Consider the following 54,518-nt stretch of genomic DNA (forward strand, 5'->3'; position numbering starts at 1 on the left):
AGACAAGCCAGTGAAGAAGCTATGAGTGAGAGAATGAGTGAGGGTTAGAATGAGGCCAGGAGAAAGGGAAAGAAGGAGGGCCTAGGTTTGCACCTTCAATAGGCACCTCGAGGGTGGAGCTTCCGGACAGCGGATCCTTCGGAAGAGCAGCCGGGGTCTGACCCTTCAGCCTCTTCCCGCCCCGCCCAACAGCGACCCCCCCTAGAGTCCCCTTGCGCCTGCGCGGCATCCCACGTGACGGAGAGGCTCCGCCCCCACCTCCAGCCTCCCGCCTCCCGCCTGCTGCGAGAGCGGCCTCAGCTTGCGGCAGCACCAGGTCAGCTGCGAGGCATGTACCGTGCGGGCCCGGCAGGCCTTCTTCGCCGAGCTTGTGCTGCACGCGGGGATGGGAGAGGGAGCGGGGATGGCGGAGGGCGCGGAGATCTGGGCCAAGTACCGCGGGCGCCTGGGGCGGGCACGGGCGACTGCCTGACGTGGCGGGGGCTTGGCCGGGCGACCCCCGGGCGTCCGGCGCGGGCCTGGCGCTGTGGCGCGGGCCCGCCGAGGCCTGCGCGTGGCTGAAGCGGACCGTGGCCCTCGCAGCCCGGTTGGTCAGGTTCTGTCGCCAGCCGTGGGTCCGAGTGTGGCCTCTGGCCTGTCCCCGTCCCTCGAAGCTATTCGAGCAGGGATTGCAACAGGCAGCGGGCGGGCCTGGCTGCCTCTCCCGGCGTGACCTCAAGCTCATCAGCCGCGGCTGCGGTTGTTGAGAGAAGCCGGAGAGCAAGCGCTGTCAGTGCAAAATCCCCGGATTGTACTAGTTTAGATCCTGTACAGGCCGAACGAACGGACCTGTCCGGGCGCAACGGGGCCACCTTCTGCCCGCGGCTGCTTCCTAGGGTAAGGCCTGATCTCCGAGATGCTCCTCGTCCGTGCTCTGGGAAAGAAGCCATAGAGCACGTCAACACCTCTTGGATGCTCCCTCCCACCCCCGTGGTAATAAGGACCCGCTCCCTCTTCTGCTCTTCCCAAGCTGCTGTTTTTCCTTTTGTTGCACACCTTACGTTGTGGTTCAGATGCGTTGAGGACAGATACGGAATGGGAGCCCCCACAGAAGGTTGAGGATGCCTTTCCAGTAAATGATTCCTTGAAGATTCCTCTAAAATTTGTTTCAGTGCACAGCTGTTTGTAGTAGCAAACAATGGTAGGGAACCTAGTTTATATGTGTGAGAGGGGCATGAAGTTATAAGCAGAAGCTAAAGGAATGTGTAGAGGAATATCTTAGATCTGCAGTCACCGTAGTCTCCTTAATGTTTTGTCGTTTAAAAAAAAAGAGTGAAGCCAGGTGTGGTGGTCCCTGCCTTTAATCCCAGCACTCTGGAGGTAGAGTTCTGTGAGTTTGAGGCCAGGCTGATCACCAAAGAGTTCCGTGACAGCGAAGGCTGTTAGAAACAAGTGGTCTGTATGTGCACCTGGGTGAAGGTGCTCTAGAGACCAGCAGAGGGCGCCTCCACCCGATGTCAGCGCTGGGAGCTCCAGTTCCGGGCAGGAATAGTTTTGCATTAAGTGCACTGAGCACTCTAACCCCACCTCTTCCTTATAGGCAACTTTGTGATCTTTTTGTATCAGCACTCCGGAGTGGTGGAGTTACAGATCTGTTACCATCCTGTCTGGCTATACCAGAGATTCTGGATGTTGTTGCATTCTTGATTGTACTGAATTTCTTTTCTTGAGCTTTTCTTGTGCTCTGCCTGTCCAAAGGAGTAGCCATCTGTTTTACTGTACTTGTTTTTGTGGTGGCCGTTTAGAGAGCAGATGATATCCATCCCCTTCCAAGAGGGCAGACAGGCTGCTCAGCTGACAACTGTGAGGACCACCTCCACATGTGCATGGTGGGGGAGGGTCAGTGTCTGTTAGGACAATTAATCACCCACAGATGGGGAAGCCTTCCAGGACTCTGAGGTTTGGAGATAGCAGCCAGAGTTTGGTTAGCAGATATTGCCATAGAAACTAACCCTGAGTTGCTTGTGAGACAAACTGTCAAGGGTAGAGAAGACAGGTTCACTATCAGAGCATGTTTTTTTGAGATTGTATGAAGGTGCTAGGTAGATGTGATCAACTAGAGTCACGGCCAGAATAGGACTATGAGAAAAGAACACAGTTCTGTTCAGAGGACTTCAGGTGTCCCTATGGGTCTAAGAACTGGCAGTGGGGCAGGCAGGAGAAGGAAGTGAGGTTTTGAGCTAAGTCACAGGGAGCCCCAAGTATGAAGCAGTGAGATAGCACTTGGTAAGTAACTATAGTATGATCACAGGAGTATTTTTGGTCCCCTGTTCAGAGGAAACTGGGGATGTTGATGTTGAAGCAAGACGAGAGTTAGGGAAATCCTTTGGAACAACAGTCCTATGCTGGGACTCCAAACAGTGGCCACTGGAAAAAATAAGGGGATGACTGCAAGATATAGGAGGAGAATCAAGAACAAAGGATCTTATAAAACATAGCCTTAAGAAGAAAAAGAGATCGCTGAGACTAGGAGGTTTCAGGTAGAAATGTAGTGTGTAACTGACACAAACAGACTAGTTAGAAGGGATTCTGGCTGGAGACGCCATTGAGAATACGTGCCCCGGGGACAGGGTGCACTGAAGGAAGGGAAGAAAGAGGTCAGGAGAGGAGCAATTATTCTAAGGTAGAGTTCCAGGCTGGAGGGATCCTAACCCAGAAATAGTTGGCAAGACATAATATAACCATCTCCAGGGCCTTGTGAGAAGGCATCTGGTTCAGGTAGAAGGAAGGTGTGGGTAAGCCAATAGAGGCCCTACATCCAGGAGACAGATGGAAGAGAAGGGAGCACATGTGATGGGAGGCAGGAGAGGCTTGAGAGCACATAGGTCCCGAAGAGGAGATGGGGTTGGGGAGAAATGTGCTCCTTCAGTAATAAGGCCTTTAGGCTAGTTTTCCCTCAACATCTAATTTTCATTTTAAGATATACATATTTGGGGGCTGGTGAGATGGTTCAGTAGTTTAAGAGTGCTTACTGCTCTTGCAGAGGACTTGGGTTTTGTTCCCAGCACCTTGGTTGATGGCTCACAATTGTACTCCAGAGGATCTGACACTCTCTTTTGGCCACTGAGGGCTCCTACATAAGTAAAATTAATCTTTAAACTTTTCTTATTGTTACTTTATGTGTGCATGTGTGTACCACAGGTTATGAGCGGAGGTCAGAAGGCAATTTTGTGGAGTTCAGTCTTTCCTTCCATCTGTGTGGGTTTCAGGCATTGGATTCAGGTTGCTAGACTTATAGGGCAAATGTCTTTACCCACTGAGTCTGTTTTTGTTGTTGTTGTTTTGTTTTGTTTTTTGGCTTTTCGAGACAGGGTTTCTCTGTGTATCCCTGGCTGTCCTGGAACTCACTCTGTAGACCAGGCTGGTCTTGAACTCAGAAATCCACTTGCCTCTGCCTCCCAAGTGCTGGGATTAAAGGCATGAGCCACCACTGCCCGGTGAGTCTGGTTATCATTTTTTACTTTTAAAGAGATGACAGGGAACTCTAAAGTGTAAGTAGAGTAGCATGAAGTAGAGAGGGTCCATGGCCTTCTAAATGGCTGACCTGTGCTAAAAGAGCATATGGTTGGCCACTGGCCACAGGCCTCTAGCAACTGACTATAAACAGTTGTTTATGGTTCATTCATGTGTGTGTTGGCAAAGGAATATTTGTAGTAGGTTTGTTTTCATGGTTGAGTTTTTATGGCTCCTTTTAAAAATCATGGTTTTTTGCAGTTTTTAAGCATAATGGCCAAATTATTAGAAGATAATCTTTAGTTTTTGTTTGTTTGTTCTAGTACATAGGGTCTCATATAGCTCAGACTTGCCTCAAACTTCCACTGTAGATAGGATGGCCTTGAATTTTTAAAATGTGTGTTAGTTGTATGTGTGCATGTTTATATCTCTGTGCATGTTAGTGCATGTATCCAAAGAAACTAGAGACATCAGATCCCTCTAGAGCTGGAATTACAGGCGACTATGAGATTGTCGACATAAGTGATGGGAATTGAACAGAACTCTGGTCCTGTAGAACAGCACATGCTCTTAAACATTGATCCATCACTTTAGCCGCCCATCTCCACCTCCTACACACACACACACACACACACACACACACACACACGCACACACACACACACGCACACACACACACACGCACACACACACACATGCACACGCGCGTGCAGATATACACAGAGGAGGGTGGGGGTTGGGGAGCAGCCCTGGCTTTTCTAGAACTCCCTTTGTAGACCAAGCTGGACTCCCAATTTATAGAGATCCACTTGTGTCTACCTCCTGAGTTCTGGGATTAAAAATGTGCTCTACCATACCCAGCATGCACATATTTTCTTTAATTTTCCTTGTCTTTTTGTCCTGCCTCAAGTCTTCCAAACTCTTTTCTTTGCCCAATGCTAGGGATCAAGTGTTAGACCTCACACTTGCTTGAAAAGTGATTTACTGAAGCACACCCCTATCCTCTTTTTTTTTTTTTTTTTTTTTTTTTTGGTTTTTCAAGACAGTTTCTCTGTACAGTCTTGGCTGTCCTGGAACTCACTCTGTAGACCAGGCTGGCCTCGAACTTAAAATCTGCCTGCCTCTGCCTCCCAAGTGTTGGGATTAAAGGCATGTGCCACCACTGCCCAACTCTACCCTCTTTTTTGATTCTATTTTGAGACAGGGTCTCTTAAGTTTCTGGGCTGCTCCTGAGTTGTGATCTTGCAGTTTCAGCCTTCCAGGTAGTTGAGATAACATTCGTGAGTCATCATGGCAGCCTCAGACACTCTGTCTTACTGTAGTGCTGAAGGTGACACAATAAGATAAAGAGACCAGGTTATAGGACAGAAGGCCAAGCGGGACCAGGGTGGCAGGAAACAGGGTCATAGCGAAGTCACTGCAGCAGGTGCCACAGGTGCAGTACTGTCAGCCTGTGTGTGTGGCACTGTGCCACCTACCTACCTGTTCACTCCTTGCTCCCTCTGTCTTGCAGCTGACTACAGTAGTGAGGGCTGCTGTGGCTGTCAGGATGGCTGAGGAGCAGGACTTTGCCCAGCTGTGCAGGCTGCCCACACAGCCCTCCCACTCCCACTGTGTCAACAATACCTATCGAAGCACACAGCACTCCCAGGCCCTGCTCCGGGGCCTGCTGGCTTTGCGAGACAGTGGGATCCTCTTTGACGTTGTCCTGGTGGTAGAGGGGAAGCACATTGAGGCCCATCGGATTCTGCTAGCTGCATCGTGTGATTATTTCAGGTAAGCTACCTACAAGTTACCTTTTCTTTTTTGTGTTTGTTTTTTCAAGAAAAGATTTTTCTATGTAGCTTTGGCTATCCTGGAACTCACTTTGCAGACCACACTGGCATGGAACAAAGAGTGCCTGCCTCTGTCTCCCAAGTGGTGGGATTAGAGGCAGTCACTACCATGCCCAGCTTATGTTCATGTTTTCAGTGTTTTTATTGGCATATATTAACTATATGTGATAATGGGGTTCATTAGGGCATTCTGATACATGTATATAATGTGTTTTGATCATATTTACCTTAATACTCTTTTTTACACTCCCAAAGACTCCTTTCTTTTTCCCTGCTAACTCTCCTTCTACGTTTTTTTGTTTTTGTTAGGTTTTTTGTTTGTTTGTTTTGTTTTGTTTTTTGGTGATCCACTAAATATATTAGGGTCTTTGATAGGAAAGTTGAATGAGAGATTTATTTAGTAAATCGAGTACCTTTCCAGTGGCTATGTTACTTAGGAAAATGTCTTACCCTCCCTCAGCAACCATTGAGTACTGACTATAAATCCTCAAGGAGGAAGGGTCCTTTTCTGTAACTGTTACTATAGGGCTAATAACAGCTAGTTCGGGCTTTACCATGTTGGGGTACTGGCACTGAAGGTGGCTGGGTCTTCTCTTGCCTAGTCTCTCCCACAGTCTGCTGTAGAGGCTCCATCAACCAGCCTAGCACAGAAGAGGTTTTAAGAATTTATCTTTCAGTTTGTCTCTCTGTTGGCCATGTTGTCATTTTCAAAACTGGATCATGACTGGCTTACTTTACGATGTTGTGTTTTATAAATGAGTATTCAACTGCAAATGCAATATTTGGTGAAATTTTTCTTATTGTGGATTTAAACCCCACGGATGGTCAGAGGATAGTGTGTAATGAATATGGTAATTGCCAACATTTTGCTCCCTTGCTTTCATACACATACCTGCTTTCAAGTGTTATGACACTTTACTCTCACCCAGTTATAAGGCCGTTTAAGAAGTTTGCACAAGCCACATTCACTCCTCTGATACTTCTGAAAGCTAAGGCCCAAAGCTAGAAAATTATGACTGCATAGGGATTATTCACACATCTACATGATCTACACCTTTCCCCTGATTAACTACTATCTGCCTTATAACTCCTGTTGCTAAAAATTCCTTCCAGAAGGAGATGTGAACAATGTCCACCCCTCCTCCTAAGGTCCCAACAACAAATCAGAGCATAATTCCACCAGACTTCACTCTGGGGAACCAGTGAGTTATGCTCTTACCAGCACCTTGGAGGTCTGGGCAGAGAAGTCAACAAGGGAAGTCTGAATAGTAGCAGCCCTGGAAAGTCCAGAGTTCAAGATGCAAAGAGAGATGGGAAAAGGCTGGCTAAATGAGGAGTATTTAGAAATAAATTTAACTCATGCTTAGTATGTAGGACTTTGGGAGCTTGCCAGGCCTCTAAAGAGAACCCCAGCAGAGCTAGACATAAAGAAGGTCGTTGTGTTCCTTGCAAAGAGCTAGTTCTCTCTGTATTAATCTGAATGTTTACTATATTTCCAAGAAGCTTTATTGGAAGATGTGTGGGCAAAAGGGTGTACTGTGGGACACACTGTGACACACCGTAGCATCCATGTGAGATGATTTGACGGTAAATTGCACAAACTGGTTGTAAACTTGAAAATAAAAAAGCAAGCAATGGTAAAGAAATTGTAGACAACAACAGTAATGCAAGTAATAGGCCTGCCCTATATTTGCTCTAATAAGAATGTGCAGGATTTGAAACTTTGTGTTGGTGAAAGAGAAGGAAACATAGAAAAAGCCAGGTTTAGAAACATCATAAGTAAGCCGGGTGTGGCGGCATACACCTTTAATCCCAGCACTCAGGAGGCAGAGGCAGGCGGATTTCTGAGTTCGAGGCCAGCCTGGTCTACAAAGTGAGTTCCAGGACAGCCAGGGCTACACGGAGAAACCCTGTCTCGAAAAACCAAAAAAAAAAAAAAAAAAAAAAAAAAGAAGCATCATAAGTGTACCAGGAACTCTGCATGTGACAAAAATGATATGGTAAATCATATCAAATTTGATATGGGAGGGGCAATAGATATCACCATTGCCACTGGAAGAACAATGTTAGACCCTTGCTCTGTACCTCATACAATCATTAATGCCAAATGATGAACAGTTTTTGTGTTGCAGTGCTAAAAATCAAACCCAGCCGTCTTGACACATGCTAGACAGGTGCTCTGTTAGAGGCTACACCACCAGACTGATATAGTGTGTGTGTGTGTGTGTTAGTGTGTGTTAGTCTACCACCCATGTAGAGAGGCCCATGGTCATTTTTTCATTGCTCTTTATATTATTTCCATTTTTGAAATAGTCTCTTACTGAACCTAAAACTCACTGACAGGTCGAACTACCTGACCAGTAAGTCCCAGGGGTTCTTCTGGCTCTGTTTTGTATTGCTGGGATGACAGGTGTTTTGAAGCCAATGTACTGTAGCAAACTCATTACCCACTACACCATCTCTTTAGCCTTCAAACCTGAGGTTTTTAACATTTAATAACAAACTAGAGGCAAATACAGAGAAGTATTTTCTAATATAAACTTAGAAGGAAAAAGTCATTCTAAGTTTGACACTAAATACTGAGACAAGAATTGAAATTGATAAATTTGATTACATTTAGTTTGACAGCTAGACATGGTACTGCACAACCTGTAGTCCCAGCATTTACCTGGACTATATAGTTCAAGTTGGCATACACAAACAAAACAAAACAAAAAACCCTCGACAAATTTTCACAGCCAAGCATAGTGGTGCATGCCTTTAAACACAGCACTCAGGAGGCAGAGGCAGGCAGATCTCTGTGACTTCAAGGACAGCATGGTCTACAGAGTGGATTCCAGCATTGCCAGAGCTACATAAAGAGATCTTGACTAAAACAAAACAAAGGCCCACCAACAAAACAAAACAAAAATCTGCCAAATTTCTGCATGTTCAGATCTTCATTAAAGGCTGGGAGAAAGTTTAACTGATCTCTGAAAGGACCTGTCTCTTCTCAGGTAAGAATTTATAGTAGAAAAGTAGCATAATTCTAGGTTCAAAATGACTATTGGAATGGCTTTATCAATGTGATAAGATTTTTCTATTCCATTTATAAAAACATTTCTTCTCCTGGTGGTAGAGTTAGAACAAGTATTTCCTAGCTCTTAGTATACTTGTGGATGGTGTTGGGGGCAGGGCTCCTGACTCCAGTGTGAGGGTGACGTAAGAAGAGCAGGTGGATGGGACTATTCAATTGGGATGTATGTTAACTTTTGGGCCTAGCATCCACATTTGTGGAAATTAAACCTGTCAGATACAGTGTAACAGGAATGGAGCCATATCCTTTGTGTGAATTAAACCTAAATGGACTTAAGGACTGTTGGCAGACTTTACGAGAGTGAAGATAACTCAAATGCTGCTGCATCACTGAAAAGCCCACCCTAGCATGGGTGATTGCTCCCAAAGCTGTAGTTCTGGACTCTGAACAACTTTTCCGGCTCCTCCAATAGTCCAGCAGCATCCTCTCAAGGTCAATCTGTCAGAATCTCCTTGGGAAGCCTGTGTTTACTGCTTCTAAAAGCTGGGGGAGGGCAGTGGAGAATCTTGCAAGAGCCTTCCCTCCCTCCTGGAAAGGCTGGGTCTATCCTGCTAGACCATTCTCAACCTGGGGGTCCCAAACCCCTAGGAGTCAAACAACCCTTTTATAGGGGTCAGTCACCTAAGACCACCTGCATATCTGACACTTACATTATGATTGCAAATAGTAGCAAAATTACAGTATAAAGTAGCAATGAAAATAATTTTATGGTTGCGGGTTACCACAACACAGGGAACTGTATTAAAGGGTCACACGTAACATTAGGAAGGAACCACTTTGCTAGACAATGATATGTAAGAATTGATTTCCCAGATGTGAAGTGGAAACTTATGGTTTCTTTGGAAAGTCAGTTCTGTCAGATGGTGTTTTGCTGGCGCAAACATATGAAAGGGTGTTTTCCTGAAGCACACACAGGTGAAAGGATGATTTGCTAAACCAAGCATGTGGAAGGACATGGGAAGAGGGATTCTTCTCTTCCATAACTATACACATGTATTGGTTCATCTTACATTTTGTAGCTGAGCTCCATTTGCAGTGACTTCACAGAGAAAAACACACCAAAAAACTTCTTGTAGTGTTCTGGTGGCTTCCTCAGACTCGGGCCGGTTGGCAGAGAGATGTCAGCTGATGCAGACTCACGTGCTGAGGCAAGACCCAGAAAGACATGTGGTATTTGGAGGGTATATAAATAGGACTCAACAGACGGTGATAGAGGCTGGCTTGCATAGCTGGCTTTGCATCATTTTTGCTAATCTTGCTTCGTTGAGAGAGGCACAGAAGAGAACTTCTGGTGTCCCTGTTGGTCCTGGTTGCTCCTGCTGACTCGTGCCAATTTGGCAGCCTAGCTGTTTCTGCTAGGTCATGCTACTGCTGCTGATTCATGTTTGTTATCCTGACTCTACTGAGCTGGACTGCTGGTATATTCGTGAAGTATTTGTGAGTGGATTGAGCTGCTGCTGCTAACTGTTAACTGAACTGATTTCCTGACAAAGCAGACGGATTTACTCCAAAGAACAATTTCTAAACAGGTCCACTTCCCCCATATCCTAATAATCTTTCTTTTCCACTAGTGTTGAAGTGATGGGGTAGAAGGGAGGTTAAAGCATTTAAGAACCCACATTAAAAGTAGGATTTGAAAAAGCTAAGCTTACACAGATGTGTCTGAATAAAAGCAAAGTAAAATGCAGAGTTTTCCTTCCCCTGAGGTGACCTTGCGGGTTTGGAAGTACAAGCCAGCCTTAGGTTAGAAGACAAGTGCTAGAGAGATTTCAGCACAACTTTTTATAGATTTTAATTAATTAATTAATTAATTAATTAACTAGTTAATTTTGGGGAACTGGGTCTCACTGAGTCATTTGACCAGCCTATAAGTGGAATGTAGACTAGGCTGCCTCCCAAGTACTGGGGTGAAAGGCATGCACTGCCATACTTGGCTCAGATCTTAAAAAAAAACCAAAAAAACAAAAACAAAAAATTCAGACTTTATTGTCACATGATTATAATAACCCAAGGGCCACAAAACAATATTAATATTTCAGACTGCCCACCAGCAGAAGACACTTTTTTTTTTAGTTTTTTTTATACTGTTTCTCCATGTAGCCCTGGCTGTCCTGGAACTCACTCTGTAGATCAGGCTGACCTTGAACTCGGAAATCTGCCTGCCTCTGCCTCCCAAGTGCTGGAATTAAAGGCGCACACCACCACTGCCGGACCTGAAGACACCTTTTTTTGTTTGTTTTTTGTTGCAGTTTTTCCTTAAGAGACAGGGTTTCATTGTCTGGATGTCATTAATCTTGGACCAGGCTGGCTTCAAACTCAGAGATCCTCCTGCCTCTGCCTTCCAAGTGCTGGGACTAAAGGTGTGCCCTGACTCCTCTACCACCACTAGTGTGCAAAAGATACCTTTTAAAAAATATATCATTACCATCTCAACTTCTCAGTTTTGGGTTTTGTTCTGTTTGTTTTTCTAAGACAGAGTTTCTCTTTGTAGCCCTGGCTGAATTGTAGCTCTGAATTGGAGACCAGGCTGCCTCCAATTGAGAGACCCATATGCCTCTTCTGCCAAGTGCTGGGATTAAACGTGTGCACCACCACACCCAGGCAATCTCAAACTTCTGTCTTTGACTGTTTCTAGTTGGAAACACATTGTAGCAGAGTAATATTATCAGGTCTTAAATCTTTAAGTCTGTAGCTTTAAGTCTGTTTGTTACATTGTTAAAATATAGGTGAAAGGTCAAAGTAGTTCTCAAAAATGCTGGTTGAGATATTTAGTCTTCCATTTTAGGGCTGGAGATGTAGCTCAGTAGTAGGAAACTTCTGTCCTACTTTAGCAACACAAAACAATATAATGATGGTGATAGTAATTCTAAGTGTCAAGGCTCTGAATGGAAAAGTATCCTGACAGTCCTGAACCAAGGAATACCACAAAGTCACGCTGTTCAACAAACCTCACACAAGAGATTCATTGGAAAAGACACAAAATGGTGGCTGCCTCTGCTAAGGGGAGAAACAGCAGGGAACTGAGCAAAAGACAGGTTTATATAGCATTTGAGGGATGAGAAGTTTCTAGGGCGAGGACTGGTGTAATTTCAAGCAAAGCCTGGAGATTGGTGGAACATTGTGCTCAGGGATTGGTGGGTTTAGGGGCTCAGGGATGGTGGGGTTTTAGTAGATTTTTAAACCTGTAAGTAGGCTCAGAACTTATAGTGTACAGTAATAAGAACATGTTTGGTCTTAGTCATTTGCCTCTTACCTTGTAATACCTGATCAATGTCTCTACTTGAGTATCTTAATGTGACATGGCAGGACCCTCAACTGTTTTGTTTAAACCAGTTCCTATTGAAGTTCTCTTTATTTGCCTAACTGCTTTGCCCAGAAAAGGGCCTTATGTCCTCCTAGAATCAGTCTGTCAGCAAGCCTTTAGCCGGTAAACTCAAGGTTTCAAATAATCTGGTCTTAAGTGTACATAATTCATTTATTGTTTGTTCTTAATGTATGAGTGCTCTATCTGCATGTACACCTGCATGCCAGAAGAGGGCATTAGATTACACTACAGATGATTGTAGAGAGCCACCGTGCAGTTGTTGGGAATGAACTTTAATTATTGCTGTCTGACTGAGAACAGAACCAGTAGAAGATGCAACATGCAAACTAGGTACTGGCCTGCTCCCAGAAAGTGAGTATAGGGTTCCTGGGACAGTGGAAAGGGAGCCAAGTGATTTCCAGGAGGAATGCCCAGCTTGGTCAGGCTCCTGCCATAGACTCACTCCGCCTTTCAGACTGTTGATTCAGAGCACAGAGCAATCAATGTTCCCACATGCAGCCCCACCACTGACTCTTGGTTCCTTCTGAATGTTTTTTGTGGCTCACATTCAAGTTCTGGACTGAGTAACTCTTAGTGCCTTGTCTCTTTGCCTTACAGAGGAATGTTTGCTGGGGGATTGAAGGAGATGGAGCAGGAAGAGGTCTTGATCCACGGTGTGTCTTACAATGCCATGTGCCAAATCCTGCACTTCATATACACTTCTGAACTAGAGCTCAGCCTGAGCAATGTGCAGGAGACCCTGGTTGCTGCCTGCCAACTTCAGGTGAGAGTTGCCTTGTTGATCAAGAAGGCTGAGACCTATGGGGGGCTTCCCCAGACACCTGTGATGACTGCTGGTATGAGCTAGGTGAAGAGGGCAGGAACGCCAAGTAATGAGGAACATTATGGAGCAGGGGGGGCACCTTGCTGTTGAGCCTTGGGAACTAAAGCAGAGTGACCCCAAATTCCTTGGCTTGCCCCCCTCTTCTGCTCTTGACTCTTTTCTACTTAAAAAAATGATTTATTTATGTGTATAAGTATTTTGCCTGCATGCATGTATGTATGTATGTGTGCCATATCAGAAGAGGACATCGGGCCTAATAGTACTGGAGATAGGGATGGTTGTGAGGCACCATATGGGTGCTGGGGTTTGAACTAGGTCTTCTTCAGGAGTAACATGTACTTTTAACTGTGCAACCGTCTCATCATCCCCACCCCCTGTTTTAAGATTCCTTTATTTTATTTTACTTTACCTGTAGGGGTGTTTTGCCTATATACTGTCCATGTGTCACATGTGTATAGTGCCTGTGGAGGCCAGAAGAAGATGTTGGGTCCCCTGAAACAGGAGTTACAGATGATTATGCTCTGCTGTGTAGTTGTTGGGAACCAAACCCAGAGTCTTCTGTAGCAGCCAGCAGTGTTAACACTGAGCCACCTCTCTAGCCCCATCTTTTCTTTCATTTTGAGATAAGCTCACGATCACCCAGTCTGGCCTAGAGTATATGTAGCTTAGGATGTCTAATCTCATAGCAGTCCTGCCTCAGCCTCCAGAGTGCTGGGATTGTAGGCATAAACAAACATTCCTAGCTTGTCCTTTCCTTCTTTGCTGCTTCCTTCCTCTGGCCTGGTTTTCCTGTATGAAAAAAAAACAAAACAAAACTACAAGCTGTCCAACTGGAGGATCGTGTTTGTGATGGCCTATGTTCTGTGATGTCTAGTGACTTTGAAAATCCCATGTCTTGCAGTACACACAAACTTTTCCTGCCCATCAGCTGTGTTTGTCCACTCTTCTCTCTTATTTTAATTTTATAAACAGTCTTAAAGTATTACACACAGGCTGTACATTTACAATCTGGCCTCAGCCAGCTGAGTACCTGGTACCATACACACGTACCATAGTGCATGGTCCCTTTTCTCTCTTCTTTATTTTTATCTTTTGTATGTTTTATGCTTTGCTTGTATGTGTGTGTGTGAACATGCATGTCTGGTTTATTTTTATCTTTTGTATGTTTTATGCTTTGCTTGTATGTGTGTGTGTGAACATGCATGTCTGGTTTATTTTTATCTTTTGTATGTTTTATGCTTTGCTTGTATGTGTGTGTGTGAACATGCATGTCTGGTTTATTTTTATCTTTTGTATGTTTTATGCTTTGCTTGTATGTGTGTATGTGAACATGCATGTCTGGTTCTGGCAGAGACAAGAAGAATATGATTCTGGCACTGGGGTTGCAAATGTTGTTAGCTTCCATGTGGGTGGTAAAAGCCAAGCCCAAGTCCTTTGTAAGAACAGTAACTAATCTTTTTAAAACCAAATAAAAAAGGTTTTTTAGGTTTATTTTATGTGTATGAGTGTTTTGCCTGTACCACGTGTGTGCCTCGTTCCTAAAGATATCAGGAAAAGGCATCAGATAGATTGCCTAGAGTTGGAGTTAGGGATGGTTGTGAACCCATGTGGGTCCTGGGAACTGAACCTAGGTTCTCTTGCAGGCAGACACTCATACAAATAAAATCTTCAAAAAAATGTTTTTTTAATATATAAAATATATACTTTACTTAGAGGTTTCTTTCATTTTTTTCCCTTAAATAAAAAGTTCAAAACTAAAAACTAACTTTTAGGGAAAGCAGCTGTAAGGAGTAGGAAAGACAAGGAGAAAGAAGAGCCCTGGTGGTTCCCTCCAACTAAAGAGCCAGGAGGTCTATGGGAGCAGCAGGGCAAGGGAGGTGGCCTGGAAGCTGCCTAGTGCAAAGGCTCAGCTACTCTAGAGCTGAAGGGGTAGAGAGAGGCTAATGAAGAAACTCCAATCTCCCCACCTGAATTCAGCAAAGAGGTTAGAGAGAGGGTCCCAACTGCTTCTTCAGGGGGAGGACACAGTATTCAGTCCCACAGAAGGCCTGTGAGTGGGAAGGTGAGTCTGGGTCCCATTGGGAAATAAGCTAATATCAAACCAGCATGGTGAGGGAGGATGGCCCCCTACCATCAATTGCAATGATAGGCCGATCAGGAAGGAGGGGAGGGAAGCGAGGGCATTTCTGCAACAGTCTGAACATGTGCAATATTGCTGTGTATCAAGTTTTAGTTGATAGAACTTGGTGGAATCTGCAATCCAGTTTGACCACTGCAGCTGGTGGTTTGCCCCCTTTGCTACATCCTGCAATAGACCTTCGCAGTGCCCCTAGAGACATGGATCTGAATCCTAGCAGAATCAGCCTTGTCGGCTTGCTCTAGGAAAGTGTGTTCCATTTTGAGTGTGTCTGGTGGGGATCCTATACTAGATGACCCTCAGCTGTGTCTGTCTGGGATTCTTCACTGCAAGGGATCTTGGTGCAAGGGGTGGGTTATTTCTAGGGTGGCACTGCTCATTCCCAGTCAAGGCCATTGACTCTCACATTCTGCCTTGTCTTCAAAGCTCAGGCCCTTTATTTGGAAGTAGTATTTTAGGGAAAATGGAGGGTTAGAAGAGCTGGCTAGGGAATTAAACAATGGCAAATGACTATGTCCAGGCGCCACAGAGAACCTGGAGAATCCAACAATTGGGTATGCATTTCTCTGCTTGTTTGTAGGTATCTATTCAGCCTGTATTATCTGGCAAGTTAGTATGAGTTGTCTTTTTTTTTTAATTCTAAACATATGTTAATAAACTTCAAATAATAGCAGAATTTCTCTGTGTATAGTTGTTAATTTGTTGGTGATACTAGTTGAATCAGATAATTATCTTGTGGTTCCCTTAGAGAACTGGTTCTAGGGCTTACTGTGGATATCAGAGTCCAAAGGTCTATAGGCCTTCGTAAAGTAGAGTATCAGTTGGTGTGTAACTTACCTACATGCTTCTTGTATGCCTTAGATCATCTCAAGATTGCTATAATACCATATCAGTTAAGTGTTACACAAATAGTTATTATACAGTCCTGTATAAATGGATGTGGTAAAGCTGGGTATGGAGGAATACACCTTTAATCTTAGCAATTGGGAGGCAGAGACAGGCGGGATCTATGATCTCAGTCTGCAGAATAAGTTTCAGGACAGACAGGACTACAAAAAATAAAAAACAACAGCAAAAACTGGTGTGGCAATGAATACTTGGAGGCAGGAGAAATCGTCTGCATAATCTGGGGCTAGGTTGATACATACAGTGGGTTTGAGGACAGCTTGAACTCTCCATAGCAAGGCTTTATCTCAAACAAATATATATATATTAAATGTGTAGGCAGTTTTACCCTCCGAAGTAGAACCTGTAAAGAGAGCCACCACCTGTATTTCTATTTTTGGTGAGAATCCAAAATCTTGTTTTCCTAAAAACTATATTAGAAGTAGTGGTATTCGTGTTTAATCTCAGCACTTGGAAGGCTGAGAGAAGCTACTGTGAGTTTGAAGCCAGTCTGAGCTTCTTAGTAAGATCTTATTTAAAACTAAAAGACTAGCAGTACCTAGTTTGCTATGCAGGAAGCTTGCCTTTTGTCTTTGTTTTGTCCTGCTTTGCAAGTCTGAGGTGTCTTTGAAGAGCCTTCAGGGCTCTGTTGCCTGATTCTTAGCTTCCTCCTTCCTCAGTGCCTCTATGGCCTGCCTTCCCTCCTTCCAGTGCTGTGCAGCTAGGGACAGGTAATGCTGCCACCTGGGAATCTTGTACCGACAGGAGTAGAGTGGGTTTCTCAGCTCGGGCTGAAGCCCCAGGATAGTTTCACAGCTTCTCGAGAATTCTGATTGTGGGTCTTGGCATTGGTGCTGGTCCGTCTGGAGATACCTTGCTGACAGTTCTGTGTGTGGTATTAAGTGGCAGTGGTGGGGCCTGCTCTGCAGTTCCAGCTGATGTGCTTGTTCAGAGAATTTTAACAGAAGAAAAGAGCCAGGTATACTATTGGTCACAGGACCTTGGCTCTTCTAGTGTGCCAGGGGCAGGGAGTGGCCACCGGTTCCTTCTAGTCTGTGGCATCTCCTGCTTCCTTTGCACTCAGACTTTTACCTAAAAGTAGGTGATGTATGTCAGACCTCCTGTGTGCCGAGTGGTGTCTGTGCTTGTCGTCAGGCTGTTTGTTACGACTTTACCCTTGTTTGTAAGTGGGGACTGAGGCTCTGAAGGGTAAGGAACATGCCCTGTGTTACCACAGCAGGTTTTAAACTAAGCCTACAGAAAGTTTCAGTTTTCTGTCAGAAGAGGTTGGGGTCGGTTGAGGAAAGATTCCACTTTGCTTCTCCCAGTCCCAGAAGGCCAGCTACAGGGACAGCCAGCTCTGTATGCCTTACTTCTGCTGTCATCCTGTCTTTAATATTCAGATGCAGTCCTCCAGCTAAGACTTGAGTGGGTATCCTTCTTTTTACAGATACCAGAAATTATCCACTTCTGCTGTGATTTCCTCATGTCATGGGTAGATGAGGAGAATATCCTTGATGTCTACCGGCTAGCAGACCTCTTTGACTTGAACCATCTGACCCAACAGCTAGATACCTACATCCTCAAAAACTTTGTGGCCTTCTCCAGAACTGACAAGTACCGCCAGCTTCCCTTGGAGAAGGTCTACTCTCTCCTCAGCAGCAATCGCCTGGAGGTTTCCTGTGAGACTGAAGTGTATGAAGGGGCCCTGCTCTACCATTACTCCCTAGAGCAGGTGCAGGCTGACCAGATCTCACTGAATGAGCCCCCCAAGCTCCTAGAGACTGTGCGCTTTCCCCTGATGGAAGCTGAGGTCCTTCAGCGGCTGCATGACAAGCTTGGTCCTAGCCCACTGAGGGACACAGTGGCCAGTGCCCTTATGTACCACCGGAATGAGATCCTGCAGCCCAGCCTTCAGGGCCCACAGACAGAGCTTCGCTCGGACTTCCAGTGTGTTGTGGGCTTTGGGGGTATTCACTCCACACCGTCTACAATCCTCAGTGACCAGGCCAAGTACCTGAATCCTCTACTGGGAGAGTGGAAACACTTCACTGCCTCTCTGGCGCCCCGAATGTCCAATCAGGGCATTGCAGTGCTCAACAACTTCGTGTACTTAATTGGAGGGGACAATAATGTCCAAGGATTTCGAGCTGAGTCCCGATGCTGGAGGTACGAAAGGGCACTTACCATCATTGCCTTTATTGTTAGACAACTCCATGGTGCAGGAATTGTGGGTTATGTGGGCTGTTCAGGGTACACGTTATCAAGGGCACATCTCTACAGACCTGCATCTGCCTTTTATATGAATGGTACAGCTTTTCTGGGGTATACCTGTGTCATGTAGTGAAGTCCAGATGAATCCAGACAAAGTGGACCACAGTGAAATAAGGAAAAGGGCATCAGAATTGCTTTCTTGCCTTTTGACCCTGCTATCCAGAAACTCAGTCACCCTGAAGCACAGCCTCGTTGTCTGCAGAAGGTTACTCTGGCTGCCAGTACTCAGGGAGCATGCGTTATTACTCAGTAAGGGGCTGGGGCAGCTGCTCCTGCTATCTTCAGTCTACCTCTTCAGTATCTTTTTTCAATTTCCATGCTGGTCTCCTCCGATCTTTCTCTCCAAATTACCAGCCAGGATGTCTTCCAGATGCTGCCTGCTGGAGCCCACATCTGAGTACAGAGGAGTAGGAAGGACCAGTAAGCATCATTGAGCCGTCACTAAATTCCCCCTTGGGCCTGTAGTCAGATGAGTATGTACTCAATAGCTACTCTGTGAGGAGGCAGTTTTTCCTGAGGGGTTTTGTGGATGGCTTTGGTGCAGGTTGCTTCTAACTGTGATCCCAGAGATCCATTTTTTTTGGACAGATCAAGAGACATTAGTTTAAGTCTCCAGCTACCAATGGATTTTAAGGGATATCTTCATCATACTTTGGTGGATGTGGGAACCCCTGCCATCCCTGGTGCCCGCTACAAGCTAAGATGATGTTTTAGAGAGCAGCTCTGGGGTGGGTGCTGATGCAGTTCACTTTGATACACAAGTTCTGATTTTTGGCAATAAGGGTGAGGCTGGATTCTGCTCTGTTCCTGCCACATGAATTGAGCAAGCGCAGTGATACTCACCAAGAAGAAAACAGGCATTTCTTAGTCATTATTATTCCCTGGCCCTAGGAAGCAGTCACCTTTGGTAAACTGATGAGACTTAAACTTACCTATAATGATTAGATGGTTGGAATGGCAGAGTTCAGGAAGAAGGAAATGACTCACTTCCTTTCAAACTGAATACTGGATCCGGTGAGCATGGCTGAATTTGGCTCCCCTCAGGTCAAACCTGCAAGCTTCTTTCTTGCAGGGCTCTGCTTCTAGCTGTGGGATTAAGGCCAGACTGCCCTGCCTTAGCTATTCAGAGCTGCAAAGCAGATCTCTCCAGAGCACTGACAGCTGGGAGCTGAACTTGGATCATGGCAGGTGGGATCAAAGGAACAGGAATTTACAAGTTTGCTGTGGCAAGTAGGGCTGGGTCCTGACTGCCAGCTGACCAGCGTGTCTGTCATCTCCACCGAACGGAAGCTTCATTTACTTCCCAGTCATCTCAAACCTTACAAAGCTGAGGGTGCAGCTCAGCATCAAATGTTTCCCTAGCATGCACAAGGCCCTGGATTCCACCTCCACCCCAGCACTTGTGTGGTTTGTTTTGTTTTTGGTCAAACTTGCACTAGCTGAGTAGTGAGGATGTCCTTAAATCCATGGTCATTCTGCCGGAAAATCACAGTGGCTGAATCCCTGAAATAGATTTTTCTGAGTTTCTTTCTTTCTTCCTATTCATAGTTTAACAGATTGAAATCTATAAGCTCTTAGAATATAAGAAAACAATATTTTACAGTAAATAAAGTTTTGCAATCTGAGGACAGTGTTTAGCAGGTGTGTACTAGAACTCTGATGTTGAAACTGTAAGAAATTGCCTTGTGAAACAAATTAATTTTGTCTTTGTTTCCACTTGTTCTTTTATTTTCTTTCTTTGAATTCATATATACAAGTGTATTGGCTTTGTATCACTACTATAAAATATCTAAAGTAATTAGTTGATAAAGAGAGGATATTTATTTACTGCATACTTTGGGGTATGCCCACTGGTTTGTCCCCTGTGAGAGTAGATGGTAGCGGAGGGAACACTGAACCTGTTGTTACACTGTGCTCCAGGACACAGGAGGGAGGGCAGGGACCCAGAGTTAGATGATGTTGTTTAAAGACAGGATCTTACAAAAGAAAAGAGAGAAAAAAGGAGAAAAAACTGAGTGGTGGTGGTGTGATTGTGGTATACTCCTTTAATTCCAGCATTCAAGAGGCAATGGCAGGTAGATCTCCGAGTTTGAGGCCAGCCTGGTCTGCAGAGTGAGTTCCAGAGCAGCCAAGCTTACACTAAGAAATCCTGTCTCGAGAAATCAAAAGTGAGGGGTGGGTGGTGGGTGATAGGGGGTTGATTGTCTTATTCTATAGTCCTGGCCGACCCAGAACTCTACATGGACCAGGTTGGCTTTGAACTTGGAGTGATGCTCTGCCTCTGCTTCCCTAGTGCTACAATAGGAAGTATGTGCAGTTATAGTAGGTCTCACTATCCTTTGTGTGGATCCCAGTGGTCCTCCCCAGATGGTCACCCTGAGGATCAGGCCTCTCTTAGGGTTACTATTGCTGTGATGAAACACCATATACAAAAGCACATTGTGGAAGACAGGGTTTATTTCATTCATAGTTCCCTATCACTCACAGTTCATCATCAAAAGCAATGAGTGCATGAACCTGGAGGCAGGAAGTGATTTAGCGACTGTGGAGGGGTGCTGCTTACTAGCTTGTCTTCTACAGTTTTCTCAGCCTGATTTACAGAAACCAGGACATCCAGCCCTGGGGCAACCCCATGCATGATGAGCTGGGTCCTCTCACATCAATCACTAATTAGGAAAATGCCCTATGGGCTTGCCTACAGCCTGATCCTATGAAGGCCTTTTTTTTTCAGTTGGGGCTTCTCTGATGACTCACCTTGTGTCACTGACATAAAACTAGGCAGCACAAGGCCTTTATATACAGACCTTTAGAGGACATTCTACCCATGCCATTCTTTGTACTTTTTTCATAGCTGTAGCTGGATAAATTAAAGTAGTATTTTGGGTTTTTCTCCTAAGCATTTCCATGTACCTTTAAAATTCTAATGACTTTAAAACAGTAATAGTTGGGTCTATCATTCCTGCTGTTTAAGAGGCTGAGGCAGGAAGATTCTGCCTGGGTTACTGAATGAATGAGTTAAGGTCCAGCCTGGGCAACTTAGTCAGACACTGTCACAAAATAGTGAGAAGGCGGCCGGAAGCCCAGTGTGGTTCTTACCTTTAATCACAGTCCTGGGAGACAGAGACAGGCAGAGATCTGTGAGTTCCAGACCAGTCAGGGCTATGCAGTGAGACCTTATTTCAAATAAAAGGAGAGTGGTGGGCTGGGGATGATCAAGCTCAATAATAGAACTCTGATAGCATGCACAGAGCTCGAGGTTTAATCCCTAGCTCTTCGGTGTATACCCATCACACCACTAACAGTAATGGAAATACAGAAGAAAAAAACCCAACTTGCTAAATTTGACAAAGACCTAGAACATGCTTGATATTTATAATATCAATTTATAATAGTTTGCAATTCAGGGGCTGGAGAGATGGCTTAGCAGGTAAGAGCACTGACTGCTCTTCCAAAGGTCCTGAGTTCAAATCCCAGCAACCACATGGTGGTTCACAATCATCTGTAATGAGATCTGACGCTCTCTTCTGGAGTGTCTGAAGACAGCTACAGTGTACTTACATATAATAAATAAATAAATCTTAGTTAAAAAATAGTTTGGCAATTCAAATAGGTGAATCAAAATTATTATCTTAGGAAGCTTTGACTGCTATAACAAATACTACAGAGTAGGTGGCTTAACTATCAAACACCTGTTTCTCATAATCTTGGATCTGGAATGTCAGCTGATTGAGTCTGGTAAGGACCCTTTCTTGCTGTGACCTCACATAGTAGACAGACTGTCTCATCTCTTCCTCTCTTCCCTTCTTCCTTTTTTCTAGTACTTTTCAAGACAGGGTTTCTCTGTGAGCCCTTGGCTGTTCTGGAACTCACTCTGTATACCAGGCTGATCTTGAACTCAGAGATCTGCCTACCTCTGCCTCCTAAGTGCTGGGATTAAAGGTGTGTGCCACCACTGTCTGGCTTTTGTCTGTTTTTCTTAATAGACTCTAATTCTATCTTGGGCTTCAACCTCAGGACTTGAGCACTGTCAGGGTGAGTCAGGGGTTTCACAGGGGTGGCTTTTGGAACACAGGCATTCTGTTCATAGCAGTGTTAGATGAATTACACGTAATACTGAATTTTGTGCTTGAGAGATGGCTTAGTCTGAAAAGAGCTTGCTTTCCAGCCATGAGGATCATTCACATCTCTGGTGCCAATATAAAAGCCAGATGAGGTGGTGCTCATCTGTACTCCAGTATGTGGCAGGGGTAGAAACGGGAGGACCCTGAGGGCCCGCTGGCCAGCCAGTGAAGCCAAAACTGAGCTCCAGGTTTGGCGAGAGACTCTATTTCAAAATACAAGGTAGAAGACACTCGGTATTAACCTTTGTCGTCTACAGGCACATACAGGAACGTACAAAACATCATTAAAACATCTATTTAGTGTGAGCATGTGCCATAGCACATGAGATCAGAGAACAACTTGTAAAAAGTTTGTTCTCTACCTTCACCACGGTGGTGCCAGGGATGGAATTCAAGTCATCAGGCTTGGCAGAAAGCACCCTTATTCACTGAACCATTTTATCAGACCTGTGAGGTACACACCTATAATCCCTGTATTTGGAAGGAGGAGGCAGGAGGGTCAAGCTACATAGGGAGTGCAAGGCCAGCCTGGGTTTCATGAGACCCTGTATAAAAACAAAGAAAGCCCCCCAAGAGGCCAGTGTTAAAGCTCAGTAGGTAAAGGCCTCATAATATTGGCAATTTGTAATTGATCCCTGGAACCCATACAAAGGTTTAGAATAGACTTCACAAAGATGACCTCTGACCTTACATGCATGTGGTGGTATCTTGTGTTGTCTCTTTCTCTCCCAGCCCATGAACACACACACACACACACACTCTCTCTCTCTAATACAAACAAAAACAAACTAGAAAATGATTGTAGTAAAGAGGAGCTTGGTTAGCTAAATATGGTCATAGATACCTGTGATTCTAGTGCTTGGAAGATGAAGGCAGGAGGAGGATTGGGAGCTAAAGGCCTGTGGTCTACTTAGTAAGTTTAAGGCCAGCTTTAGTTATGTAGTAAGACCTTGTGAGGGCCGGGGAGGAAGAGGTCAGATACAGATAGATAAGATGGAATAAAATCTATAAACCTATAGTTCTAGGGATTAATTGTGTGTGTTTTCTTAAGCCTGAAGGCACAAGGTCCAAAGAATTTCAGCCTGAGACAGAGCGAATCGGTGGACAGCTCCAGAGGCTGTGCCACTGTGACAGGGAAGGAGTTTCTGGCGTGGCTGAGCTGAGGACTGGGAGGAGGGGATCCCATACTTAAAGAAGGTCAGTGTGCAGGAAAGGCAGAAGGTGTCCCAGCTTAACCGGGTGGCAGGGGTCTCAGTCTGCCAGGGTAATTTCATGAGACCCTGTTTCAAAAGTTTGGAAAGGTAGGACTAGAGAGATGACACAGCTGTTAGGAGAACTTACTGTTCTTCCAAAGGCCTCAGGGTTGGTTTCCAGCACCAATATATATTGGCTCACAACCTTCTCTCATGGGATCTGATGCACTCTTCTGTCTCATGCTTTTCTCTGTCATGCAGACACACAAGCAAATAGAACACTCATATACATAAAATACATAAATATTTTTATAAATGTTAAGGTAAAAGGAAAGGCTGGGGATGTAACTTGTCAGTAGAGCACTTGGCTAGCATCCAGTGGCCATGTCTCAGTCCCTAGAGTGGCAAAGGGAAAAGGAATGAGAATGGTCATAGGTTGTAGAGGTAGTCATATGTGGGCTCAGATGTTTGGGCATCAGAATATAAGTGTGCGTGGGTTTTGTTGGTGGGTTTTGATGGAACAAAAAGACATGGGGAAATTCAGGACTCTATTGAGGATAGTTAAGTGAACACCCACATTGATCTAAAATACCATAGAGGCCAATAGGTGATGGTTGGTATGCTGGGTAGCTGAGAGCGCCTGGGTGAGGATTGTTCAGTGGATAAGAGACATGGGAAAAGAGAGGGAGGGACATCCTAGGCTGAATGAGGTTGGCAGCAGTGACAGGACTGGCTCTATGCAAGGGTAGATGATTCTTGTTACTTGAAATTAGATTTTTTTTAACAGTTGTCAGGGAAACAAAGCTGTGTCTTGGGGAGTGACCTGCTATCAAGAAAGTAAGCTATAGTAACAGTACTTGAAAGTTCCACTCTCAGCAAGGGGTTGCCAAGGTGAATGTTTCTTCTTTCCTGCCTCATACTCTTCTCTTTCCCATATTCCTCTTGCCTGGACTGTTCATCGTCGTGATTACTCCCAGCTTAGCCTCAGCCTAGCAGCCTTCCTGATCCCTCAGAGACCTCTGGTTTCATATAGTCAGCCTCATATTTTCCCTTTAGTGGGTTGCATTTTCTTTAGTGGGGTCCCTGGAATCTCAGGATTCTGATCTCTGGTGACCAGAGTTCAAGGTGAGAGTTGACATGTCCACTTTGGCAAGGATACCCTGAGAGGATGGGGGTAGAGACAACTTCCCCAGCTGGGCAAGTCAGGAAAGCCATCAACTAGGGAACAGTCTAGTTATTTCAGATGTATGAGAGGGCTTAGGGGAACCTATTACTGTCAGTAAGAATAAGGATATGATGGTGCACAGCATGACCTTTGTAGACATCACATGACACAGTGTTAGGGGAGACTGGGATGAGATGCTGCAATTTTGGCTTTCCTATATACAGGTGAGGGGAAAATTGCTCTAGAAACACCTGTGGGCAGCCTGTGGCAGACATTTGGGTAGATCCAAACCCTAGAGAGGCTGTACCTGGAAGGGAGATTCCTTACTTCATTTCCAGGCCACCTTGTGAGTATACTGTGTTCCATGAGTCTGCAGTCACGGCTCTGAGTCAACAAGTTTTAACAACTAGGCTAGAGGATGTTCAGACCAGGCTGCAGCAAAGAAATGGGGAAGTCACTTTCCAAGTGAGTTACTTACTGTCCTTATGTCCTCCAAAGGTATGACCCAAGGCACAATCGCTGGTTCCAGATCCAGTCCTTGCAGCAAGAACATGCAGACCTATGTGTGTGTGTAGTGGGCAAGTACATCTATGCTGTGGCAGGCCGTGACTACCACAATGACCTGAGTGCTGTGGAGCGCTATGACCCTGCCACCAACTCCTGGGACTATGTGGCCCCACTCAAGAAGGAGGTAAGGAAGCCATCCCACAGGAACCTTCCCAATTTCTTTCCATGGGCCATATTCAGAGGCCCAGATGTCGAGGCTGGTCCTGGTCTCGGGCCAGGGAAATTAAGCATAGTAAGCGGAGGCCTTGTCTATCCCAGGATTCTGTATGGGGTGTGTTGGTGGGCCTGTCAGGAGGCCTTGCATTAAGCATTCAGACTCATTCTTCAGACCAGTGCCCCTTGGGAGTTCCCTGTGTTGAGACTGCTATTCACTTTGTCTCTATACTTCTGTATAGATGGAAATTTTTCTCTTACCTATTCTTGCTGACACAAGCTGAAAGATTTCTAAATATGTCAAAATAGAGGGACTCTTGAGAGACTGAAGGGCAGCCTGACTCACAGGTTTTTACACAGACTCCTCTCCTACAGGAAAACAGCCATAGGACCTTCCAGAAGCCACAACATACTTCGGCAGTTATATTTTTATTAAAGACAATAATAATCATGTACATATAGCATAGTACCTTAGGTTAGTCCAGTTCAGAGATGTTTGAAATTATATAGATTATGCAAAGGTAACGCTTTATGGGAGTGCTACTTCTTTTTGTGGTTCTGAGGTACTTTGGCCTCGTCCCCAAACCACTTGCCATGTGGGATCTCATGGCGAGAAGTAGGTCTTGTTGGCATCAGCTCTGAAGCCTCAGCCTCTGAGGGAATGTATGTGGGGCTGTTTGATGTTCTTACTCCAAGCTGACACCTTAGGGATCCCCAGGCCCTCCATAATCAGGATGGTGGAGTGGGCATACATATAAACTCTGCCCTTGCCAGGGGCCTGGGTAGCAGCTCTGGCCTTGGGGATGAAGACTGTCCTCAATGGTTTGGGATCGGGATCCTCTGCACAAGCCACAGACAGCAGATGTGAGTCTTGTCATCCTTTCTACAGGCCTCTAGCCATGTCAAAGCCTTGGTCTTTAGCTTCTTTACAGGAAGGAAGCTCTGCTCTAGTTCTGGAAAAAGGAAGAGATTTTGCATGGCAAATATCTGAGATCTCTTGAGATCTAATAGATTCTATTCCAGGAGTTTGAGAAAGGTTCCTGGAGGAAGGGCAAACGTGACTCTTTGTCTGAGACTGTGGACAAAGCTGCAGTTCTTCATCTTAGCCACAGAGGAGCAGTCTTGAACCTCACTCAACTTACTTTGGCAACTAGTAGTTACCTTCCTTCCTTCATGCATGTGGTCATCGCCTCCACTATTAACCAGCTACGGTGTACTAATCATGGAGATTAGTGATTACCATGTCACCCACCATGCAGTGGTGACAAATGACAAGCTGTTCTTCACCAGGTGGGCTTCAGTGACTTATTAACCACCCAGGAAACACTAATTAGTTACAGTTCCAATAAGTAGATGAAGGAAATGAAAGCTGAACCGTTCTGGAGGAACCAGGACTCTTGAAGGATTAAGTGGAGATGTATTATTTGGGGACTGTCTGAGTAAGGGTGAGAGCAAGGCCTGAAAAAAGAGAGCTAGCCATTTTCACTGGACAAAGGACATCCCAGGGGGTTAGTAGTCTGTTTTGAGAGGGACAAACTTGAAGGCCCTTTGTGAAGAGCTGAAAGGCTAAAGAGCCTGAAAAGGAATAAGAGGGCTGTGCTGAGACCTGTGTTAGTGTAGAGTTGGGCCAGACCAATGGAGAGGGAAATGGAGAGCTGAGAATGGTTTGGAGGTCACTCAAAGTGGTCTATAGACTGAAATGTAAAACTAGACCTTTTAGAAAAATGAACCTATACAGGAGCCTAATGTGGTGATCATGCCTGTAATCTCAGCATTAGGAGAATGGAGGAGGTCACAGCAGATTTTAGGTCAGCCTGGTCTACATGGTGACTTCCAGGACTACATAGCAAGGCTCTCTCTTAACCAAAAGGACAAAACAAAAATGAAAACAGAAGAAAATGATCAGAATACAGACTAGGTGAGTTTTTAGACTTGATGTCAAACACATCAGACATGAAAAGGAAAAACCGATAAGCTGGATTGTTTCAAAATCAGAAACTCTGCTGGCAAAAGACCTCTTTGATGAAAGTGCACTTATTTATTTGTTTTTGTAGCAGAGGTATCTGTCAATGTCAGGAATTCTCTCATTTCACTATGTGGATCCCAGGGATCAAACTAGTGTCCTTGGGGTGGGCAGCAAGTGCTTTTAGGCATAGAGCCAGCTCAAAAGCCTAAGAAAGAAATTTATGAAAGAAGTTACTGAGTAGGAAATAGATGCGAAGCACCTGAGCCATAGTATTGAAGGAGGCAAGACAAGGGTTGGGTGTGCACCTTTAATCACACCTTTGAAGCTACTGTATAGAGAGAGTGAGGGAGGTGGGGTGGAAACAAGAAAGAAGGAAGTGGGAGGGAACAAAAGGATAAAGAGGTTTCTCTGAGAACACAGATGATAGATGAATACAAAGGGAAATAGCATTGTTTATCACAGGAAATGCACAAAGCCACACACACACACACACACACACACACACACACACACACACACACTGATACAGACAAGACAAGATACAGACAAACTGTTTGAGAATAAATCCCTTAGGCTTCAGCTACTCATTGCAGGAGTTGTGACTGTGGGTGGAGAGGTCTCCTTTTAGGAATGACTTTCTGGAGTTTCTGGTTTTAGTGATTCCTTACAATGGATCTTACTGTCAGCACATGTACATGAGGACCCTTTGGGTTTGACATAAGTGTTTCTCTTTTGGCTCAACTCTCACCGAGCAGCTGGGGGGTGCTAGTGCTGGCAGGAGTGTTGTGGGATGACATCCATTTCATCCTGGTTAGGACGATGTAGTAGTTATACAAACCTTCACTATTCAGAGAAACTCCTGGAAGGAAGCGGGGGACCTTCTAATCTCAAGATTATTAATTGGAAAAGAAAATTAACCTCTGCAGACTGCTGCCTATGACAGGAGAAGATGCAGACTGTGTGCCTGCTCTGCTGCTGCTGTGTGTTTGCTTCTCCAGCTCCTTTTATAACCAGTTCTGTGACACTACCATGGAGTCTCCAGCATCATACAGAGCTCCCTTCTCCTCACACAATTAGAGCCTTCTTTTGGCCATTGGATGTGAGTCAGTAAGGCTTAGAGGGGCCAGTGAGTGCACATATGGTTAGATGGGTGGCCCATAGGGACACAGCTGTCAAAGTAGGGGCAGAAAATCCTTGAGCATTGTAGCCTAGTGTCCCCTGTAACATACACACCATCAGTGAAGAGGCAGTGTTCTTTGTATAGTTGTCCTTTGTGACCCAAACTAGGTTAGTTTTACGATGCCCTCCCACCCCACCCTGAAGGATAATGAAAACTTTAACAGTAATTGTGTAAAACCTATACATCCAATCCTACTCTGGCACAAATGTAATCCCAGCTACTTAGGAGGCAGAGGCAGGAAGATCAAAAGTTCAAGGCTAGCCTGGGCTAAGGAATATGAATCCAGACCTTTTCTGAAAGTAAAAAACAAGTAGGGGTTGCTGGTATGGTGCTGTACGCCATTAATCCCAGCAGAGCCAGGACTCACTCTCTGTGAGTTCCAATACATCCAGAACTACACAGTGAAACCATCTCAAACATCTCAAACATCACCAAAAGTGGGGTGGGGGCAGGGAGGAGAGGAGGGATTAGGGTTGGGATGTGATATATGAGAGAAGAACAAATGGGAGGGAGGGAGGAAGGGAGGGAGGGAGGGAGGGAGGGAGGGAGGGAGGGAGGGAGGGAGGGAGGGACTGGGAATGTAGGTTAGTTGGTAGAGTGTTTGGCTAACACCCATGAAGCCAAGCTCTCAACAACAAATAACCCTGGTGTCACACACACGCACACACACTCACACATGTACGTACACACACACACACACACACACACACACACACACCTGTAATGTGCCTAGTATTGGGAGGTGGAGGCAGGAATATAAGAGGTGCAGGACCATCCTTGGCTACATAGCAGGTTCTAAAACAACCCGGAATTCTGGAAACTCTGTCTCAAACAACAACAACAACAACAAAAGTAGTAAGAAGAATGCTGGCCCTCAGTGGTAGGACATTCGTCTTCATTTGCAAGCCTGTGTGTTCAATCACCCTGTATTATAATACATGGTACAATATACAAAATATGTAAACTGTTTTATACAGAAGACTGAGCCTCTGCCCGTGGTTAGTACAGATCCAGTATACTGATCTGAATATTTCTTATCCTTGTTTTGGTTGAATCTAGAGACATGAACCCATGGATATGGAGAGCCAATCATATTTGATGCCTTGTTCCAATTTTTCTTCCCTACAGCCTACTTCCTATGAGTGGGAACTATCTGCAGACAGATAGCTTAGCTAGTGAAACGTTGAATCCACCAAGGGCAGGTATTCGTTGCTGGTGTAATTCTCTGGCAACTTGGAAAGTGAGCCTTGACTTCCTTGTTCCCCATCCAGATTGTTTCCTTTAGAGGCAGAGAAACACAAAAATTACATTTAGTTTCTGGGTCTGTAGATAACATTCCCTTTTGGAAAGAGGTTAGGGGTCAACAAGTAGGGCAGTCTATTCAGATAGAGTCCCATACATTCTCAGTATGTGATGGTGCATCAGCTGTGGTGAGGCCTTGTCTACTGTATTGTCAGGCAGGTCAGAAAGATACTGGCAGTCTCAGTACATTCTGCCTGACTACCTTCCTCACTGCCTTCTTGCCTATCCCTTACCTTTCCTGGCTCTCTTGGTGTCTCCAAACAGGTATATGCCCATGCAGGCACCACACTGCAGGGGAAGATGTATATTACCTGTGGTCGCAGAGGAGAGGACTACCTGAAAGAGACACACTGCTATGACCCAGGAAGCAACACGTGGCATACTCTGGCTGACGGGCCTGTGCGACGGGCCTGGCATGGCATGGCTGCCCTCCTCGACAAGCTGTTTGTGATTGGAGGCAGCAACAATGATGCTGGCTACAGAAGGGATGTGCACCAGGTGAGCTGGGCCCAGACTGCCCACTTTAGAATCGAGCAGAAGTCCAAGAAGTTCCCTTGTACCCTCTGGTTCCATGCATGCATAGTTTAACCACTATGCATATCCTTGCACATTCCATATGATGCATACATATACCCTCCATAGAAGTTTCCCTTGTGCCTTTAGTTGTTATGTTTGTATCAAAAAGTCAACTTACCAAGCCCACATTGTAGACCCTAACGAAGCATGGAGAAGAATGAGAAGCACTCATATCCTCTACTTGTATTCTTGGTTGTCAGTCTGTCGGTGACTTACTTATAGCTGTTCGTAGTCAAAGAGCATCCCAAGCCAAATGTGGTGTCCATTCCTGTAACTCTAGCACTCACAGTCTGGGGCTAGAGGGTTGCAAGTTTGAGACCAGCCTGGGCTATGCAGTGAAATGAGATTGAACAAAATATGAGCTAGCTAGCGCTCTCTTCTCTTCTCTTCTCTTCTCTTCTCTTCTCTTCTCTTCTCTTCTCTTCTCTTCTCTTCTCTTCTCTCTCTTCTCTCTCCTCTCTCTCCTCTCTCTCCTCTCTCTCCTCTCTCTCCTCTCTCTCTCCTCTCTCCTCTCTCCTCTCTCCTCTCTCTTCTCTCTTCTCTCTGTGTATATGTGTGTGTGTGTGCATGTGCATACACAAATGCCACACTGGTATACATTGAAAAATTAATTAAACCCAGGATCTCACATATGCTAGAGAAGCTTTCTACCACAGAGTTAATCTACAAAATCTACAAATGACTTTTTTTTTTTTTTGAGGTAGAGCTTCATTAAGTTGCCCAGGCTGGCCTCGAACTCACTTCGTAGCCTACTCAGAACTCTTTTAATCTGGCAATCCTTCTTCATTCTCTTAAGCTGGAAATACAGGTTCATGCCTGTGGGCCACCTTCATAACTGCTGCATGCCCCTACTCCAGTAGCTGGACAGGGCTTTGTTTGGGTTGTTCTAAGTTTATTTCACATTACATTATGAGTGATAATTGGCCCTGAAGAGCTTGTCAGGGGTTTTTGGATTCTCTCAGGTCAAGAATTTCAGCCTAGACTTTAGACCATTGATTTGGAAGCTCTTGAGAGTGAGTGGGCCTTGGCCACCTGGATAACATTTCCTCCCATGGCAAGACCGTGACCTAGTGTATAATGTTCTCATTGTTTCTATCACTGATCTCCAGAAGCCTAAATATCTCCAACTTATTCTCGGAGTCATAAGTCCAGCAGGCTGACAGATACCCTGGTTTACTGGATAACTGTGAACAGCCTTTCTTGGCTGCCTTCCTGCTGGTAACCACTTCATCTTCAAGCAGCAAGGGCAGGTGGAGTGAGTCTTCCTTCCTATTCCTTCTGGCTGCCTTTCCATTTCTTATTTTGAGTACTTACATAATTAAAGATGTTTCTCCATTCATGATAGGACTGTCTATCTATAGTCTTACAACAAGCTACAAAGTCCATAAAATGCTTTTTATATGAGCATGAGGTCCAGAGTTTGATTCCCCTACAACACACATAAAAATCTAAGCACCATGATGGCTGCTTGTAACCACAGTACTTAGGCTTGAAGACAGTACCTGAGGTTTGCTGGCTAGCCTAACCCAAATGCTGAGCCTGGGTCTCAGTGAGAGATCTTGTATCAAAAAAAAAAAAAAAAAAAAAAAAAGTAATTCCTGCGGAACAGCATATGGCATTGACCTTTGACCTCCGCACACATACAAATGCATATAACCACCCTTGACCCAACAGCTGTCATCACTTAGCACATGGAGTACTGTAGGAACTCTCAAAATGGAGTAGCTGTACTGAGTTAACTAACTCCTGAAAAGGACAAGTTCAAACTTGGAACCATGTTGTCTAACAAAACTTACATCAATGTAAAAGCTGAAAAACTATAAGTGAAACCTTCCTAAGTCAGAACTGTTTGTTGACTGGCCACAGTTGCTCACTCCTGTGCTCAGAGCAGAGCCAAGTAAGTCTCTGCAAGTTCGAAGCCAACCTGGTCTACAGAGATTTAGGCCAGCTAATGTTATGTATCTAGATCCTGTCCCAAACCAAAACTATGGAGTGGTCCACCCAGGAAATACACTTCCAACCCTTAATCCCATCTGTAAAGTCAGTTTTGCCATGTAGCATAACATGTTCATAGGTTCCAAAGGCTAGGATTCTAGGGCAAGGAGTATTATTTTGCCTATTGTAGCAAGAACCTTGATTTGCTTGCTTAATAAAGCATATAAGATTTTGCGCATTGTTACCTAAACCTACAGCCTCAGTACTTGGGAGCAAATAGGAGACCAGGCTAGCCTTGAGTTCACAAGTAGCAAGCCACCTGCTTCTGCCTGTCAGTTTTTGTTTAGCTTTTGGTTTTTTGAGGCAGGGTTTCTCTGTGTAGCCTTGGCTGTCCTGGAACTCACTCTGTAGACCAGTCTGGCTCTGAACTCACAGAGATCTCCTGCCTCTGCCTCCCAAGTGCTGGGTGACATGTGCCACCACTGTCAGGCTTGAAGAAGAGGGTTAAGTGTCTCTTACTGAATACTACTTACTTCCTTTTCTGACATGTGAGACATGCGCACCAGCTTTGCCACACCTTCACTTGCACTGGGTTTTATGGGTTCCTTCCCTCCATGGTTACTGGTTAACAGGGGACATTTTGGTGTTACGCTTCTTGGATTATTAATAGATTGAGCATTTTTTCTCAAATCTTTGTTTACTGCTTTAGCTATTTATTTTGCTTTGGTGGTCAGCAAGTAGCTGCTCCACACACTCCTCATGAGTATGAGTAAGGGTGCTTGCTGTGAAGGAAGAAGAGATGTCAGGTGGGTCCATGGCCTCCGCTCCAGCCTTTCAAAGGGAGAGAAGCAGGAGTGGATCTAGAGATGATGAGGGGAGGCATCTGGACTCTTAGGAGCTAAAGGATGGGAAGGCTAGACCACCAAGGTGAGCATCCTCCAGTGGGCCTGCTATACACCTGACCATGGGCAGAAGTGACTTGGGGTGGGCTGGCAACCTGTCCCAGAAGCTGCCTGGATTGACCCTGGTCTTGGCTTTGCAGGTGGCTTGCTACAGTTGTACATCTCGTCAGTGGTCATCGGTCTGCCCACTCCCAGCTGGGCATGGTGAGCCTGGCATTGCTGTGCTAGACAGCAGGATATATGTGCTGGGTGGCCGCTCTCACAACCGAGGCAGCCGTACAGGCTACGTGCACATCTACGACATGGAGAAAGACTGCTGGGAAGAGGGACCCCAGCTGAACAATTCCATCTCAGGCCTGGCAGCCTGTGTGCTCACCCTGCCTCGATCCCTGCTCCATGAGCAACCCCGAGGGACCCCCAACCGTAGCCAGGCAGATGCAGACTTTGCTTCTGAGGTGATGAGTGTGTCTGACTGGGAAGAGTTTGACAACTCTAGCGAGGACTAGGGCTCTCCCCAGTGTTTGGGTGTTCAGGAAGGGTAATGGGCAGTGAAGGCCGTAGAGCCTGGGTTAGAACACCAGGCTCTAGGGGAGGGGCCCCTCCTTAAGCCATCCTGGTTCACCAGCTGCCCCTTTCACTCTGTTTCTTCAACCAGCCAGCTGCCAGCATTTGTAAACTCTGTGGCTGTGAATTACATTACAAAGAAAAGTGCTGGGGGGAAGGCTGCTATCATCAGAGGGAATGACCCATCCTCTATAAACTCTGAATGAGTGGGATCTATTTGGCCGCTTCTTCTCCCTAGTCTGGTCCCTGATGGGTTAAGTAAGGTCCTTCTTTCAAGAGATCCTGGGGAGAGCACTCCTAGCCATAGCCAAAGTTTGTGGCTCCCTTTCTGTGAACCGTGGTCAGTCTGGTGAGCAGCGCCAGCTGCCTGCAGCCAGGGCCTTGAGCACTGGGGAGCTCTCAAGGTATACTCTTAGAGTAACTATATACCTGTAACTGGACCTGGAGATGAAGAGATACCCTCATTGCTCTGTGTCTGACCCAATATTGTTGAAAAATGAAATAAAGCATTATGCAAAAGGTGTTACATCTAATGTGGCTACAGTCTGAGTTTCTTTTCTCTCTAGTTACTGCCTCAGTGGCATCTAGGGTGGTACAGGCCAGCCTTCCTGGGGGATGGACTTGGCATGGGAATTGAGTCTCTGCACTAAAACCAGGGGGTCACTACCCTACTTCCAACATATGATAAGCTCCACAAGCAGAAAGAATGTTGGTCACACAGAAACCAGGACCTGAGCTACTGAGGTGGCAAGTAGTTGCCTGTCTCTCAGTCAGAACATCTAGAATGTCTGCCCTGAGGCTCACCAGCTCCTGCTGCCTCATATCCACTCTAGCTCCTGGGCAGCCTGACTCTAGCTGTGGTGCTGACCTAGTCCCATCCTCCTTGGGGAGCTCAAAATTGTTCGCCTCACTGCATGTCTAAGGCAGAAAGCTCCGAGGATTGGGGTGCAACTCAGCACTAGAGAACTTGCTTAGAATATCCATTTATGAGAATGGAAAGAATATGGAACAGGACAGTAGTGTCCTGGTCTGTGTCAAGAAATAGATTTCAGGTACCAGGGGAGGGGTGGCAGTGTATCACTGGAAACCAAGGCACAGGCCTAATTGTGGTTACCTTTACAGGACATCTTCCCACCTCCCGATTTCCCAAAAGGTTGTCAGGCGACTGACTTGATTAATCATCTTGGGGGCTGTGTTAGTATAGCAGGTGAGCCCTCTAGTCACCTTTACTGCACCTCTCCCACCCTTTGGCCTGTGCCCAACATGAATGGACTCAGGGTCCCAGCATCCAGACCACCTTCCCTGCTTCTTGCTACCAGGTCTTCAGTTACAGAAGCCTACCACAGGCCTCCTGCCAAGAGTGGGCAGTTGGCAGAGTGAGCACCCAGTCTTCCAACTGGCGCCCTTTCAAAGAAGGCGAGAATACATAGTGGTGTACTGGAGGATGGCTAAGGAAAGGTATCCAGTCACGCTGGATAGTGAACACAGTAGGCTGGAGACTTGGAGCTGATGTCCACCAGCATGTATAGCCTCGCTATCTCAGGATCTGTGGCCCCTGGAGAGACATGACATCACACACAGATACCTCAGAGTGACAATCCCTTCCTAAATGTTAACACCTGCTTGAAGTGAGCCACTTCCTTTAAGGGTGGATGGCCACATCTTCCAGTGTTACCTGTTCCTAGTAAGAATACCATTTTTCAGGTCTCAGAGTACTTGCTTCATGTGCCAGTCTGCTGGCACTGCTGCCACCCAAGCCAAATGTGGCCCAGGTTTACGGGAGGGTTCTGCTTGACCAAAGGGTAGGGGGACCCCTAAGCGGTCATATGGGGTTTTCTGGTCTTGTACACTGGCTGTGTTTGCACTTCACTCTCAGGACAACTGTCTCTGGCCACATCATAGTCCCAAGCCTCCTGCCAGCAACCTATAAGAGTATAAAGTCTCTGATGTCCCCTAGTGTCCCAAATCTCAAACTGTGCACCTTTCTTTCCATTTCCTTTTTTAAAAAAATACTTTTGAGGGGCTGGAGAGATGGCTCAGTGGTTAAGAGCACTGACTGCCCCTCTGAAGGTCCTGAGTTCAAATCCCAGCAACCACATGGTTGCTCACAACCATCTGTAATGAGATCTGACACCCTCTTCTGGTACTTATAATAATTAAATCTTTAAGCTGGAGAGAGCAGAGGTTCTGAATTCAGATTCCCAGCAACCACATGATGGCTCACAATCATCGCTACAGCTACAATGTACTCATATACATCAAATAAAATCTAAAAAAAAAAATACTTTTGAGACAATAAACAAAGAGACCCAGGGCTTTATGTAGCCCTGGGTGTATTAGAACTTGCTTATAGGTAGGAAAAACAGGCTGGCCTCTTAACTCACAAAGCTCCTCCGTCTTTGCCAGCTGCACTCTTGTTTCCTTATGTTGCTCTTGTCAGCAACTGCCACAGCAACAGGAAAAGTGGACAGCATTCAAAGTGGCCACCCACACTTTTCTCAAGAGTCGAACCTGGAAAGTTCAGCTTGTATGTTCAGGTCCCAGGCAGGAGTTTACCCTAGCTTAGGGAGAGGGTAAATGGGGTGTGTGGGTGACACTGGGGAACTCATGTAATGAACATGAAGTCAGGTTGCTATTAGGTTGTGCCCTTCATAGCCATCAAGCATGGGAATTGGTCTATGGGAAGAGGATAGGCTGATGCCATTGGGACGTGGCCCAGCTGAGGCTTCTCCTCAGGTCAGTACTTAGAAAGCCCCAGCTGAACCACGCAACTACAGGAACCTCTGCTTCTAACAGCCTGGGGAGCCTCCTTGGGGAGGCCACTGCTGAGGGCAGGGTTGTACTCACCCTCAGCTTCCCAGAAGTGGTTGGCTTATTTACTTGTTGCTGAGAAGTATTTGCATTTGTGACCACATGGGAAGACTGTTCCTTTTACCCACTCCACCTCTCCCCTGCGCCACCAGCCTAGCCAGGCTGAGAGGGCTGAGGAGAGGCCTGAGGTCCTCCCCTCCCCGCCAGCCTGCTAACATCTATGGCCTTGGGCCTGTCCACTGCTCTGGTTCCGGCTCAGTCCTTCAGGCTCCCTGTCTACACCACCTGTCCCTCATACGCAAGGTGCCCTCTGCCGGCTGCCCAGGAAGATATTGTCTAACCTTTCCCTCAAGTCAGAAGCACACACACCTTGGTGGGACCAGGCTGCCAACAAAGGTGTGTGAACTCCTGCAGTCTGGAGCAGTCTGCCTCAGGGTCTCTCCTGCTTTGTCTTTTCTGGACCCATGCAGCTCCAACCATCTCCTGTCTGACCTAGGCTGTGGTAACCATAAGTACTGTGTTCTGCTCTGCCTGGGTGAAGCCAGTGATTCAAGGCAGGGATGAGAGAAGAGCTTTACTGGTGAGAACAGTAAAGGGTTAACAGAGGGCCCCTGCCCAAGCTGCCTCCTGGCCCAGGGGTCTTATCCTTAAGCTTGTGTAGAGACTTGGAGGAAGGATATCTTTAGCCAAGTCCAAGTCGTCCCTAGGATGGACACTGATTCTGCAGCTCCTTTGACAGGCTTGCTGATGTCATACTAAGGTCAGGCTAGAGGTTCCTGGTAAAGGAAGCTTTCTGACTCCGAAGACTTCTGGTTCTGCTTACATGACAAGGCTCACTTTGACAGCTGTTTAGGGAATGAGGTGCTCAGGAGATCAGGAGACAAAAGTGGGTATGGTAGAGACAGAGCAATCTACTTAGTGGCCCTGGTTGTCCTTATGTAGTAGGGGGGTCTCCATTCTAAGCCTTGATTTCACTCTCTGAACTTCTCCTTCTTAGGAGCCAATAGCCTTCTCAAGCTGAATACATGCCCTGGGCACCCAGTTCCTTCCTACCCCTTGAGAGGACTTCTGAGTTTCAGTTTTCATCTCCAGTGTCCCCTTCCCTGTCTTTACCTCCTCATTATATCAAAGACCATCACTGCTTCCTTCTGTTCCAGGCTTTTTCCTCAGAGAGCTCCTTTCCCTAGGTCTCCAGTTCATTCCCACAGGTCTTTGTCTACATCTTGCATGCTGCAGGAGATCAAGAGATGCTAATGGCACACCATAGAACAACTAGGGGTTCTTAGCTCCAGCCGAAGGCCAGTGTGTGAACCGGGGCCTTCTCCAGGACCCCTTTGCTCCCGGGCCTGGCGGCTCCAGGGCTTCTGACAAGGGGGAGAAAAGGCGCGGACCAGGACTCCTTCACAGGATCCCGCAGCTCCTTCTTCCCGCAGTGCTTCGCCGGCTTCCACCAAGTTCACCCCCGAGTTCGTGCATGGCCAGGTGGGGGCGGGGGCCGAGCAAAGAAGGGGCGGAGGCGCGACCGGAGGGTGGGGTCTGGCGCGCGGGGCGGGCGCTGCCGCCTGGCCGGCCGCGCTGGCCCAGGATCAGGGAGCCGATGTGGAATTTCCTGCCCGGCCCGGCGCCCCTCCTGCCGCCCCCCGCCCGGCCTCGCACTCCGCTTCCGGCCGCCCTTGCCGCGGCCGCACCCGCGCCCACCCGCGCCTGCCCCGCGCCTCATGGAGGGCGCAGGGTCCCGGGGGGCCGGGCCGGCGCGGCGCCAGGGAGCCCGAGGGCTGGGACTGCTGCTGCTGCTCTGGCTGCTGCCCGGTCTCGCGGCGCCCCAGGACTTGAACCCGCGAGGCCGCAACGTGTGCCGCACGCCCGGGTAGGAACTGGGCCTGTCCGAGGCGTGGGCGCGAAGCGGGCTGGGGGTAGCGGCGCCCCATTTCAGTCCGGGCCATCTAGGACCTCCCTAAACTGGTCACGCGAGCCCCTCGGGCCTGCCTCGCGTCTTGGGCTCGGTTCCAGGCCAAGCCTGGGCCCTTAGGCTGCATCCGAGGGCCGGCTGGACCAGAAATCACCTGAGGGGTAATGGAGTACTGTGGGGAGCCCCCAGGGGTACTATGTGGTGTCCAAAATGTCAGGGGAGAAGAGAAAGGAGCTACTCCCTAAGCCAAGCAAGGACACTCGGAGGGGACAGCATGTGCATAGGCTTTAGGAGCCAGTGGCTTGAGCCTGGAGTAGGGGTTTAGAAGGGCGAAGGAGCAACCTTGGGCGAGCTGGGCACTGGGACAGTCGAGACTTGGAAGGACAGATTTGTCTTGGTAGAGCGGGCGCGGGGTGGGAGGAAGATGGTGGTGAAAGTGAGCACGGACAAGGCTACACTCACGGTGGACCAGAAACCGGAGTGCTTGAGGACAATGATGGACGCGCGATGGGGAGGACGTGGGAACCCCTGTTGGCTCCTTGTGGGCGGCCACTGGGTGTACGGAGGTGGGTCTCTGAGAGGATCTTGCTAGGAAAGCCGGTGTGGGACAGGCCCAGCCAGAAAGCAGTGGAGCCCGGAGCTTGCGCGGAGGGTGAAGAGCGACGACGGCTGAGTAGGCGCAGAAGCCGAGGGACCTGTCTGCTCGTCGGAGCCACGACGCAGTCAAGGCATCTCTGCAGAGGCGAGGAACCCACGGTGGGGCGCCTCTGCCAGTGCTGGGGAGGCTGTTTTGGGACTCCAGGCTAGGGTCCCGGGGGGCACCCTGGGTCAAACGGCTCCCCGGGGTGCGAAACGTCAGCTAGGGTTTTGGAGGGTCAAAGTAGACGAGGGCTGCTAGCTGACCGCGCGGTTTCCGAAATCGGGTCGAGAGGACACAGACCACTCCCGGCCGCGAGCCCCGCCTCGGAGGCGGGGGGGGGGGGGGGCGCCTGACTAGCCATCTGCTTCGCATCGCCGCCGCCGCCTCGTCCCGGGCCTCCCCGGCCCCAGGAATGCAGCGGCTGAGGCAGGCGGGGCGGTGCCTAGGGAGGGCGGTCAGCCCGCACCAGGCCTTCTCCTCCTCCGACCGGCTGGCTGGGGGACGGGACTCCAGTGGTGGGTCAAGCTGTTCCGAGCTGGAGTTGGGGAACCCTTGGTCTCCAATATTTCCGCTGGCCGACCTCTCAGGAGGATGTCTGCCTCTGTAACCTACAGCTGCTTTGCCATTATACTCTGGCGGCAGACTGCCCCAGCTGTCTGGATCTGAGCAAATACTTAGATTTTCGGGGTCTGTCTCTATCTCTGTAAAATAGGGTTGCAATAGGCCTCAGCTCTTGGTGCTGGAGATGAGGGTGGATGCCCTGAGTGTGGGTGGAGAGTTTGTGGGAAGAAAGATCTCTGGACTGTGCTCACCCGAAGTCTGGGCCATCCTTTTGGTTACAATGCATGAGGTCCAGCAGAGAGAGGTGCCAGCTCAACCCGTATTCGAGGCCATGCACCTACAGCCTCCAGGCCTGTTAGTGCAAGGTCTCTGCTGCAGAGACCAGTGCCCTGTCTCACAAGTGGTTATGGAGTTGGGAGTGCCTTTTCCTTTAGGGGACACATGCCATGGTGAACACAGACCTACAGGAGAAAAGGAGATAGATCTGCAGGTATTGGGGCACAGTTCATCCTACACCCCTTCCCCCTTCTAGAGGATATCTTGGAAGCCCTGCAGGTGTGGGGTTGAGGGCATACTGAAGAGATGCCAGGGCCACAAGAGATGTGCCTACTGCTCTGAAAATGAGGCTGTTTTTCATAGAGGGGACACCTGCAGAAGATGGACTAGCTAGGAGGTAGAAGGTGGCCCCTGGAGGCTGGAGCCCAAATTTAATAGAATCTGGAAGAGAAAGCAGTTCTCTTTCTTAGTAAATGTAGTGTGAGCATGGTCTCAGCTTCCCAGCATGGAAGGACAGAGGCAGCCTGAAGAGGAGTAAAAAGGTTGGTTTTTTGACACTCCTGAGCATTCAGAGTTGTGATGTCATCCAGGGGGCAGCTGCTGTAGCAAGTCTAGTAGTGAGGGAACAAGTCACATGGCATTGCTTACCTGGTGGGGCATGGTGAAGAAACTGGCATGGTTAGGGCAGAGAACCATGTCTGGGGGCAAGAGGAGGGATGGATGGGGACCCACAAGGCACAGAAGCCTCCTTGGTTGGATCTGAGAGTGACTGGGGATAGTGACCAGGGACTAGTCACTGATCTAGTGAGTGGGCTCTAAGATTGGGAAAAACATGAACTGCTTGCCACACAGCAGTGATTGTGGCTCCCAGAGTATCAACCTATAGCAGCACACACTGATGGTTGGAGTCTGATTACCCAAGGTAGCACTCACTCAGAGAGCAAGGACCTGCCTTTGTAACTTTTTGAGTTTTTGTTTTGTTTTTGTGTTTGTTTTGTAATATCGTAAACGAGTTCACCAGGCCTTCTTGGCTTGCCATGATTGGGTGATCAGTCCTTGAAAGTCTGCAAGACTTGTTCTCAGTGAACCCAAATGGGCTTGCATCTGCTTGTAGTGTCAGCTGCTCTCAAAGGCGTCCTGTAGCTTGCTCCCGCGGCTGTAAATCGCCCTGAACAGGCAAGGATCTTAACTTCTCTGAGCAGCAGGTTCCTTAGCTAAAGAGTAGGACCTGAGGCTGCTGAGCTGACTCAGTGGATCAAGGAACTTGCCACAGCAGAACCTGAAGATCTGTGTTCAATTGCCAGAGCCCTCATGGCAGAAGGGGAGGGCTGAACTTCACATACATAGAGTGGCTTGCTCTCTCTCTCTCTCTCTCTCTCTCTCTCTCTCTCTCTCTCTCTCTCTCTCTCTCTCTCCCTCTCCCTCCCCCTCCCCCTCTCCCTCTCCCCCTCCCCCCCCCTCTCACACACACACACACACACACACACACACACACACACACACACGGGGAGAAAATAAATACGTGTTTGCTTGTTTAAAGAATGGGCGAAGAGCTAAGGTGCACAGGATTTCTGCACAGTCGGCTCCCCAACCTCTGCTGACCGACCTATCAAACACCTTTGAGTGTGGCCCTAGGATCAGACACCCAACCTCAGAACCCTTGTCCTAGGTCAGCCAGGGAGCCCAGGAACCGGTGTCCTGGAGCTCTCAGCAGGCCACCAGGCAAGAAAAGCAGCTATGAAAGAGTCCAGACCACGTGGAAGTGAGAGGAGGTGGGCGGGATGCACTTAGGTCTCTCTCAGAAGGCATCCCTGGGGCAAGGTGGGTGGGTCAGTGGCGGCGGCAAAAACAGGCGTTTCTTTCTTTCTGTGGTTTCTGGTTTTTTTGGGGGGGGGGGTTGCTGTTGTTTGTTTGTTTGTTTGTTTTGAGACAGGGTTTCTCTGCATAGCCCTGGCTGTCCTGGAACTCACTTTGTAGACTAGGCTGCCTCTGGTCGAACTCAGAAATCCACCTGCCTCTGCCTCCCTCCCGAGTGCTGGGATTAAAGGTGTGGTTTCTAGTTTTAATTGTGGAAAATATGCAAAGCCTGTTCCCTTCGTTTATAAAGTTTTATGGGCTCTGTACTCCAGGTCCCAACTTTGATCTGAGGGAGAACCAAACTCTTTGGCTGGGGAGGGAGCTTTTTGAGGCAGCTGGCTCCTATCCACACGGTATGACCATCACCCCAAACTGGTCTGGGCAGTGTAGGAACTCTCTTTTCAGCATGCCTCCCACCCCTCTCTGGGTTCTAAGTTCAGAAGCCTCAGAAAAAGCACACTCATTTTCTCTAAAATGTAAATAGATGCTACATCCCTGTAGCACTGAGGCAAAAATTTGGGCCTTATGAAAGCTTCCGTGTGTGACTCTCCCCTTTCAGCTTCATCTGCCTTAACCATGGACACTGCACACACACCCCACCCCGCTACCCACTCTCCCTCAATCCCCAGGCTTCACACCCAAGGACTTCCCAAGCTGTATCTGCCCTCTGAGATGCTGCAGTGAAAATTTCCCCTGAAGTCTAGTCCAGGTTTCCTCCCCAGCAGAGTCCTCTGAAAAACTGACATTTCGTGTATATTGTAAGGTCAAAGAAACATAAGTAAAACATTAAATACCAGTAGGTACTCCACCCTCCCTGCCCCTGGAAAGCACTGGGCCTCAGTTTACTTTCTTTATGTCCCGGGAAGGCTCCCATATGTGGTTCCCCTAGCCTACAACAAGGGTCCCAGGTGCCTGCCTCCAGAGGAACTATGCAGGGTCTACACTTGGCACCATCCCATCCCTCTCAGATGCTCTTCCACCCTGGATTTTAGACACTCCCACCATGGGTATCCAGGTGCCCCTTGGGACTGCCTGGCAGTGATGCTGTCACAGCTATGTTACATTTGGATCCCTGACACCCTTTTAGGCTGCTAGTCCTAAAAGACGTGCTAGACCTGTCTCAGAGGTCATGAGAGTCATGTGGCTCCATGCTCCGGGTTCACTGCTGCCCCTTCCTATTTCTTAACCTGTGGCTGATGGGATGGGGGAGCTGGAGTCCCTGTAGATGACAATTCTTGGAGGCTGGCTCTTTGCCAGGTATGCAGATCAGGAGGTATGCACTTCTGGAGGCAGAGACCGACCTGAGCCTTTCTCACTCACAGTTGGGCCCCTCACTTAACACTGTCTGGCAGGCTTCAGGCTTGGGTATCCACCACCTCCCTTAGGCTGGACACCCTGAAGGCTGGGGAAGGAATGGGGTCGGGGGAGGGCATCAGGCTCAGACGTCCCTCCTCTGTTTGAAGTTCCCAGGTGCTCACGTGTTGCGCTGGCTGGAGGCAGCTGGGGGATGAGTGTGGGATAGGTGAGTGGGGCATTTTGGAGTCCTGGGCAGGCGGGTCCAGTGCAGACGTGGGAAGATCATGTGCTGCAGCTCAGCTCATCTCCTTTACAGCGGTGTGCGAAGGCAATTCCACGTGCTCAGAAAACGAGGTGTGCGTGCGGCCAGGCGAATGCCGCTGCCGACATGGCTACTTTGGTGCCAACTGCGACACAAGTGAGCATGGGGCGAGTTGAGGTTGGGTGTTGGACAGTTTGGCGGGAAGAAATAGAGAAATTAGGCAGGGAGGCAGATTGGACTGGGTAGGCTTGGGAACTGGGTATGGTGGAGCTGAGAATGGGATGTAATCAGGCTAACGACTCAACCTGGTTCTTGCAGAGTGCCCGCGCCAGTTCTGGGGCCCTGACTGCAAGGAGAGGTGCAGTTGCCACCCGCACGGACAGTGCGAGGACGTGACCGGACAGTGTACGTGTCACGCGCGCCGCTGGGGTGCGCGCTGCGAGCATGCTTGCCAATGCCAGCATGGCACGTGCCACCCGCGGAGCGGCGCGTGCCGGTGCGAGCCGGGCTGGTGGGGTGCGCAATGCGCTAGCGCTTGCTATTGCAGCGCTACTTCCCGGTGCGATCCACAGACAGGCGCCTGCCTGTGCCACGTAGGCTGGTGGGGCCGCAGCTGTAACAACCAGTGCGCCTGCAACTCGTCGCCCTGCGAGCAGCAGAGTGGCCGCTGCCAGTGTCGCGAGCGCATGTTTGGCGCCCGCTGTGATCGCTATTGCCAGTGCTCTCACGGTCGCTGCCACCCGGTGGACGGCACGTGTGCCTGCGATCCTGGCTACCGGGGCAAGTATTGTCGCGAGCCATGCCCCGCTGGATTCTATGGCCCGGGCTGTCGCCGTCGGTAAGCGTTGCGGGCCTGGTGGCGGGAAGGCGGAAGGGTGAAGTGGAGCTCCATCCGGCCCAGCTTCCTGACCCTTCCGTAGGTGTGGCCAATGCAAAGGCCAGCAGCCGTGCACGGTAGTCGAAGGCCGCTGTCTGACATGCGAGCCCGGCTGGAACGGAACCAAATGTGACCAACCCTGCGCCACCGGTTTCTACGGCGAAGGTTGTGGCCACCGCTGCCCACCCTGCCGCGACGGGCATGCCTGCAACCATGTCACCGGCAAGTGTACGCACTGCAATGCGGGCTGGATCGGCGACCGGTGAGCAGCCCGTGCCTACTTAGGCCTAGGCCACCTCTCTAGGCCTGGCTCCTATGCAGTCTCTGCACGGTGGGCTCTGTAGGCCTCGTGGTCTTTGGCTTACATTTCAGCTCATGACTCCTCTCTTGATACCAAGGTGCGAGACTAAGTGCAGTAATGGCACTTACGGTGAGGACTGTGCCTTCGTGTGCTCTGATTGCGGCAGCGGCCACTGTGACTTCCAGTCCGGGCGCTGCCTTTGCAGCCCTGGTGTTCACGGACCTCAGTGAGTGGGGACCTGGAGCGGGATAGGGAATATGTACCTGACACTGGGGCCTCCATATAGACTTCAGGGACACTGCAGTAGGGAGTTCAGCAAGCACTTTAGAGCGGTATCTGATTTGGAGCCTGCCCTTCGACTGTAATCTAATCACGTGGCATCCTTAAGTGTACAGAGCCAGTCAGTAGTTTGACTGGGATCTCCGTTTTCCACTCATTCAATAATTAGCCCCTAGTAATCACGCTTCATTCCTTCAGACCCCTCCTGTAGAAATCACACACATTCACTTCTTAACTGTGATTATCAAGTAAGTGCCCGCCCGCAGATGGGGGTGGGCTTCAGTCTCTAGAGGATGGAGTCAGAGCCTTGGTTAAGGCGCCCGGGACCAGCCGGCAATGGCGGCCCGTGCAAGGAAAGGAGGCATTCTGGACTCCCAAACTTTGCAGCTGTAATGTAACTTGCCCGGCCGGGCTCCACGGCGTGGACTGCGCCCAGGCCTGCAGCTGTCACGAGGAATCATGCGACCCGGTCACCGGTGCCTGCCACCTGGGTGAGTGGGTGAAGAACGTCGGGCCAGGGAATGGAGTGGGGTGCGTGATCCTGCGCTGAGCCGCTGCTCCCCACAGAGACCAATCAGCGCAAAGGTGTGATGGGCGCGGGCGCTCTGCTCACGCTGCTCCTCGGCCTGCTGCTCTCGCTGCTCGGTTGTTGCTGCGCCTGCCGGGGCAAGGACTCGGCGCGCCGGTGAGGCCCTAAGCCAGCCCCCACCCACCGCTTGGTTTAGGTAGCCCGCTTTGTGTGACCGACTGTGCTTCTCGAACCCAGACCCCACTCCTGAGGCAGGGCCCAGCCCTTTATTTCCTCAGGGCCTCCCCCTTCTGTTCCCATCGAATTTGAATCGTCCCTCCCAGTCCCGCCCCGCCCCTTCGCTCAGGCCCCGCCCCTGCAGGGAGCTCACCCTTGGAAGGAAGAAGGCGCCTCAACGTTTTTGTGGAAGCTTCAGCCGCATCAGCATGAAGCTGCCCCGAATCCCGCTTCGCAGGCAGAAGCTGCCCAAAGTCGTAGGTAAGAATGTAGGCTCTGGGACTCAGGGAAAACACACTACAAGAGGCTTCTAGAAAATGGTGTAACGGGGTGCAGAAGTAAGGGACTTAGAGTTTTAATGTGTGTGGGAGTGGAGAGGTGCGCCTGGAAGAAGAAAGGGAGGCTGTTGCTAGGGGTGAGGCTGTAGGGAAAGGAAGGAGTCCTAGATGCGGGCAGATGTTAGGGTGTATGCAGGAGATGTAGGGACACACGAGTCATTTGCCTGGCAGGTCACCTGACCTGTAGATCTCTCTACATTTCGATGCAGATCTGGAGGGGGAACGTGTGTGTGTGTGTGTGTGTGTGTGTGTGTGTGTGTGGCACACCAGCAGTTTGGTTGGTTCCCAGTTGTTACTAGAGCCCTTCCTAGAAAAGGGCAGGATGGTCCCCATCCCACTTCAGAGTCTCTAGTAGACGTTCAATGTGATGACAGGCAAGGGGGCGGTCCCTCCCTTTAGGCAAGTTCTTTCTGAAGATTGGTGGGGTCCGTTCAGTCTCAGGAGGTAAAGGAGAAAGCTGGAAATGCTCTGGTCCATATAAGCCGCATGACTCCTAGGAGCACAAGTGTCAGGGCTGAACCTTGGTGCAAAGGCTGCTGGGAGAGCCTGAGCCCAGCAGCAGTCCTCCCCTGAACATTTGAATTCAGAAGTGCTCCAGAGTTCCCCAAGTCCCACCAGGCAGAGGCCAGAGTTGGCTGGAGAACATGGTGGCCTTCCCAGGCCACATGTGCTAGAGTCTATGTCTTTCCTTAACACGTAGTCTACTCTTTCTGCTCCCTAGCTGACCGCATTTGGCTTGCACTTTTTCCTTATTTTAAAAATATCTTTACAACCTCATTTACACGTTTTGAGTGTGTGGGTATTTTGCCTTCATGTATGTGTGCACCACTTGTGTGCCTGGTGTCTGTGGAGGTCAGAAGAAGGCGTGAGATCCTCTGGAATTAGAGTTACAGATAGTTGTGAGCTACCATGAGGGTTCTGTGAATCAAATCCAGAACTTCTGGAAGAACAGCCAGTGCCCTTAGCCATTTCTCCAGCCTGATTTTGTTTGTTTGTTTGTTTTGAGCCAGGACCTCATACTGTAAGTCAGGCTGTCATGAACTCAGCTAAGTAGCCTAGGCTAGCCTCAAGCTCACAGTGAGGCTCCTTCCTTAGGCTTTCAAGTGCTTGGATACAGCAATGAACTTCTGTCTCCAGCTTCCTTCATGGTTCCCTTTCTTGCGTTTGCCTGCTACTCATTCTTCTGCTCTGATCTAATGTGACTCTGCTGAATGTCATGTCCCCCCTGCAGTTTTTTTGTGGGGGCGTGTCATGACCACTTTGTTCATGGTTAGCTAATTAAGGGTACAGACTGGGAAAAGGAGGGGGTCCCTGGCACCCTGCCTCACTTTCTTCCCCCACCCCCAGTGGCCCATCATGACCTAGACAACACACTCAACTGCAGTTTTCTGGACCCACCCTCAGGGCTGGAGCAGCCCTCTCCATCATGGTCCTCCAGGGCCTCCTTCTCATCATTCGACACCACAGATGAAGGCCCTGTGTACTGTGTGCCCCACGAGGGTGAGTGTGGCCCTGCATGGACGGCCCTCTAGCACAATGAAATGCCCTTGCTATCTATGTTGGAGGTCCATGGGGATAAGGGCACCAAAAAGCTGAGAACTAGGATTTGTTGGCCACAGTCCTGCAGCTACAAAGCTGAGGTTCTGTACAGAGACAGCTGGTCCTCTGGCAGAGGAGACCCGGTCACTAGTGGGGGATGGCTCCTCCAGCGCTATTGAATGCTGTGATTAGCTTGTCATTCCCTTGTTAGAAGCGACTGCCGACAGCCGAGACCTGGAAGCGACTGCCGCTCTCACTGAGGTGGCCGCTGTGTCCTTAGAGCCCACGGGCACCTCGACGCCCGGGGAGGAGGCAGCGGTCCTCCCTGCATCCTCAGACAGCGAGCGCTCCGCATCAAGCGTGGAGGGGCCGAGCGGGGCGCTGTACGCGCGTGTGGCCCGGCGCGAGGCCCGGCCGGCCCGGACCCGAAATGAGGCTGGGGGCTTGTCACTGTCCCCATCGCCCGAGCGCAGGAAGCCGCCACCACCAGACCCTGCCACCAAGCCTAAGGTGTCCTGGATCCACGGCAAGCACAGCGCCGCTGCCGCTGCACCGTCGCCTCCGCCTGCAGGCCGCAAGGCTGCGCCGAGCCCTAGCGGGAGGAAACGGACCCCCAGCAACTCGTCGGTGCAGCCCCCCGGACTGACCGAGGAGGCCCCCGGCCCGGCTTCACCCACGCCACCCCGCGCCCGAGCGCGCGGCCGCGGCCTGGGGCTCTCGGAGCCAACGGACGCGGGAGGTCCCCCGCGCAGCGCGCCCGAGGCCGCCTCTATGCTGGCAGCTGAGCTGCGCGACAAGACTCGCAGCTTAGGCCGCGCCGAGAAGCCGCCGCCGCCGCAGAAGGCCAAGCGCTCCGTGCTCCCCGCCGCGACGGTCCGCACAGCCTCGGCGTCCGAGGCCTCGGGGTCAGAGAAGGCGGCGGCCAGCGCACCTGCGCCCGAGACCCCTCGGAAGAAAACCCCCATCCAGAAACCGCCTCGGAAGAAGAGCAGGGAGGCAGCGGGGGAGCCGAGTAGGGCGGGCACGGCCCCCGGAGCTTCCTAAGCTCGCAGCCCCAGGAGGCTTTCTCACCACCATTTCCCCGCGCGGCCGCAGCGAAGGCATTTCATTGGCCCCCAAAGCCCAGCGCCCGCCCAAGCCTGCGTCTGGTTGGCCTAGGCTCAAGCAGCCGCGGCCTGGTTGGATCTGCTCTCGGGCCTCGCAGACACTTAGCTGGCTACCCGCTCCCACTAGCAAAGTTGTGGAGCTTTTCTAGTAATCTCTGTCTCGTTGGCCATGGCTTGGAGAGCCTACAGACTTCTTACTGGCCAAGAAGAGTGTTCTTGGCAGGGCTACCTTGTCACTGGCCGATGCCAGCAGCGCTTCTGCCTCTTGGCTGCCTCTCATTTGCCAAGGCCTGGTGCCTATGGCTGAAGGGTCTTTTTCTCTGAAGACAAAAAGAGGTTGCGTCCATAAACTGGGCTCCAGAGTATCTGGTTGGCCCGAACCTGGGGAGAAGAGCTGGTCTCTTCTTCGCAGGGGGCTCAGCCCATGTTGGCTTGTCCCCTTCCCACGCACGCCAGCCCTGGTCTCTCAGCCATCAAGCTGGTTTTGATGGCCTCCTATCACCCCACGAGGGAACCCCAGGGCCTACTCTGGTGGCTTTAGATGTATTTATAGGCCCTGGGCAGGGCTTCTCTCATCCCATCTGGGACCTTCTGGATGGGCTCCTCATAGCAGGCCAAAGCTTTCTTTAATAAAATGCTTCTCCCCACTTCCAGTGCTCTAATTACTTCCTGCAGGAGGTTGTGGAGCAAAGATGACCTCTTATGGAACCTATATGCAACATCCTCTGGGCTCCTCCAGCTGAATGGAACCTTGAAGTTCCCGGTGTGGGTTTCCAGGAACGAAGTAAAAAGTGTGCCTAACCCACCAGTCCTGAACTATCACTTGGAAGAAGCGGGGATCTGAGCTGGGGGGGATCCAGAGGTCAGAACTGTTTCTGGTGAGACAGAGGTGAGGGCAAGGGACACCGGACAATGGACCCAGACTCCAGCCAGGCCTCACAAAGCAGCCTGTTACTGCACAGAGCCTGCTTGCTCCCTTAGGTACCATGTCCTGAATGAAACCCTTCCTATCTCATCTCCACATGCTGCAGGAGGGGAACAGAGGGAAGACAGCCTGCCTGGCCTTCTCTGGAGCCATTTGTGTCTGTCCCACCCCATCCTAGCACCTTCACCCCTCCTGGAATGCTCCTAACTGACCCTTCTGAACCTGAACCTTAGGGTTCCTACTGACCTTAGTTTCTGAAAGCCATCTGTTTTGGTTCCTTCTAGCCCCCTGCCTCTAGCAGACTCTCTTCCTGTCTCTAGTCTCTTTTGGTTGTTGAGACAGGGCTTCATAGTGCAGCCTGGTATGATCTTGAACTTCTGCCCTGGTTTTCCAAGTGTGAAGCCATGAGGATGCTGGACATCCAATATATATATATATATATATATATATATATATATATTTTTTTTTTTTAAAATGCTGTTAGCTTCAGAGCCAGCTCTCCAGCTCTTTCTCCTATCTGCTTATGCCCAGCTTAAAATTTCACTCTGTCAACACCCTCCTAGCTTCAAGTATCTCCAGTGTTGGCAGTCCAGTTATTCTCTGGACAAGTACTACTTCGAGGACAGCTTTGGTCCCATACAGGGATTCAGCCACCAGAGTGGTGATGGCGTCCAGAGCAGCTGATGGACACAGTGCCTCAAGCTGGCCTGGCTGGGCAACATGTGGTTGGCAGCCCTGTTGTCTCTGTGCCAGATGCTTTCCCTTGGCCAGCAAGGCACCATCCTGCTGTGGTCTTGTGGTTTGATTGGCCTCTGATCCATTGAGGCACCAAGTCATACTAGCTGCTGGGGCGGAAGTCAGGCTCAGTGTCAGGCAGAAAGCGACAGAGGCCAAGGCAGGACAATCAGTGTAGAGTGGAACATTGTTAGGCCCCACTCTTGCCCACTCTGTGCCCCTACCAAGCCATCCTTCCACAATGGCCACTCACTCAATTCCTTACACTAGTCCTCCATCTCCCTAGTCTAGATTGGTATGATCTGGGCAGTTCAGGAATATCTCAGTGCTGGCCTGGGGCCTCTCCTCCCACTGTCCAGGAAGCTTGACCTGCAGGAACCTCTCTGTGGGCCCCTCCTGGACAGAGACCAGTGTTGTCCATCATCAACCAGCCCTGCCGCCTGTCCCCCAGGAGAGTTCCCCTTAAATGTCTTTCACCACCCAGTATTCCCCACCCCCTCTGGGCTTGCACTAGTGCCAGCTCCCAGGGCAGGCGCCACAAAAGAGAACCACGACTGCTGGAACCTCTGTTGCCATGGGGACGGGGACCACAGAGCTCACATCTGGTAGTGATTGAGGAGGAAAAATTATGAGTCGTGGAAAACGCAAATATTTTTTTGTAACACAGAGCACAAAGGAATGTGGGGACTGGAGAGGGGCCTGGGCTCCGTCTGGTTTCCAGCAGGATGTAGCACACATCACTCAGAGAGGCCAGGCTGTGCCAGACAGCTTATACATGTGCACACACCAGCAGTTGCTGTCTTGTGGCACACATACCTTTGCCACTAGATGCACAGAAATACAACACAATGCAAAACACACACGTGTGACAAATCAGTGTGGCCCAGAAACACAGAACAAACACACAGCAGCATGTACCCTACATATAACTGCATCCAAATTAAAAGGGTCAAATACTCATGGCTCCATAATTCCCTGGGACACACAGAGGCACCTAGACACACAGTCTGCTAGACAGAAATGGACCTTCATGTCTAACACAGATGTACTACGGCACTGCACATGCAGACCAAGGGACATATACCCTGCCACACACATGTGGAGACAGTCACTGCAATGCAAAGAGGACTTTCAGCCCTCAGAACACATAAACGAAGGGCAAGGGATACACAGCAAATCTAACAGACTTGGGAACATAATACACCCTACAACACATGCACTTCAGGCATGGTGAAAGAATCATATATCATATTATATCATATGAATCACATGTGCTGCCTAGCACATGGAAACCAAATCCCTTGAAGCATGCATACACACAATTCATGGTGCAATGAAAAAAGAGGCAAGTTCTGATCCCACACACAGCCATTACACATAGAAACAGGAGACAAACATGTCCTCTGTAACGCATACCATTGTACTAGACAAAATGCCAGCACACACCCAGCACTTCACCACGCTCAGGAGACTGTGTCTAAACTTGCAACATCCATACCACTGTCACCCGACAAAAACATTGAGAGACACCCCTCTGCCACCATTACAGCTCTGTTAGTGAAACACACTCACAGCAGACAAAGTCACAGTGACATGACCTGTAACAGGGACACCTTCTACCAAAGCCGACTTGATAGGAAGACACTGACTACCACACGCCTGATATGCAAACACACGGAAAAGGCTCAGAAAAGCATATTCAGTCCATAATTAACACACATGTGCAGCACGGCCACACAGTACCCAACTGAGCCTGGAGGTGTACACACCCCTGAAACACAGCCAGATGTGTTGGAAGTTATCTGAGTTCTGTGATCCAGAAGAGCAGGGAGTGTAGCATGCACAGTGTCCCAGCTTCACCCAAAACCAACAAAGCAAGCAATAGTGACAAAACAAGGGGGACAGAGGGAAAAGAAAGTTGATCAGGATAAGGTGACGGGTCTTCTTCTTCTTCTTCTTCTTCTTCTTCTTCTTCTTCTTCTTCTTCTTCTTCTTCTTCTTCTTTTTGTTTGTTTTTGTTTTTTGTTTTTCAAGACAGAGTTTCTCTGTAGCCCTGGCTGTCCTGGAGCTCACTCTGTAGACCAGGCTGGCCTCGAACTCAGAAATCCGCCTGCCTCTGCCTCCCAAGTGCTGGGATTAAAGGCGTGCGCCACCACTGCCCGGCCAGGTCTTCTTATCTTTGCAAAGACTTGGGCTGAATCTTTGCAAAGATTTGATGAAGACTTGTTGCTTCTTAGTCATCAAAGCTCCAGAAACCCCTGGAGTGTGGTTACTGGGGGTGGGTGGGTACCGAAGGATCAGTGAACACAGTGGTCCAGAGCTGCTTACTGCACACAGCAACATGGGACCCCAGTGGCTCCCCCCCCCCAAGATGGTGTTTCACATAGTCCAGGATAGCCTTGAACTAGCTTTGTAGCTGAAGATAACTTGTGCCTCTGATACCCTACCCCCCAAGCTGCTAAGATTCACGCCATTCACCATACCTGGTTTATTAGGGATTGAACTCAGGACTTTGTTCAAGCCAGGCAAGCACTCTACCAACTAAGCCATGTTCCTAAGGAACATATCCCTAAGCTGTGTTCAGTGGCTTTATAATTCTCATTTTATTTTTATTTTTTTAATTTTTTGTTTTTCGAGACAGGGCTTTCCCTGTATAGCCCTGGCTGGCCTGAATTTTTAAAGACAGGGTCTTACTATATAGCCCTGACTGTCCTGGAACTCTGTGTAGTCTAGGCTTGTCTTGAACTCACAGAGCTTCACCTGCCTCTGCCTCCTGGGATTAAAAGTGCGTACAACATCCAGTTTATAGTAGCTTTTTATTATTGCTTTTCTGTACACTTCAAAACACAAGTGTTTAAAGCATCCATTCTAGAGGCACGACATTTGGCATTCCAATCTCACTGCTGTCCCTTGTGTGGCAGGACACCATTGCTATTTTAGGGCTAGAGATAGGACCTTTTTGAAAAGATTGAAGTCCATTCATTGTTAGCAAGGTAGAAGTATTCTGATGTTGCCATCTAGTGGTGAACCGCAGAAACATCTGGAGCAGAAAAGAGTGTGCAATAGTCCTAGCAGAAAAATAACCCAGCAGTTTGTATTGCTAGGAGAGGACACTGAGGTGGGGGTCCCAGGTTCAGGTTTTTCACCAAAGTTGTCTACAGCCAGCTAGAGGAGAAGCTCGAAGAACGCTGTAACATGATGCCGATGGTCTGGTGGGATACGAGAGTGGAAAGAACAGGAAGACACAGGGAAGTGAGGCAAGAGAGGTGAGCTGGGGTGAGGATTGCACTGCCCACTTTGAGGGCACCTCCCAGACTCCCAGACCTTCTGCTAGGCCTATCTATGATTTTAAACTTAAAGATAATTATAGTGTTATGTGATGTGTGTGCACATCTCAGTTCAGGCACAAGATGCCATCGTGTGCTATGGCAGTCAGAGGCAGCTTTGCAGAGGCAGCACTTTCCTTTCAGTGTGGAGAGAACTGGTCAGGCTTATGAAGTAATTGTATCTGCCTGGTGAGCCAGAGTGGCTTGTTACTGCTAGAGCACGTCCCAGGCCACCCATCCATCAAGGTTTTCTTACTCTGTAGCCCTGACTGTCCTGGAACTAGCTATGTAGACCAGGCTTTGCCTCAAATTTAAAGATCCACCTGTATATGCACAACTCCTGGTTCTTCAAGGTTTCCACTTCTGGAAAGTTGAGAGAAATTTCTACTGAGAGCCTGGGGCTCCTGACAGTGACCTGGAAACCAGTGACCCTATGAGGACCTTTCTGGAACTCTTCCCAGCATCAGAATTGGGCTTGGGATAATTTCTTGGCTTCGTCAAGTGAGTTTCCAAATTTCTACTCCTGTGAACTGGGACCAGGAGGAAGTAAAACATGAGGAACTCTAAGAAGTAGATCATCTTTGCCCACTGTCTTTGCCCTCTGCTTGTTTATACAGCTTTAGGAGTTGAGGAAATAGGCCAGTTGGTAAAGCACTTACTGTATCAACAAGAAGGCCCGCGCTTCATGCTCAGTGCACACACACAAGGATGCTTGTAATAGGCATACTTGAGATTCCAGCACTGACGAGGTGGGGGACAGGCAGAGTCCTGGGATTTACCACTCAGCATAGCTTCATCACTGAGCCCTAGATCCTAGAGAAAGATGCTGACAAATGGTTCTTGAAGAAAGATCCCTTCGCTTCCTAATTCAGCTAGCCCTAGGAGTCCTTCTGTCTCTGCTTCCCCAGCCCTGGAATTAAAAGCATGTTACCAATCCTGGCTTCCTATGTAGGTGCTTGGGATCTGAACATAGGCATGTGTCACTAATCTTAACTTCTAGTCTTTTTTTTTTTTTTTTTTTTTTGCTGCGTGTGTTTGGCATATGTGTATGCGTGAGTGTGTGCACCCATGTGTTCATTTGCAGAGGCCAGAAGAGGACATCAAGTGTCTTGTTCCATCACTCTCTGACTTTTTCCTTCAAGACAGGAGCTAGGATGGCAGCCAACAAGGCTCAGAGATCCTCCTGTCCCTCCTTGATTCAGCATTGGGAGGGTATGTGTGCTCTGGGGACTAGAACTCAGGTTTTTATGTTGTCACCTCTGTG

At 48.6% G+C, this 54,518-nt stretch overlaps 2 protein-coding genes across 12 annotated transcripts, besides 1 other annotated feature; both read left to right on the forward strand.

Moving 5' to 3' along the window:
- The first annotated feature begins 242 nt into the window (after positions 1-242).
- On the forward strand, positions 243-34,004 carry Klhl22 (kelch-like 22). 9 transcript variants are annotated; one of them, NM_145479.4, is made up of 7 exons: positions 243-328; positions 5,006-5,268; positions 12,326-12,491; positions 17,024-17,742; positions 24,825-25,017; positions 29,759-29,992; positions 33,048-34,004. In NM_145479.4, exons 2-7 carry the CDS (start codon positions 5,042-5,044, stop codon positions 33,411-33,413), a joined length of 1,905 nt encoding a protein of 634 aa, NP_663454.3. In that variant the 5' UTR covers positions 243-328; positions 5,006-5,041; the 3' UTR covers positions 33,414-34,004. The 9 variants fall into 9 exon arrangements, 7 of the variants coding, with proteins under 7 accessions (NP_663454.3, NP_001345997.1, NP_001365953.1 ...); NM_001359068.1 differs by having other exon boundaries at positions 243-316; NM_001379024.1 differs by having other exon boundaries at positions 263-972.
- Positions 34,005-37,903: 3,899 nt separating this feature from the next.
- Positions 37,904-48,916, forward strand: Scarf2 (scavenger receptor class F, member 2). 3 transcript variants are annotated; one of them, NM_153790.3, is made up of 11 exons: positions 37,904-38,149; positions 42,989-43,047; positions 43,138-43,239; positions 43,402-43,921; positions 44,004-44,222; positions 44,359-44,487; positions 44,928-45,031; positions 45,108-45,225; positions 45,431-45,546; positions 46,971-47,123; positions 47,374-48,915. In NM_153790.3, exons 1-11 carry the CDS (start codon positions 38,001-38,003, stop codon positions 48,204-48,206), a joined length of 2,502 nt encoding a protein of 833 aa, NP_722485.1. In that variant the 5' UTR covers positions 37,904-38,000; the 3' UTR covers positions 48,207-48,915. The 3 variants fall into 3 exon arrangements, 2 of the variants coding, with proteins under 2 accessions (NP_722485.1, XP_006522105.1); XR_384554.1 differs by having other exon boundaries at positions 37,923-38,149; positions 45,393-45,546; positions 47,374-47,488; XM_006522042.1 differs by having other exon boundaries at positions 37,923-38,149; positions 45,416-45,546; positions 47,374-48,916.
- Positions 49,833-51,775: an enhancer, noted in NCBI's record as "VISTA enhancer mm1629". NCBI's record gives its function as "enhancer in: limb[3/5] | branchial arch[4/5]" and the evidence as "EXISTENCE:transgenic organism evidence [ECO:0001131][PMID:17130149]".

This window comes from Mus musculus, chromosome 16, assembly GCF_000001635.26.
Source record: "Mus musculus strain C57BL/6J chromosome 16, GRCm38.p6 C57BL/6J".
Classification (NCBI taxonomy): Eukaryota; Metazoa; Chordata; class Mammalia; order Rodentia; family Muridae; genus Mus; species Mus musculus.

Excerpts from the sequence above, each read along its gene's own strand:
- Klhl22 (NM_001379024.1), top strand. The coding sequence starts at position 952 with ATGCTCCCTCCCACCCCCGTG. Across the intron at positions 5,269-12,325 it reads GCATCGTGTGATTATTTCAG|AGGAATGTTTGCTGGGGGAT; the intron begins GTAAGCTACCTA and ends TTTGCCTTACAG. Across the intron at positions 29,993-33,047 it reads ACAGAAGGGATGTGCACCAG|GTGGCTTGCTACAGTTGTAC; the intron begins GTGAGCTGGGCC and ends TTGGCTTTGCAG.
- Scarf2 (XM_006522042.1), top strand. The coding sequence starts at position 38,001 with ATGGAGGGCGCAGGGTCCCGGGGGGCCGGGCCGGCGCGGCGCCAGGGA. Across the intron at positions 43,240-43,401 it reads TGGTGCCAACTGCGACACAA|AGTGCCCGCGCCAGTTCTGG; the intron begins GTGAGCATGGGG and ends TGGTTCTTGCAG. Across the intron at positions 45,032-45,107 it reads CACCGGTGCCTGCCACCTGG|AGACCAATCAGCGCAAAGGT; the intron begins GTGAGTGGGTGA and ends TGCTCCCCACAG.